Consider the following 72089-nt stretch of genomic DNA (forward strand, 5'->3'; position numbering starts at 1 on the left):
CAATTATGAATTAGTTACATGTTTCAATCCAACTGTGTGGATTTATTTTGTGGTCTCTAAAATCGTACTAATCAGTAATCAATCAAAGGAATCAAACAAATTCGGTTACCAATCAAGATCATCTTTTTATTATTTTATTTTCTTTCTGTACTCGTTTTTGTTTGAGAATAAAATGTCAACATCCTCAATCAACCATCTATGTTCTATCCTATATCTATATTATATGTATATACCAGTTGTACAAAAACTCCACCAACCTATTTCCTTGATATATCTTTCTTCTCTCTTTTATTACCTGTAAACTCCCATCACCCATCTAACTTGCAAACTAATATCTCGTGATTTCTTTCCTGCTCGATCACCATTCCACAAGACCACCACCATTACCACTGTCACCCTCCAAGAATAGTTCTAATCCTACTACTATTTTTTTTATTAACAACCATCACGAACAACTACTGCAACTTTTATGTTCCTATTTTCGAACGAGATCACAACCCATCACTGTTACTGAAATCACGCAAGTTTCTGTTTTCTCTTGGTACTGCAATCACCATGTAAACTACCACAAGACCCATTAATCAACGCTTTTCTTTTATTGATCGATCTTCACCCATCGTCTACTAACTCACGAACAAACAACCCATTTAAATTTATTTCTACTCACTATTATGATTCGAACAAAGTCTCCAAACAGAACCCACTATATTCTAGTCAAGTAACCACCATCATCTTCACAACCACCATGAAACTATCGACACCTTTAGGAACCACAAACTAACACCCGTTTACTATTATGGTTATGCTACTATATATCCACACCATCTTCTCGCTACCTCTCCTTCTATATATCTTTCTCTATCTCTCATGTTTAAACACGGCTCGAACAAAGAAGCTATCACCACCATGAACCCACTTTACAACCTCAATAATCGCCATCATTTAATGTTAAATGCTACCAACCATCACTACCATCGCGTTTCTGTTGCAAACAAAACCACAAGTATTTTTACTACGGATCGTTTCTGCAGCTACTACGCTTGTTTCTCCTTCCTGTGTAACGCAGCGACAAATAACCGCCTATAACATCAAACCATCAAACAAACCCACCTACCCAACTGCTCAAATAATTGTTGTTGCTGCTATCCGCTATATTATAACTCACTTTTCTGTTTCAATTCTTAAACAAACCAAACTACCTGTTACTCGCAACCTTCCTCGCTTGTTTCTTTCTTTAATCAAATATGTTATCATTTTAAAACAACTAAAATGGTGTTTTATTTTATGGTCGACATCTTTCTTTACTTTTTGACAAATTCATGTCGTGGTAGGCCAAAGGAGATGACAACTACTTGCACCCTTTTTCAGTTCTTTTGTGCCTGTCGACTTGCAAGTGGCAAGGAAGAAGCCAATTAAATGACAAATTGAAGGGCCTAGTGAGTATAATATATCGGTTAGTATCATGTGTATTTGTTCCTTTTCAAACTTGCCACTCAATAGAAAACACAAAAAGAAACCCCACTTGTGATTAATTAATACGACGGCTAAGCTTCTATCAAATCCTTTAAATGATCTGTATACTTACATTCTATGGTTGGGCCGAGTTCTAATTGCATCTTGGACCATTTATTAATAGCACTTGGGCTACCATGTTTCTTGTTCTATTTTGGGCCGTATATAATATGGAACTATCGGGCCAAGAACAAACATAAATAAAACCCACTTATTTCATATGGGGTACCATGTAACTGCCGCAACCTTCTCGTATTCGAATTTTTTCTTACTACTTACTTCCTGTTACAGCCATGAACTGTTATTGTTGCTGTAACAACCTTCTTCTCGAATCAATTATTGTTTCTACCATTATGTTTTTTTTTCTTCCGATGAACCAAGAACGCCACCTTTCAACTATTAGCTGCTATCCACTTCGGTATTATTGTCTTCGTTTCTGTTATAACAAAGAGAGTGATTTTATGAAGAATATCGCGAGAATGATGATAAAGATCATAAAGATGGTGATGTTATGAGGATGATAAAACCGCGTGTTATATACTAATTAAATAAAAGTGCGAGATAAATTCAGGAAGTAACAAATGGATCAATGGTTGGGTGTGTTGTGTTTAAGCTAGAGGTCTGGGGTTCAAACCTGGGCTCTGCCAATAATGTTTTTAAGAAAGCTTATTTAATCTCTTTAAGGTAGTATTACTTTTCTTATTGTTATTATTATTACTTTTATTAACATTATTATTATTACTTTTATTAACATTATTATTATTATTATTGTTGTTATTATTATTATTATTATTATTATTATTATTATTATTATTATTATTATTATTATTATTATTATTATTATTATTATTAGGAATATAAGTATTAATATTACCATTATTATTAACTAAAATTTTCATGTTATTAAGATTAACATTATTAGTTAAATTATTATTTAGTATTATTATTACTCATTATTAATATTAGGTATTATTATCAATATTATTGTTTTCATTATAAAAATAATTGCCACCATTGAATTATGTGGACATGATAATTGCCACTAATTGATATGAATGTTATGTATCGAGAGAATGATTTTTATACACAGGTTATGTGTATTAGTTTTTGTGCACGAGATATGTGTACGGTTACTAAGATTTATGAAAATGATATCGTACACGAGAAAGGTGTACTGTATTTAAAAGATATCGCATGTACATTACAGGTGGGTATAGGATTCGGGCCCATTTGTAGCATGCAACATTTAAATCTTGTGGTCTATCAAAATGATGAATTTTATTATTTATGATAAACCTATGAACTCACCAACCTTTTGGTTGACACTTTGAAGCATGTTTATTCTCAGGTATGAAAGAAATCTTTCGCTGTGCATTTACTCATTTTAGAGACATTACTTGAAGTCGATCATCGCAATGGGATCCGATGTTAGTGACTTCGTCCAGATGGATTAGGACGGGGTATGACATGTGGTATCAGAGTGGTGGTCTTAGCGAACTAGGTCTTGCACTAGTATGTCTAACTGATAGTTGTTTGGATGCATTAGTGAGTCTGGACTTCGACCGTGTCTGCATGTCAAAAGTTTTGCTTATCATTTCTAGTCGGAAATCATCTGCTTATCATCCTTAAGAAATTACCTGCTTATCATTCTTAGTCTAGACATGTCTTACTGCCTCTATTGCATAGACAGTGTATAGATAAATTCATATCTTAGCGTATCTGTTATTGTTACCTTTGCCTGACAGCTTCCGTAGATTCCTCCATAACTTATGGGATTTTAGTATTATATATGCATATGTAAATTATGTATTGCAGGGTACTAATCTACATTCTATAATCTATTTCTTATCAAAAATCCTTCATCTGATCGTATGAGATGAATCCCTCAACTAGTTCGAGTCCCTCAGATTCCGATAGCTATTCCGATAGTTATTCCGACAGCTATTCCGACATGGATGTTCACCTAAGCTCCGAAAGCAGTGTCACCAGAATGAATTAACCAATCAGCCATCCCCAATTCATCTGATGGGTTCGTAGTCTACTTAATCATTGGAGACGCGAAGAAGGCGATCCCTTCCACTAACCAAAGTCACCTCTTGGTGAAGAACCAGAAACACTTATCGGCGAACACGTCCGAAACACCATTTTCACACTCAATTCCAGAGTATCTCGTCACGATTATATTTTATCTAAAATTCTAAACCTTATTCATCCGCTCGTTCCGACCGACAATCATCCCGGAATAATAGAAGAAGTCAACGAACTTCGCGCTTGAGTAATCAATCTGGAGAATATGGTGCAAAATTTACAAGCTTCAACAACATCACCGGCACCAACAGTACCATCAGTAACAGCACCAGTATCATCAACAATCCATGCCTCAACATCCCATTCAGTACCTCGAGCATTCTACATATCGTTCTACATCAATTATCTTCGTTCTTCACGGCGATTAAGTAATCTCTAATGTTTTAGAGATTATGTATTCTAGTTCTAACAATAAATCAAATGAGATTAATATCATATTAAATCCATGATTACATCTGAAGAAAATATATATGTATATATGTTTTCATAAAGATTGTAATTAAAAATTCTTTTGTACAAACTGTTAATGGTGAAAATATTTTAACGGGTAGGTAATACCCGAGGAATATTTAGATTTCACATTAATAAGTTATACGGTACATTCTTCCAATCTGATTCAACAGTCATTTACTATCCTACTTACATCCACAGATATACGTATCCGTTCATCGCAGAATAACCTTTTTCATTCAATTTCATATTTGGATTTTGATTTATCAGAATCCAACAAGTGGCATAATGAAGAAAACATTGGACAAAATAAAATTTGTTAGAAACAAACAAATTAACTATGAGAAATTTTGTTAAGAATCCACGCTAACTGTTCCATCTAACTATTCCTAGCTAACTGATTACATTTTATTTATCGCAGTTTATTTATCGCAATTTAATTATCGCAATTTTATTTATCGTCATTTAATTTATGTATTTATTTTACGCACTTTAAATATCGGGACATGTATACAAGGTTTTGACATATCATATCGACACATCTATATATCACCATAGACACTCTATATGCAGTAACGATCGAGTTCTCTATACAGGGTTGAGGTTGATTCTACAATAATATATATACTTTGAGTTGTGATTGAGTCTGAGACATGTGTACGGGTCACGATACGTATTAAATAATTCGAGTATTATATATTAAACTATATATGAATTGTTGAACTACAGATTGTGGACTCCTAACTATGGACTAATGACATTGGATAATTAAAATGAATTAAAATATTGATTATAACATATGAAACTAAACAAATTCTTCAAGTTTGCCACTTGATTTCATCTTAAACCTCATTTGTATCTTGACGATTACAATCTGCGATCAAACCTTTCATAATTTTTGAAAACACCTCAATCGAGAGGATGAACCAACCGGACTTCATCTACGGAAGAAAAGATCGATGCATATAGCTATGCACCTAAAAACCCTCGAAACCTGAGTAAACGATAAACACGAACCTGTGCTAGCTCCTTTGGCGTTGTTATTATCAAAAATAACTTTACCATCCCTCTCTAAAATAGCCAATTTTGTTACAGCTCCAACAAGACTTTTCATTCAAAACAACCTTATTATAACCTTGATATATATGCGTGCTCATTTATTGTTATCGGAGAACCTTTTATATTCCGCCATACTACCATCAGCGTTTAATCATCTAAAAACACAATTCTTCTAAAACCACCTCGGATTGATAACCGATAATTCAGATATTGTAGCATTAAATGCAGAGGAAACAGAAAAATGGTAAATGGTCTAAACGGCCAAGAGTTTGATGATAAAGAATGGAGTGTTGGGAACACTCGATTAAAAATTTGGTACTGAAAAACGGATTGAGTTAACCATGAAGGAGACCAAAAACAAATACAAGGACCAAATCCTATATTCAAAGAATTCAGGTAATTCTGGATCCGCCGAAATCTTTAGAGAATATCTTGTTCCGAAGTCATGTTAAAATCTTGCGGAAAATTTTTCTTCATCAACCTTCGAACTTAGAAATTCCAAAATATCATCATAAATATCTTCGATATTTCTGAGGATATTTTCATAAATATTCTTGTCCGAAATTATCTACCTTTTCGTGTTTTCAGTATTCCATTATATTGGAAACTTCTGTAAAATCTAAATATAAATTTTGAATGAATTGTGGAGAAGTGTTGGGAATTGAAGCATGGGTTAGTATAATATAATGACGCCCGGCCAACGTGATTATATTACACCAAGTCATGCTGAGTTTCTAATGGAACATGATAAAGGATGACAGATCATACCTTTATCATGAACCATGTTACATAACTCTTTTATTCTACTTAACCTCCAAACATATAAAAAAAAATATTCTTGATGGTTCTATCTTCCGTGATGTTGATAAATTTGAAAATCAAATCGTGCTATCACGTTCCTTCATGCTTAGAACATTATAATCATTCGAAACTCTATATCTACGAATTCTGGACCATTATTCGCTTGACTTAAAGTCGGGAAGAGAAAACAAAAATATGAAACTCCAAAATATAAGGGGGAATATAAATCTCGATAACAATACATAAATTACAAACCGTGTATATCAATGTTTATCGCAACATAAAGACACGGGATAATTAAAAACACTATAACCCCAAGAGTGAAGTAGAAGTAAACAGATTCATCTGGTGGGAGTTGGAATAGAAGAATGATTGTTGCGATAGTCAGAATGAGATTAAGAATCAGAGTTGGATTAAGCATTTTCACAATCATTGAAAGTATGGATCGAGAAAGAAAGTATTGGAGTGGTGAAAATAATTGAACGGAAGAAGTTCATTTATAATGAAAAATCAGACTAAGTAATCGAGATAGATGATCGCATTTAATTTAAGAGATCTTAATTTCCATAAATCCCGAAGAATCAGATCTTATAGATTTCCAAGATTTTCTTTTAAATCCCTTGAATTCCGGAATTCAACCAAGACAACGTTAAAAGTTAAGACAAAACTTTATTTATTCATTTCACTCTTTTGTGATAGCTTCATTCGTACTCTTCAATTAATCGAATTATTTTATCAATATTACTCAATGATGATAAAACTCTAATTATCAACTCATATTCGTCATGAAGACATTTTTAATGTTAGCTATGACAACTCCACTCAAATTTCGGGACGAAATTTCTTTAACGGGTAGGTACTGTGACGACCTGGAAATTTTCGACCAAATTTAAACTTAATTTTTACGTGATTTCAACACAATAAGCAAATACTGTAATATTGAGTCTCAAAAGTTTTAGAATTATATTCATGTAATCATTTACCCTTTCGACTACTCTCGACGATTCACGAACAGTTATGTGTATATAAATATGTATATGTATATATATATATATATATATATATATATATATATATATATATATATATATATATATATATATATATATATATATATATATATATATATATATATATATATATAATATAAATATAGATATGAGTTTATATAATAAATTGAAATAATAAGATACAATTTAATTATCAGAGTTAAATATGTAAAAATATATATACAAGATAAAAAGTTGTTATAAAAATAAATCTAGGATTTCTATTAATAATAATTATTATGTTGTAATAATATAAAAAGTATGAATATTAAATATTCAATGAATATTATCATATAATATAGTAAATACTACATAACTAATAAATTGTAATATTAATATATTAAATGTAATTACAAAGTAAAATATAGTTGTTATAGTAAGATTATTAGTACTTTTATTATTACTATCCATATTAGTAATATTCATATTAATATTCATATTATTGTTATTGTTATAAATATAAGTAAAAGGTTATGAGTATCAAAAATAAGGATAATAAATAATATTATAAGAATTATTGATATTATAATTTTAATCATTGTTAATATTATTATTATCATCTTTATCAATATTATTATTATTATATTTATTAATATCATTATAGTTATTATTATTATTAAGAAATAACACAATCTATTATTAATAATATTAGTATCTTATTATTATTATTTGTATTTTGTTATTTATCAGTATTAGTAATATATTATAGGTAATTAGTATTATTATTGTTACTAATACATTTACAATATTTATAATTTATAAAAACAATTATGAATTAGTTACATGTTTCAATCCAACTGTGTGGATTTATTTTATGGTCTCTAAAATCATACTAATCAGTAATCAATCAAAGGAATCAAACAAATTCGGCTACCAATCAAGATCATCTTTTTATTATTTTATTTTCTTTCTGTACTCGTTTTTGTTTGAGAATAAAATGTCAACATCCTCAATCAACCATCTATGTTCTATCCTATATCTATATTATATGTATATACCATTTGTACAAAAACTCCACCAACCTATTTTCTTGATATATCTTTCTTCTCTCTTTTATTACCTGTAAACTCCCATCACCCATCTAACTTGCAAACTAATATCTCGCGTTTTCTTTCCTGCTCGATCACCATTCCACAAGACCACCACCATTACCATTGTCACCCTCCAAGAATAGTTCTAATGCTACTACTATTTTTTTTTATCGACAACCATCACGAACAACTACTGCAACTTGTTCCTATTTTCGAACGAGATCACAACCCATCACTGTTACTGAAATCACGCAAGTTTCTGTTTTCTCTTGGTACTGCAATCACCATGTAAACTACCACAAGACCCATTAATCAACGCTTTTCTTTTATTGATCGATCTTCATCCATCGTCTACTAACTCACGAACAAACAACCCATTTAAATTGTTTTCTACTCGCTGTTATGATTCGAACAAAGTCTCCAAATAGAACCCACTATATTCTAGTCGAGTAACCACCATCATCTTCACAACCACCATGAAACTATCGACACCTTTAGGAACCACAAACCAACACCCGTTTACTATTACGGTTATGCTACTATATATCCACACCATCTTCTCGCTACCTCTCCTTCTATATATCTTTCTCTATCTCTCGTGTTTAAACACGGCTCGAACAAAGAAGCTATCACCACCGTGACCCCACTTTACAACCTCAATAACCGCCATCATTTAATGTTAAATGCTACCAACCATCACTACCATCGCGTTTCTGTTGCAAACAAAACCACAAGTATTTTTACTACGGATCATTTCTGCAGCTACTACGCTTGTTTCTCCTTCCTGTGTAACGCAGTGACAAATAACTGCCTATAACATCTAACCATCAAACAAACCCACCTGCCCAACTGCTTAAATAATTGTTGTTGCTGCTATCCGCTATATTATAACTCACTTTTCTGTTTCAATTCTTAAACAAACCAAACTACCTGTTACTCGCAACCTTCCTCGCTTGTTTCTTTCTTTAATCAAATATGTTATCATTTTAAAACAACTAAAATGGTGTTTTCTTTTATGGTCGACATCTTTCTTTACTTTTTGACAAATTCATGTCGTGGTAGGCCAAAGGAGATGACAACTACTTGCACCCTTTTTCAGTTCTTTTGTGACTGTCGACTTGCAAGTGGCAAGGAAGAAGCCAATTAAATGACAAATTGAAGGGCCTAGTGAGTATAATATATCGGTTAGTATCATGTGTATTTGTTCCTTTTCAAACTTGCCACTCAACAGAAAACGCAAAAAGAAACCCCACTTGTGATTAATTAATACGACGGCTAAGCTTCTATCAAATCCTTTAAACGATCTGTGTACTTACATTCTATGGTTGGGCCGAGTTCTAATTGCATCTTGGACCATGTATTAATAGCACTTGGGCTACCATGTTTCTTCTTCTATTTTGGGCCGTATATAATATGGAACTATCGGGCCAAGAACAAACATAAATAAAACCCACTTATTTCATACGGGGTACCATGTAACTGCCGCAACCTTCTCGTATTCGAATTTTTTCTTGCTACTTACTTCTTGTTACAGCCATGAACTGTTATTGTTGCTGTAACAACCTTCTCCTCGAATCAATTATTGTTTCTACCATTAGGTTTTTTTTTCTTTCGATGAACCAAGAACTCCACCTTTCAACTATTAGCTGCTATCCACTTCGGTATTATTGTCTTCGTTTCTGTTATAACAAAGAGAGTGATTTTATGAAGAATATCGCGAGAATGATGATAAAGATCATAAAGATGGTGATGTTATGAGGATGATAAAACCACGTGTTATATACTAATTAAATAAAAGTGCGAGATAAATTCAGGAAGTAACAAATGGATCAATGGTTGGGTGTGTCGTGTTTAAGCTAGAGGTCTGGGGTTCAAACCTGGGCTCTGCCAATAATGTTTTTAAGAGAGCTTATTTAATCTCTTTAAGGTAGTATTACTTTTCTTATTGTTATTATTATTACTTTTATTTACATTATTATTATTGTTATTATTATTATTATTATTATTATTATTATTATTATTATTATTATTATTATTATTATTATTATTATTATTATTATTATTATTATTATTATTAGGAATATAAGTATTAATATTACCATTATTATTAACTAAAATTTTCATGTTATTAAGATTAACATCGTTAGTTAAATTATTATTTAGTATTATTATTACTCATTATTAATATTAGGTATTATTATCAATATTATTTTTTTTTCATTATAAAAATAAAATAACTTATTATTATTATTATTAAATCATTCTATTATTAGTATTCATTATTAATAAATTTATTATTATTATTATTAGTAAATCCTTATTTTCAAAACTATCATATTAACGAATAACTATATGTAACATATAATTAAAGATATAATATAAGTATACGTTTTTAAATGGAATTTAGTATAAATTCTATATAACCACAAATATATAAATAATGTATATTAATAATGAAATTATGTGATTTCCACTAATTGTTTTAATAAATATACAATTGATATAGGTTCGTGAATCCGAAGCCAACCCTGCATTGTTCAGTTGTTCAATTTAGTCATATATATTTTTACTACAAAATATAGTATGGTGAGTTCATTTGCTCCCTTTTACTCTTTATATTTTTGGGACTGAGAATACATGCGCTGTTTTTATAACTGCTTTATTAAATGCTTTTGAAATATATTTTGAACTGCGAATACATGAAATGCTTTTATAAATGTTTGACGAGATAGACACAAGCAAAACATTCCTCGAATGAATTATTATGCAGACAGAAGTTCTGCGGATTATTATTGAATTATGTGGACATGATAATTGCCACCGTTGATTTATGTGGACATGATAATTGCCACCGTTGAATTATGTGGACATGATATTTGCCACCATTGAATTATGTGGGCATGATAATTGCCACCAATTGATATGAATGTTATGTATCGAGAGAATGATTTTTATACACAGGTTATGTGTATTAGTTTTTGTGCACGAGATATGTGTACGGTTACTAAGATTTATGAAAATGATTTCGTACACGAGAAAGGTGTACTGTATTTAAAAGATATCGCATGTACATTACAGGTAGGTACAGGATTCGGGCCCATTTGTAGCATGCAGCATTTAAATCTTGTGGTCTATCAAAATGATGAATTTTATTATTTATGATAAACATATGAACTCACCAACCTTTTGGTTGACACTTTGAAGTATGTTTATTCTCAGGTATGAAAGAAATCTTCCGCTGTGCATTTACTCATTTTAGAGACATTACTTGTATGGGAAGTTGATACTAGCATGCTTGAGACAACTTTGTCTCCTCATTAACTTAATTAATCCTTTGTTTACCTTAATAAATCACTAGTAATAAAAGTGGGCTTACTAGTCCATTAAGGAAGTAGGGTGGGCTTCCAAGTCCAAATCCATTAATAAAGGCCCAAGTCCAAGTATGTATGCAACAATTAAATAAAAACCCAAGTAATTAACTACTTACATTAGTTAATTAAAAATGATTAATAATAATTAATCATGAATTCAAATAATATTCTAAATATTTTTTGTGAAAAGTACGTGTGTCACAAGGACAACTCGGGACATGGAAAGTCGATTACGGTAACAAGTAAATGTGTAAGAATATATTTATTAAAGCGCAAGTATTAATAACAAATATTTATAAATATACGTTGGAAAATCCAGGGTCGTTACAAATACTACGACCTGGCTTATTTCCAATTGATAGGTGTTATTCACCAAACCATGGCTCCTTATACACCTCAACAAAATGTTGTTTCTGAAAGGAAGAATAGGACACTAAAGGAAATGGTTAACTCCATGATGTCCTATTCCGGTTTGAGTGATGGATTTTGGGGTGAAGCCATGCTTATGGCTTGCTATATATTGAATAGAGTTCCTAACAAGAAGGAAAGGAAAACCCCCCATGAACTTTGGTATAACAAATGATCCAATTTGCATTACTTGCGAGTTTGGGGCTGTCGAGCGATCGTACGACTAACTGAACCCAAAAGGAAAACTTTGGGCGAAAGAGGTGATGATTGCATTTTTAATGGATATGCCGATCATTCCAAGGCATATAGGTTCTATGTTATTGAACCAAATGATTCTATAACAGTTAATACCGTTATAGAATCGAGAGATGCAATATTTGATGAATTAAGGTTCACCTCAATACCAATACCAAAGGACATGACCCCCATTGAAAGCACCTCCCAAGGAACTCAATTGAAAGAGCTTCCTAGTGAGTCCTTTGAACCTCGTAGAGGGAGTATGACAAGAATTCCCAAGTCATATGGTTCCAATTTTCAACTTTATTTGGTTGAAGGATCTAGAGATTATATTCAATCTCAATCCTATTATTGTTACAATATTGAGGAGGAAACTAGAACATATGAGGAGGCGATGAGGTCTTGTGATGTAGCCTTTTGGAAAGAGACGGTACGTGATGAGATGGATTCGATATTTGAAAACAACACATGGGTTTTAGTGGACCTCCCACCGGGGTGTAAACCATTAGAAAATAAATGGATCTTCAAGAGGAAAATGAAGGTCGATGGTTCAATTGATAAGTTTAATGCTCGATTACTTATCCAAGGCTTTAGACAAAAGGAGGGTATTGACTATTTCGATACCTATGCACCGGTTGCAAGGATCACCACCATTAGATTGTTGATAGCTCTTGTTTCAACTCATAATCTAGTAATTCACCAAATGGATGTGAAAACAGCCATCTTGAATGGTGAATTGGATGAGGAGGTGTATATGAAACAACCGGAGGGTTTTGTAATACCGGGACAAGATGCAAAGGTGTATAAGTTGGTAAGGTCATTGTATGGACTTAAACAAGCACCGAAACAATGGCATCAAAAATTTGATGATGTGGTCTTATCACATGGGTTTACATTGAATTAATCGGACAAATGTGTATAGCAAGTTTGATCACAAAGGTAAAGGTGTGATCATTTGTCTATATGTAGATGACCTGTTGATCTTTGGCACCGACCAAGATCAAGTGGATAAAACCAAGGAATTTTTGTCATCTAAATTCTCAATGAAAGATATGGGAGTAGCGGATGTAATCCTTGGAATAAGGATTAAAAGAGAAGGGAAGAAAATCACAATTACACAATCTCATTACATTGAAAAGATTATCAAGAAGTTTAATTGTGAGTTTTGTTCGCCGGTTAATACACATATTGATCCTAATGTTAAGCTTTTGCCAAATTCCGGCAAAACAATGAAGCAACTTGAATACTCACAAGCAATAGGTTATTTGATGTATGTTATGACATCAACAAGATCGGATATTGCTCATGCCTTAGGAAAGTTGAGCAGATTAGGAAAGTTGAGCAGATTTACAAGCAACCCGGGTGCTCCCCATTGGCAAGCTGCTAATCGAGTGTTTAAGTATTTGAAGCAAACAATGAGCTATGGTATTGAATATTCCGGATTTCCTCCATTTATAGAAGGATATTAGGATGCAAGTTGGATTACCAACGTCGAAGATCATTCTTCTACGACGGATTGGGTTTTCTTACTTGGAGGTGGAGCAATTTCATGGCAATCGAAGAAGCAAACTTGTATTACTACTTCGACTATGGAATCAGAGTTCGTGGCCTTGGCAGCGACGGGTAGTGAAGTCGAATGGTTAAGGAATTTGATATATGAAATTCCTTTGTGGCCAAAGCCTATCTCACCTATTAGCATTCATTGTGATAGTGTTTCAACATTGGCTAAGGCTTATAGCCATATGTACAATGGTAAATCAAGACACTTAGGTGTGAGGCATATCATGATTCGCGAGTTGATCACTAATGGAGTCATTTCAGTTGACTATGTGAGATCACAACAAAATTTGGCTGATCACTTGACCAAAGGTTTAGCAAGGGACTTAGTGCACCAGTCTGCTAGTGGTGTGAGATTGAAGTCTAATTAGATCTTCCATAGTGGGATACCCAATTACCTTCTAGTACGATACTAGGAGCTTGAATTTAATGTGGAAAGCCTACTATTTGAAGATTAGAACACATGTAAACATAATCCTAAGGTATGTGTTCGGACCTACAAGATAAAGAAGGTTGAAGTTTTGACACTTCTTAATAATTTTATGATAAATTGCATGGTAGGAGCAAGATTAAAGAAAACTACCTATGTGGACATGAAGTGTAGTCGCTTCAAGAAAGCTCGGACTTAGCTTTTGATATGTTCATGAGAGGATTGGGACACATGGCTTATAATAGTGTCGGGTTAATTGTATAATGTATGAAATCGATGTATATATTATCTTCTAGTTTTCAAATGGATTGATGGGTTCAAATGTTACGAGCACACTAATCAGTAATTTTTGAAATGTGTAATATACTAATGTGATCGTCTGGACATTTCCATTTATGCGTTGGTTTGATTGTTTGTTTATCTTTTAGTAATCAAGGATAACACTAAAATGAGGGGGATTTGTTGGTGATTTTAGTGTGATCTAACATAATCAATGTTTTAGGTTATTGGATTACTTGGTTAAGAGTGGAAGTGATTGTTTGATACTCTACACGAATCCGGAAAGTGTTGAGTACACGTTCGTAAAGAGTTAGAACAACCACTTAGTGTATAGTTGAACTTGGATGGAAAACTTAGAGCAAAACAATACATATCAAAATCCTGTTATAGGTCGCGTCGCAGGTAGACGAGCCGCGTCGCGGCTTAACACCTGTTTTGAGTTTCGAGGTATTTTGTTGATTTTGATATTTGATGAAGCTTTAAGTTGCGGCACGCCTCATCTAGCCGCGACGCGGTCCAAAGGGTTAATTTGATGTCGAGAGAAATATCAAAATTTGGAAATTGGGTTCAGTGTTGAGCCGCGGCGCGACTCGTCTGGCTGCGGCGTGGTTTAAGGCATAAAATCTGAACTGGTGCAATTTTCACCCAAAAGGTGTGTTGTTTCCAAACGTAGCTTGTTGTCTCCTGATCAGTTTGTGACAGTTTTGAACATCAAAAACACATGTTTTAACATCAAATAAAGTGGTGTTGGTTCCCAAGTATTGTACCATTTCATTATGGATACATATGAAAGGTTGTGACTCTTCATTCACATCTTTTGATCAACTATAAATAGAACACTTCTTCATTTGGGAAAGGTACTCTAAACGTATATACTAACAAACATTCTCTACATTATACTTTTGCAAAAATAACTTTTCTTGGTGTAGAAAAGATTGTTAAACTAGTCTTATCCCAATATTGATTTCGTGCAACCCAAGGCCAATAAGGGTGAAATACTTTATTGAGAAAGTGTTTCACGATTCTATTTTCAGTCCGGTGACATTTTTCTATTGAAAAATCCATATTTTCTAACAATAATGTTGTACTCTACAAATTTTTAAAACAATTTTGATAGTGTATGGATAAATTTTGATTATGCATACATTAATGTCCCATTTATTTATATATATCGAGTTAGTATCCCTATTGAAGTAATTAAACAGATAGATTAAACTAATCTAGGAACAGTGGTGAGTTTAGTAAGGGGGTTACGGGGTCCTGTGACACCACTAGTTTTTCAAAATTTATTGCAAATTTTTTTTTTTTTTTTTTGTACAGGACACCACTAAATATAATAATGGGACCCCATAAAATTTTAGAGATTATAATTTGATATCTTGGACTATTAAAGTATTTTAAATTAGCCTACTTATAATTTATAGTATGGGTATTGAATATATTAAATAAATATAAAAATAAACACGCTCTTAACTGGGAACCACACCATATCTATCTCATCATCACTCTACTGATAATAACAATTATGTTTCTTTTAAAATACTGTAGTCAATAGCAATTACGGTACCAATTTTTTGTTTATCTTTTTTTAAAACATGTGAACTTGAAAGAGGTACCGATTGAAACCAAAAAGTTGGAATTAAACGTTCGTGTGATACTCATTGGGGTTCTCACTATGGTTCACTTCTAAATGAGAACCTCGTTGAGGTTCTCATTATGGATGAATTTTATCGTATGAAACCTCAGAGTGAAACACCGCACGAATAGAGAAAGTCTTCCCTCTCAATGTTCTATGGATAGAGAGACTGCTTTCGAATGGACCTCCGGCCAATAAGTGGGTTAAGTGTGAGACGACATGAAATGAATTATCCAATTTTATGATGGTTGTTATAATGGTAATAGTAAAAAAATACGAACAACCTTATATTTTGCGAGTATTATCCAATTTTATGTTTGTGTTTTGAGCGCGACGTGACCCTACCTGATTTGACCCGACAAATTCATTATTTTGTGCAAGAAAGTTATCAAATAAAATTTTGAGACCTTATTAAATTTTAATCCTAGAATCGCCACTATCTATGAAAGGGGTTAACTTTTATTCACATGTACAAGGTTTAAGTGGAATTATATATGTGGTGACTAGTTTAAATTATTTTAGCTAGTATATGTCATTTTCTGACAACGACGTATACTCGTTGAGTCATTGCCGATTATTCAAAGAACTAACCCAATCTAGTTATCTAGTTACTATTATTATAATTATTATTATTATTATTATTATTATTATATTATAATATAATATTCTACTAACAGACAATTATATCATGCATCATGCATGCATGTGTTAAGGATACTACGGAGAATTATTTATTGATTTTGAACAGCAGTACACTGGACTAATAATAGATCGATCAAAGTCTAAGTTTGAGATGCATGTAACCCATGCAAAATACAACAATTTAGTAGCATTACTTCGATCGGCCCTATAATAATAATAATATTAATATCGAATCGATAGCGATATATAATCTTTATTTAAGTGTAAGAATATGCTAACAGTATGATTATTACACGTACTGTTACATTACACTTTTATATATTAGTAAAATTACAATAGACATATAGACATATAGCCTAAATATGAAGTGGATAATAATACTATAATTATCTTTAGATACCAATATTGACTTCTCAAGTATACAATAATTCATTTCAAAATACGCCTAACGCCAAACCTCCAATTATCATACATCTTCACAACGTTTGTGATTTCAAACTAATTAATTAACATCCTTCTAGTAAGTTTCCTTATAAAAAAATCTTTTTTTAAAGAAAGCAATTGTATATATTAAAAAAATAATAACTACTCAAACTTGGCAAAATACAACCCTAAACGACCACATACATCAACCTTTGCACGACATGATACTAAGATCCCTTACAAACACACAACACAAACAACTCGCGAACTACCTACTCAATGAACACCGCCCTAAAAAATATCTAAGATTCAAACTATGATACCACGAAAAGAAAAACATGAAGGTAAGTTTAGATCAAGCAAGTAGCAAGCCTTCTATGATTCAGAATAAAAGATGAAAAATCTTCATCTTTATCCTCTTCTCATTCCTCCATATTCTTCATTGAGGCAAGTGCCAAAGACACTAATTTAATCTGTTGCGATATCTCGTACTTGTCAATTGTTATTTTCTCGAAATGTGATTGAGGAAATAATGCTTACTAAGACACTCTTAATCTTTTTCTTTTGTAACAATGGACTATCAAACTTTTTGTTAAAAGTATCTACAAAATTAATGAGTTTACTAACTCCAGACAATATCTCAATCAGGCACAGATCCCATCTAAGACTCACCGCTGCTTTCTACCCTTACATCTTGTATTTTGACATAATCTCTTTAGTTAAGGCAAGGTCCAGAATCAATTTGACCCAACTAAAACCAGACCAGGCCTAATAGAGGCACCATTAGCCATCACTGATTCCAGCTCACTCTTCTTCTTATTAGACCCATTTGATAAAATCCCCTTAGAAAGGTCTGATCAGTTGTTGAATTGTGATACTTTAAAAGGGTCTGTCCAGCTGGGTTTTGAATATTCGTTGAATCCCTCGAAAAAGCAGCAGGCACGTCACACGTGCTATCTTCAACATCGGGAACGACATAGTCAACATTGGAATTCGTGAAATTAAAGTTTTGTATTAACATCTCTCTATATTTGGGTTCCCTCCGCCTCCAGACTAACGTCGGAATCCACCTCCGGTGGGAATCTTGTAAGGGAGCAACACTACACTTACCTTAGACAGCACTAAGCCTCCGGTGACTTTTCTCCCCCGGAATTACCTTTACACCATCATCAGAATCTATAACCGGATCAAATGAACTCACCTTCTGTTGGTCCCAAATTAACAACGTAAGTTTTGTAGAAAGGAGGGGGTTGAATACAATACTTTTGTTTATTTAAAATGTTTTCAACAGTGAAGGATATACTTAAGCAAGTAATATAAATCAGAGTCGAGATAATTTTTAACTTAGTCTTTTATTAATATAATCTCAATGAATCACGAATAGAAAACCACATGATGCAGATTAACACCTTGATAGCTTAGAAAACTCTTAAGAATATACAAGTTACCGACTTTATCGATTTATAATCCAACACCAATAAAAAATAAATCCTTAGTGGATTAAAGTCTGGTAACCATGTAATGGAGCTAATGTCTGATGGTTAAAGGGATGCTTGTACTTTAGCAGACATCACTGTAAAAAAGCATGTGACTATCTTTTGTTTATAAGCTATATCTGGAACTGCCTAATTTAGGCGGATATACTATTTGAATAAGCAAGTTGAATGTTGAGTTCAAAAGGAGTTGACGTTAGGTATAACCATGAACTCCGCATGAGTTATGAAAGGACCCGTTCATATACATTATAAACGATTCACAATAGTTGATTACATTGCGAGGTATTTGACCTCTATATGATACATTTTACAAACATTGCATTCGTTTTTAAAAGACAATCTTTCTTTACATCGAAAATTGACAGGCATGCATACCATTTTATAATATCCACTATCCAACTATAAATTGATTTAATAATAATCTTTGATGAACTCAATGACTCGAATGCAACGTTCTTCGAAATATACTATGAAAGACTCCAAGTAATATCTTTAAAATGAGCAAATGCACAGCGGAAGATTTCTTTAACACCTGAGAATAAACATGCTTTAAAGTGTCAACCAAAAGGTTCGTGAGTTCATTAGTTTATCATAATCATTTATTTCCATCATTTTAATAGACCACAAGAATTTCATTTCCAGTTCTCATAAATATACGTCCCATGCATAGAGACAAAAATAATCATTTATATGGTGAACACCTGGTAACCGACATTAACAATATGCATATAAGAATATCCCCTATCATTCCGGGATCCTCCTTCGGACATGATATAAATTTCGAAGTACTAAAGCATCCGGTACTTTGGATGGGGTTTGTTAGGCCCGATAGATCTATCTTTAGGATTCGCGTCAATTAGGGTGTCTGTTCCCTAATTCTTAGATTACCAGACTAAAAAGGGGCATATTCGGTTTAATAATCCAACCATAGAATGTAGTTTCGATCACTTGTGTCTATTTCGTAAAGCATTTATAAAAGCAGTGCATGTATTCTCAGTCCCAAAAATATATATTGCAAAAGCATTTAAAAAGGGAGCAAATGAAACTCACCATACTGTATTTCGTAGTAAAAATACATATAACGTCATTGAACAAGTGCAAGGTTGGCCTCGGATTCACGAACCTATATTAATTATATATATTTATATGTTGGTCAATATTTGTATAGCAATTTAGGTCAGGTCATAGTGTAATCCTATCCTATAGCTCGAGTCTAACTCTACAGTATAGTAACATGTTATATTACTCATGCTCAATTAAGATTCTAGTAAAAGGTGACGTGTGAAACAACGTAACACAAATGGTTTCATAATCATAAAATAGTATTTTAGGTTTTTTTTTTTTTTTTTTTTTTTTTTTTTTTTTTTAGAGAAAATCAACACAAAAAGTTAACTGAAAAGTTAACAGGAAAAGTCAAAGTTCAAAGTCAAAAGTCAAAGGTTAAAGTCAAAAGTCAAAGGTCAAAGTAAAAATGAGGTCGCATGCAAATATATAATAACTTATACAAAAATGATTTTCGGTCAAACATGACTAAACGGGCCACTTCAGCTATTTTTAGAAAAATTATCGGAACTCCGATTGATAAACGGCCAAAGATAAAAGTTACACATTACCAAAAAAATTAAGCATAAATATTACAGAAGTAAACTAAACCTAGACAACTCGTAGTTGCCAACGCGTTTTCGGCGTTTCAAAGTTAATTTTTCAGCTTTAATAAATTTACAAAAGTGACCGAGTAGCCTACTTTGGAGATTTTTAGAAAATTCCTCAAAACTCGTATTGACAAACGGTCAAAGCCTGCAAATTCTCGTTACCACAAAGATATAACATGATTTTTGGCAAGAGTAAACACATATCAGGCCGACCATGACAACTGATACAAAACTGACATTTTTAAATAAAAAGTTTCAGCTCTTTTTAGAATTTTAAAATGTGACCAAACTGTCAACTTTGATGATTTTTAGAAAAATCGTCGAGACTCGAATTGACAAACGGCTGGAGTTGTTTATTAGACCTTACAGCAAAGAATTCCGTGGTATTTTTTTTATATATGAAACAACGCAGATCAGCGAGAATTTCAGTTCCCGTTTCGACATTTCATCAAAATTTGCAAAACTTCTTTTGTCCATAACTTGACAAACGTTCAACGAAACGAGACGTGCTTTATATGAAAATTCATCTACTCGACGAGTAGAATCCAAATAATCACTTTTTATAACCCAGAAAATTAGTTCACTAATTATCATCAGCAATTTTAATTACGAAATTAATTATGCAATTTGTTTATTTCATAACTTTCTAACCATTACTTGGATTCAAGTGATTCTTAAACCAAAATTCAACTATTTTTCGCTAGCTTTCCAATGACATGCATATCTTATACCTTATCTCAATCGTATATGTAACTAATTCAGGAATCAACATAACCTATCTAATGGCAATATCAAAAGTACAAGCATGCATAATCCTATATACTCGAGCACTAGTCAGGGATACAATATTAGTATGTAAAAATTAAATTATGAGTACTCACATATCAATATTGAGATTCAATATTGCAGGAAAGGTACGTAAACGCAACGGAGATGATAAACACTATATTGACCTCACGAGCATACCCATGAACCATACTCAATCACCTCCATAGCTATAACCCTTAATTTCCTTAATCTTATCCCACTCGAAAAAACAACTTCGAAATCACTCGGACAGCACTCCGTCGTAATATTTTATGTATACTAATAATATCTTGAGATAGTACGGAGTAAATATATATATGTAAATCGATTGAGAGAGTTTAGAGAAAACTATTTTCAAGTTTCTATGAAATAATGAAATCTATTGAATTCTATTTATAATAGATTTTTGAATTATTAAAGTGAATTATTAAAGTATGAATTATTAAAGTGAATTATTAAAGTATGAATTATTAAAGTGAATTATTAAAGTATGAATTATTAAAGTGAATTATTAAAGTATGAATTATTAAAGTGAATTATTAAAGTATGAATTATTAAAGTTAAAGTAAAGTAAAAATAAAGTAAAGGTAAAGTTTAAGTATAGTAAAAGTATAAAACTATGTACGTATAATATGCGTATAAATATATATAATATTAATTTAAATCGTTATATATATTTAATAAAATAAAATACAAATATCGTTATCTTTATCATACTAGTTAAGTAATGAGTTGTCAAAAGTGGTTCTAGATATTTATAAAAGTTATATACGTTTTAATAATAAAGTTCTTTTTAAACTAAAAACGTTTTTGTACGTTTGAAACTAAATAGATCAATCGAGTCTTTATGAGATTCAATCTTCCACTATCCTTTGTCTAGTTCTCAATGATTGACAATTTGTTCATATTTATAAATCACTTTACCATTTTCTGAATATTGTTAAAATGCAAAGATTTCTCAAATCAACGTGGGCCTTTCAACAGAGACTTGTAATCATAATTCAATATATCTGATAATTCAATCATTTGATCTTATCTTCTAATTCCATTAATAAACATTTTGAAACAGATACAATCATATAAAGTATTTAATCTAATATTTTGTTTACGTTTTAAGTTATAATATATATACACATATACATATATAATCATATTCGTTTAATGGTTCGTGAATCGTTGGATCTTGGTCGAGGTTGAATGAATGTATGAACATAGTTTAAAATTCTTGAAATTTAACTTAACAAATATTGCTTATCGTGTCGGAAACATATAAAGATTAAAGTTTAAATTTGGTTGGAAATTTCCGGGTTGTCACAATACCTACCCGTTAAAGAAATTTCGTCCCGAAATTTGAGTGGAAAGGTCGTGAATGATAATAAGTATGTTATCATGATGCATACGGGCTGAAAATTAGAGTTTTATCATCAGCGAATAATTTGGATAAACAATCTATTTATATGAAGAGTACGAATGAAGCTAACATAGAAGAGTGAAATGCGTTAGTGTAGATTCATCTTATCATTTGACGTAGATATGATTGATTCCCAGATTTTAAGGGATTTGAAGAAAATCTTCTTAATAAGATTTGACTCTCCGGTAATCAAGGGAATTAGGATCCGCTTTAAATGCGATCATCCATTTTAATTGTTCTGTCGGAGATTTTCTTATAAATTCACCTCCTTCGTTTCCTTACAACTCACACCATCTGTTGATGCATTTTATGCAAGTCTCTAGACATCTACCCACATCCATTGCAGGTACAACAGTTTACAGGCCACCATGATTGCTCGTTATTATCCTATCCGTGTTTGTATGTGGTTACAGGAACTGCGGGAACGAGATTTAGATGTTTGACTATGTTAGACTTAGTCAGACGTACGAGTGAAGCCTCACTAGTACGGCTGACAGGCTCATACGCATGGTTGATGCTGAGCTAAGTCACAATTACAACCTAAATAATAAGACACGAGTGAGTGATCACCCGTACGGTTGATGAAGCCAACTCGTACGTGTGATGAATGAATCGTATGGGTGTGTCAACAGCAGGGGTATATAAAGTCTTATGTTCTTCATTTTAGGTTAAGCCTCTCATTTGTTACACACACTCAGATCTAGTGAGCTCCTTCGATTCTCTCTCAGTCCAAATCACCCAGGTGGTGAATAATAGCTCTAGGTGTTGATCTAATCACACTTGATTTAGTTGTGGTTTGACTAAATTAATCAAAAAAAAAAAAAAACTTAACCTATTCACTAGATGGTTTAATTCACTTATTCTGCCATTGTGTGAGTTAAATCTGTTGATTTCTAAGTTCCTAGTCATGTTTCATCACCTTCTATTCTTTCCCCCCCAACTCATATTTTAAAGTATTTATCAATATGCTCCATCCAGTTCTGATTCTCGATATACTTCTAACTTTCATATCGGTCATTCTTCTTTTTTTCATCTACCGCCAGAAGAATCTATTTACTTCTACTATACTCTTGGGTTTATAGTGTTCCTAGTTCTCCCGTGTCTTTATATTGCTATATGCATCGATATATATGGTTTATAATTTCTGGTTTGTCGTTGGGCTTTATATGTTCCCTTATATTTCAAAGTCTCTGCTTCTGTCTTCTATAATCATTATCATTCACAGTTAATGCTCTCTTTTATTTGCTGCAATTTATACCCCAATTTCTATTTCGGAGTTTTGTCCTTTCGTTTCTTCTTCTTGCGATTAAGCAATGCTTGTAATGGTCCAGAATTCACAGATATGAATTTCGAAATGAACATTGTTAATGTTCTAGGAAGGAAATTGTGATGGCACGATCTTGACTTGTCAAATTACTAAAATACCTTGGAAAAGGCCGAATCATCAAGAAATATTTTCTTGATATTTTAGAGGTTAAATACAATACAAGAGTTGTATAATATGGCACATGATGATGTTATGATCTGTGAATCATCACGTTCCATTTAGAAACTCAGCATGACTTACTGTAATATAATCACATTGATCAAGTGTCATTATATTATACTAATTCATGCTTCAGTTCCCAACATTACTTCAAAATATTCCTATTTTAAACTTGAATGTTTCAGAATTTTGAAACTAAAATAGTTTCTTTTATGATGTAATACAAATAGCGCGAAGAGGTAAATGATTTCAAATAAGAAAAATTAAGAAAATATCTTCAGAAATATGGAGGATATTTATAATGAAAGATATGATGATATTTTAGAATTTCTAATATCAGAGGATGATGAAGAATATTGTCCGCAGGGGTTTAGAGTCAGGAGCAAGGTATTCGTTAATGACTTCAGCAGGTACTGAATCATTTGGATCCTTTGAAGTCAGGTTCAGTCTTTGTAATTTGTCCACAGCCTCCTTCCTACTTTGCTCAATCCATTTTCCAGTTCCACAACTTCTCTTTTTCTGCGCTTTGCCAACACACTTCATCATTATCATTCAGCTTTACCGTTTAAAGTCGTTTATAGTTTTTGCTGCTTCATCAGCATTTTTTTTTCCATATTCGGAGAACCAATTCGTAGTTCGGAGGGTTTTTCAGAAACTTCACATTCAAATTAAGTCTAGAAGATAGACGTTATATATACACATATAACTGTTGGCATAGAGATGCTGCGAGATTTCAAAATACTGATTGCTAATTCCCAATGATTCGTATGGAAATTCTCATTACAAGATGCGAATGAGTAAATGATGAGGTTTCAATGAATAATTATAATGACTTTTTGGAGAGGCTAAAGTCAAAGGGTAATGAAGTTGTTAATACATCTGTTAATAATGTGGTGGAATGTAAAAGGTTCCCTGGTAACGATGGTGTATATCTCAAGGTTATAATAAGGTTAGTCTGACTGAAATGTCGAAGTTGACTTGCTGGAGCTGTGACAAAACTGGCTACTTTGAATAGGAGTCGCAAAGTTATTTTTGCTAATAAATGCTAAAGAATCTGACGCGGATACATTGTTTAAACTTTTACTTTGGTTTCAAGAGTTTTTCGGGTACATAACTGTGGGTAACATGTGGTTGGATCATCATCTCGATTGCTCATCATTCGAGGTGTCTTCAGAAATTTTTGAAGGGTTTGAACACAGATTGTAATCGTTAACATACATTTGATGTTCTAACACAGTTTTGAAGTCAAAATATAGCTTGTGAAAGATGTAAGGATCTAAGAGTGATGATTTTGGTCATATCTCAAGTTGAATTTTGAGATTTCAAAATCAGAATATGTAATTAAATTTTGAATGCGTATGGTTGTTTTGATTTCTATAAAAGAATGTATATTGTTGTGAAAGTAGGGAGTATAATGGATGATTTGCTGAATCAGATTCGAAGAATGTAATATATTAATTGTGAATTTATATATCTCTCGGGTATTACCTACCCGTTAAAAAAATTTCACAATTAATATTTTGTACAAAAGAATTTTATTACAGTCTTTATGAAAATATATATATGTATATTTTCTTCAGATGTAACATAGATTTAATGAGTTAATGTTAAATTAAACTCATTTGATTTACGGTTGAAACTAGAATTGAATAATCCCTAAAGGCTTTAAAAAGTACATAACTTTTACGCAGTATTTCTTTAATGACATTGAAATTATGAATCAATACTTCGTTATTTGTTGATGTATGATGTTCGGTTCGTGGAATTCTTGTGAATTTCGCAAAGTACGAATGATGTTATCTGAAAAGTTTCGGGTACATCGATGATGAAAGTGTAAAATCAAATATATACTTGATTTATTATGAATTGGAATTTGTTGAATTGCGACAAAGATTGTAGTTAACGCTGGTTAAGTTGCGGCCGAAGGACGTACATTATTGCATATTTTTAATATGAATTAACCGAGTAGTTAAGATTCACACACAATAGCTTAGCACGGAAAGATTTATTTCAATATATATATATATATATATATATATATATATATATATATATATATATATATAATATATATAATATACATATAATTTCTTCAGAGGGAATGAGTTAATTCTTCATAATTCGTTGATACAATATACACGTTATTGATTCGTAATGATGTCCACAGTGATTCTTGAACTGACGGAGTTTGTGATGTTATAGGTGTTGTTGAATCTGATGTTGACTGTACTGATGATGCTGGTGACGCTGACGGTACTGTTGATGATGTTGGTAAAACAAGTTTAGCTTGTTAATCACACACCATTTTTGTCAGGGTTTCTACTCTTCCTTCTATCATTTTGGTTCGCTTAACTGATTTATGGTTAGGGCTAGATTAGATAATCTCTAAGACTTTAGAGATTACATAATCTGCGCGGAATGTTTCTCCAATGAAGTTATGAATTAATACTTCGTCGGTTATTGTTGTTGGTATTCCTTGGTATCTACAGGGCGTATGACATTGGTGCTCGTGGGACAGAGTGTAAAGTTGAGGTTTACGACGTGGTTGTGGTTGGGGTGGTAATGGTACTATTGGCGTTGATGATGGTGTTACTGGTTATGCTGCTGATGCTGCTGCTGGTGTTTGTAATCTCTGCACCATATTCTCCAAAGCCACTACCCGAGCGCGAAGCTCGTTGACTTCTTCTATTACATCGGGGTGATTGTCGGTTCGGACGAGCGGATAAATAAAATCTAAAATTTGATGTAATATATAATCGTGACGAGATACTCTGGAAATGAGCGAGAAAATGGTGTTTCGAACAGGTTCGCCGGTAAGTGCTTCAGGTTCTTCATCAAGAGGGCAATGTGGTGGATGGAAGGGATCACCTTCTTCTTGTCTCCAATGATTGAGGAGGCTACGAACCCATCCCCAATTCATCCAGAATAGGTGATGACTGATTGGTTGATCTATTCCGGTCACACTGCTTTCGGAGCTGGAGTGGGATTCCATTTCGAAATCCGAGGAACTTGAATTAATGATGAATTCCATTTCGTACGATTGAATAAGGATTTTTTTTTCGATATGAAATGATTTTCGGTTGTCGGATGGTATTCTAATTACATAGAATATCCATATATATAGAACAAAAGATTTCGTAAATTACGGAGGAATTTAAGGGATATATCAGGCAACGTTTACAGTAATAGATACGATAAGATATGATTTAGCAGATACGCTAAGATATGAATTTTTGTCTATACACTATTCATGCAATCAATGCAGCAAGACGTGTCTTAGACTAAAAATGATAAGCAGGTAATTTCCTGAGGATGATAAGTAGTTAATTTTTGACACAAAATGATAAGCAAAACTATTGACATGCAGACACGGTCGAAGTCCAGACTCACTAATGCATCCTATCGACTTATCTGTTAGACACACTAATGCAGACCTGGTTCGCTAAGACCACCGCTCTGATACCAACTAAAAGGACCCGTTCATATACATTATAAACGATTCACAATAGTTGATTACATTGCGAGGTATTTGACCTCTATATGATACATTTTACAAACATTGCATTCGTTTTTAAAAGACAATCTTTCTTTACATCGAAAATTGACAGGCATGCATACCATTTTATAATATCCACTATCCAACTATAAATTGATTTAATAATAATCTTTGATGAACTCAATGACTCGAATGCAACGTTCTTCGAAATATGCTATGAAAGACTCCAAGTAATATCTTTAAAATGAGCAAATGCACAGCGGAAGATTTCTTTAACACCTGAGAATAAACATGCTTTAAAGTGTCAACCAAAAGGTTGGTGAGTTCATTAGTTTATCATAATCATTTATTTCCATCATTTTAATAGACCACAAGAATTTCATTTCCAGTTCTCATAAATATACGTCCCATGCATAGAGACAAAAATAATCATTCATATGGTGAACACCTGGTAACCGACATTAACAATATGCATATAAGAATATCCCCTATCATTCCGGGATCCTCCTTCGGACATGATATAAATTTCGAAGTACTAAAGCATCCGGTACTTTGGATGGGGTTTGTTAGGCCCGATAGATCTATCTTTAGGATTCGCGTCAATTAGGGTGTCTGTTCCCTAATTCTTAGATTACCAGACTAAAAAGGGGCATATTCAGTTTAATAATCCAACCATATAATGTAGTTTCGATCACTTGTGTCTATTTCGTAAAGCATTTATAAAAGCAGTGCATGTATTCTCAGTCCCAAAAATATATATTGTAAAAGCATTTAAAAAGGGAGCAAATGAAACTCACCATACTGTATTTCGTAGTAAAAATACATATAACGTCATTGAACAAGTGCAAGGTTGGCCTCGGATTCACAAACCTATATTAATTATATATATATATATGTTGGTCAATATTTGTATAGCAATTTAGGTCAGGTCATAGTGTAATCCTATCCTATAGCTCGAGTCTAACTCTACAGTATAGTAACATGTTATATTACTCATGCTCAATTAAGATTCTAGTAAAAGGTGACGTGTGAAACAACGTAACACAAATGGTTTCATAATCATAAAATAGTATTTTAGGTTTTTTTTTTTTTTTTTTTTTTTTTTAGAGAAAATCAACACAAAAAGTTAACTGAAAAGTTAACAGGAAAAGTCAAAGTTCAAAGTCAAAAGTCAAAGGTTAAAGTCAAAAGTCAAAGGTCAAAGTAAAAATGAGGTCGCATGCAAATATATAATAACTTATACAAAAATGATTTTCGGTCAAACATGACTAAACGGGCCACTTCAGCTATTTTTAGAAAAATTATCGGAACTTCGATTGATAAACGGCCAAAGATAAAAGTTACACATTACCAAAAAAATTAAGCATAAATATTACAGAAGTAAACTAAACCTAGACAACTCGTAGTTGCCAACGCGTTTTCGGCGTTTCAAAGTTAATTTTTCAGCTTTAATAAATTTACAAAAGTGACCGAGTAGCCTACTTTGGAGATTTTTAGAAAATTCCTCAAAACTCGTATTAACAAACGGTCAAAGCCTGCAAATTCTCGTTACCACAAAGATATAACATGATTTTTGGCAAGAGTAAACACATATCAGGCCGACCATGACAACTGATACAAAACTGACATTTTTAAATAAAAAGTTTCAGCTCTTTTTAGAATTTTAAAATGTGACCAAACTGTTAACTTTGATGATTTTTAGAAAAATCGTCGAGACTCGAATTGACAAACGGCTGGAGTTGTTTATTAGACCTTACAGCAAAGAATTCCGTGGTATTTTTTTTATATATGAAACAACGCAGATCAGCGAGAATTTCAGTTCCCGTTTCGACATTTCATCAAAATTTGCAAAACTTCTTTTGTCCATAACTTGACAAACGTTCAACGAAACGAGACGTGCTTTATATGAAAATTCATCTACTCGACGAGTAGAATCCAAATAATCACTTTTTATAACCCAGAAAATTAGTTCACTAATTATCATCAGCAATTTTAATTACGAAATTAATTATGCAATTTGTTTATTTCATAACTTTCTAACCATTACTTGGATTCAAGTGATTCTTAAACCAAAATTCAACTATTTTTCGCTAGCTTTCCAATGACATGCATATCTTATACCTTATCTCAATCGTATATGTAACTAATTCAGGAATCAACATAACCTATCTAATGGCAATATCAAAAGTACAAGCATGCATAATCCTATATACTCGAGCACTAGTCAGGGATACAATATTAGTATGTAAAAATTAAATTATGAGTACTCACATATCAATATTGAGATTCAATATTGCAGGAAAGGTACGTAAACTCAACGGAGTTGATAAACACTATATTGATCTCACGAGCATACCCATGAACCATACTCAATCACCTCCATAGCTATAACCCATAATTTCCTTAATCTTATCCCACTCGAAAAAACAACTTCGAAATCACTCGGACAGCACTCCGTCGTAATATTTTATGTATACTAATAATATCTTGAGATAATACGGAGTAAATATATATATGTAAATCGATTGAGAGAGTTTAGAGAAAACTATTTTCAAGTTTCTATGAAATAATGAAACCTATTGAATTCTATTTATAATAAATTTTTGAATTATTAAAGTGAATTATTAAAGTATGAATTATTAAAGTGAATTATTAAAGTATGAATTATTAAAATGAATTATTAAAGTATGAATTATTAAAGTGAATTATTAAAGTATGAATTATTAAAGTGAATTATTAAAGTATGAATTATTAAAGTTAAAGTAAAGTAAAAATAAAGTAAAGGTAAAGTTTAAGTATAGTAAAAGTATAAAACTATGTACGTATAATACGCGTATAAATATATATAATATTAATTTAAATCGTTATATATATTTAATAAAATAAAATATAAATATCGTTATCTTTATCATACTAGTTAAGTAATGAGTTGTCAAAAGTGGTTCTAGATATTTATAAAAGTTATATACGTTTTAATAATAAAGTTCTTTTTAAACTAAAAACGTTTTTGTACGTTTGAAACTAAATAGATCAATCGAGTCTTTATGAGATTCAATCTTCCACTATCCTTTGTCTAGTTCTCAATGATTGACAATTTGTTCATATTTATAAATCACTTTACCATTTTCCGAATATTGTTAAAATGCAAAGATTTCTCAAATCAACGTGGGCCTTTCAACAGAGACTTGTAATCATAATTCAATATATCTGATAATTCAATAATTTGATCTTATCTTCTAATTCCATTGATAAACATTTTGAAACAGATACAATCATATAAAGTATTTAATCTAATATTTTGTTTACGTTTTAAGTTATAATATATATACACATATACATATATAATCATATTCGTTTAATGGTTCGTGAATCGTTGGATCTTGGTCGAGGTTGAATGAATGTATGAACATAGTTTAAAATTCTTGAAATTTAACTTAACAAATATTGCTTATCGTGTCGGAAACATATAAAGATTAAAGTTTAAATTTGGTTAGAAATTTCCGGGTTGTCACAAGTTATACCTCTGCATTCCACATTGTCTTGTAAGATCATTTGTCAACCGCTGGCTTGTGTCCTTCTGTCTTCAACTTAGTCTTCAATGTCAGTTGAATATCACGTTTGTGATGTAGACAACACTAGAAACATCCATGCTTCTAAGCAGCATAAATTGACTAAGTGTACGTTTTGTGTTGCTTCTGCATCTTCTGCTGGTTCTTCTTTAGTCTTCTGATGGGTCAGCATTCATCCCTTATGCTGGTTATGAATAACCATTATACTTAACTCTTTCAAGCTGATAGTTAAGGCATCATACTTTAAACACTCAAGACCAACATACATCTTTGTTGGTTATATATAATTAACCTATGCTGGTTGTTAACAACTTAATGCTGCTGGTGATATTGACATAATTAAATCCTTAAACCCTTTTATGATATCAAAATTAACATTAAGTTAAGTCGTAATACCGGAGTATGAATGAGAGGAGATTGCACAGATTTGGACCGAATGTATGAGAATGTTTTGCCCAATCGACAAAGATCGATTTACCAAACAAAAACCATATGCTAATTGTTGTATTGTGGAAGTGCATTTTGAAAGATATCAAAATCTAGTAACTTAGTAGCATCCTTTTTTTAAATAAAATATTTAAAATATGATGGAATAGGTTCTTGAGAACGATTGTGTATACCTTGACGTATACGGATAAATAACAACTTCCTTATCAGAAAACGTCTTCGAAATTGATCACCGTGGAATATTAGATTCTTGGTGAAATAATGATCGACGTGACCCACACTTCGGTTGGGAGTGGTCTAAACAGTAATAAAATAATACGAAGTAATTTCTTTTTTTTTTTTTATGAAAATTCGATTTACGTGAATTAATCTTTTTTAAAAGTGATGATTAGGTGTTTTTTTCATTTTTCAAAATCGATCGTCCTTTTTTACGACGGTTCATCGGATTCGGTCATGGGAGGTAGATATGCCTATCGATGGGACGAAGAGGGGTGGACGTATAAGGTTCGTAACGGCGGATCACGCTCGATTCCGAATCTATATGGCTCCAATTCGAAAAAACCATCGATTACGTTTTATATCACCAATCTTCCGAATGACATGGATCGCAAGGGACTATGGTTGTTATGTCAGCCATACGGGAAAATTGTGGACTCGTATGTGGCCTTCAAATGATTAAAATTAGGAAGAAAGTTCGTGTAACGACCCTGGATTTTTCAAACGTTTATTTATTAATAATAATAATTATTAATACGTGTGATTAAACGAATGTATGTTATTACATTTACATGTTGCCATGATTGCCCGTACTTGACTTTAATTACCCGAAACGTCTTCGTGACACGAGAAACTTACACGAATAATATTTTCAAGTATTATTTACATTCATGATTGATTTTATTAATCATTTTAATTAACTATGGTGATTAGTTAGTTACTTGGGCTTTAATTGGATTTAATTGTTACTTACATGAAACTTGGGCCTTTTAATTTTACATGGGCTTAGAAGCCCACCCTACCCATATTAATGAACTTAGTTAGCCCACTAACACTTGTAAGTATCACTTTTAAAATGAACTAGTTAGTTTAAGAGACTTGGAATCTAGTCACATAATACTTGCACCATAATCCCCATGCATGCACCTCTTATAACCAACTTTTGAAGCTTTACATGTATAAACCCATTGAACTTCTCCCTCCCCTCCTTTTTCTGCTGCTGGCCGATGGTTTAGGCCTCATGGGGAGGTGTATTTGGCTTTCAAATTTTGTTAACTTAGCTACTAGTTCTCTCACACTTCATTCATTCCAAACACACACTTACTTGCATACTTTTTTTTCTCTCCTTTCTCTCTAAACTTTGTAAGTTACAAGGCTTTCTTTCTTTCTTCTTTTCTTGTTAAAACCGAAACCAAGGACATCTAATCATCATCATTCTTTGTTTGTTTTGATCACGTGTTCTTGGTTGTTGTTTAGTTACATGTATTTGTTAGTTATTTACTTACTAATTTCAAGAATCAAACTTACTAGTTTCATTCTTCATTTTATCTTGTAATTTTAAGAACACACAAGAATTAAACTAGTTTATGTTCTACATATGTTGTTTCAAAAGATTGTAAGTTCATGGTTGTAAATCATACTTGAAGTTCATGAAGTAAACTTTAAAGTTTACTTTCTAAAGATCAAACTTTGGTTTGAATCTTTAAAGTATGAACAACCCATGAACTTGTTTCTTGTTTATTTAGTTCACTACTTCATTTACTTGCACTTTAATTTTGTGATTTTGGTTGTTGTTGGTCAAGTACTACAAGTTAGTCTTGATCTCATTTCTCTTGAACTAAAAGTTAACTTTACTAGTTCAAGAACATGTAAATGAAACTTTTTAATTATAACTTTGTACACTTATGTTTGATCTAGACTTTTGGGTCTAAGATCTTCAAGATCTAACTAAGAACTATGTTCTACAACTCAAGATCTTGATTTCATAAGTTTACTTTCAAGTTTGTAACTTATTATTAGTTTTAAAGTTCATGTATGTGTGAGATCTAAGACTTTGATGTAACTTTGGTTCATCAAACTTCATACAACTCTTAAGTGAGTTGTGCTACATGTCTTAGACCTACACTTGTGTCATAATAGTCAAAACTTGGTTAATATTACTTTTACATTTCATGTATGTGTTGAATCTAAGACTTTGATGTAACTTTGGTTCATCAAAACACTTGCAACACTTAAGTGAGTTGTGCTTCATGTCTTAGACTTACACTTGGGTTATGATGGTCAAACCTTGGTGAAAATGATGCAAACACATAAACGAGTTGTACACTTGAAGCTATATGCATCAAGGATGAGAACCATGATAAGCATCGAGCACCAAGAACCACCGGAACCTACTGACCCTACAGTTTTACTGTTTAGGGGTCTGATCCGTAAGACCTGGGCTGTTTTAATTTTTATTTTCAGATAGCTCTGTTCGAGTAGATAACTTTTCATATAGGACTTGTCTTAATCCGAGTTACGGTTTAGGATTTATGGCCCTCCGATCGTCACTATGTCCTTTAATGTTGTGCAGAAATTTCTGACCTACTTGCACTTAGACCGTCGCCACGGTCAAACGAAGACGAGTTTGCTTCTGTAAATTTTACCACAACTAAAGGACTCATATACGGAGCCATGGACACTTGTCTCACCTTATTTCAGTAGGTATAGAGGCCGTGGTGACTGACCGAACTCAGCCTTTGTTTTAAACTCTTTTCACGAACGAAACTTACTTTACACCTTTTGTTTGATGATGAATGATGATGACCTTTAAGACCTTATTTACTTACTTTTAAACCTATTCGGATGATTTTCTGACTTAGTACTATTTGACTTAGGTTGAGGACCCATTTGAACAACCTTCATTACTTGCTTACTTTCCGAGTCATACTTTACCGCTACTTTATCATTGTGAGTTATAGCATTCCCTTTTTACTTTAACTTATTTTGGGAACTGAGAATACATGCGGATTTTATGTTTTACATACTAGGCACGAGTACTTAAACTTATATATGTGTGGGTTATACAACGGCAGAAACATTCCCTTTAGCTCGGTAACGTTTAATCATTGGTTTTTGAACCGTGAACGCGAATCATAGATATGGATCCATAGGTTTGGACATCCCCACTCGGGCTAGTCGCGCTAGCATTTAACGAGTGTTTAATACTTCATAAAATACACACTTGCCAAGTGTACTTTCAGGGGGTATAAACGTTAAGTTAGTTACCAAGTGCCCATGGTTAACATATACTTTATCATACTGTTTTGAAACGCTCTTTGTAGCACTGAAATCTCGTGGCCTACCTTACATACTGTTATACTTAAACTATAGCTCACCAACCTTTGTGTTGACGTTTTAAGCATGTTTTTCTCAGGTGCTTAAGGTTATTTGCTTCCGCTATCGTGCTAGTCTTGCCGTAGACACCCGCTGATCTAGTGTTATCACCGCATGAACTGTTTATCTTGCATTCAAACTTTAATACTTTTGAACTATGTTTTGTAACAACCTAAGGGTCACATACATTTATTCATGCTTGCTATTCGTAGAAGCATACTGTTGGTGTAAAACAATTGACGTCGGTTATGACGTCTTCTTTTTATCGTGAATGCAACTTCTTTTATTACAGCATGTAGTACTTAACCTTGTAATGATCCTGTTGTTAATTATTTGTACACGATGGTTTTGTACGGGGCATCACATTTGGTATCAGAGCATTGGTTATAGGGAATTAGGTTGCATTAGTGAGTCTAAGACCGACCCGAGTAGGATTCACTAATAGGACTAATCTACAACTTGCTAGTTTACTTGTTTCCGCTGAACTTACTGCATGCTGCTGCTTACTTTTACTGCTATATGCCGTATGCTATTACATGATTTCACTACTGCATGATATTACTTGCTTTCGATTGCATGCTACTTCTGTACGATTCGTTATTATGGCCATGCTACTTATTGTTATACATGATTTAAACTGTTGGCCTAATACGTGCTTGCTTGATGACTTACTGACAAGGAAAAATTTATTTTTCCTTATTCAGATGTTGGATACTCCACCTGCTATCGTTTTGTGCAGTCCAGACTTGTCATTCGCCCCACCTGCTGATGATGCCGACACACCGATCCCGATACGCACCAGTGACCCTGGCGCTTCGTCTTCCGGAGCTAGTAGTAGTGCGCCGGCACCAGTGGCTACTATTGACGGACACGTAGACCCTACGGAGATTCCAGCTCCGTCTGCTCCCGGATCCTCGGAGCCACAACCCCGCATCGGTGGCGTTGTGATTCCCGCGGAGTTCGGGGAAGGGCCATTCCGTAACCATATGCGCATGCCGTGCCGACGCGCTCCTAATGGACATTTAGTGCCGATTCCGCCAGGCAGATACAGACAGATGATGGCTGCCCACGGACTGCCAGTTCAGCCACCAGTGCCACCACCACATGATTTGGATGACTCATCATCCGCCGATTCTTCATCAGATGACTCTTCCTCATACGACTCCAGTGATGATGAGGACCCTGCTGATATACCTATTCAGCCACCCTCCACCCCGCCAAAGAAGCGGTATCGCTTCTACGGTACCATCATTCCGGGGATCAACGGAAGACGAGCCTTCACTGACGCGTTTGGTCAACGTCGTAGGGTTACTGCTCATAAGCGGCTTGTGCCGTACCCTGCCGACCCACAGGTGCGTAAGACACCCCGTTACGTACTGACTATTTCTGGAGCCAGAACGTCTGCACCCCGTTTCGTGCGGTCTGCACCACCCGCACCACCGGCACTACCCGCACCACCTGCACCGCCTGCCCCACCATCTCCCTCTAACGAGGAACTGAGGAGGGAGGTGGGAATCCTCCGAGCTCGGGTTACTGAGCTTGAGGAGCAGTTGGCTCAGGTTTTAGACATCCTACTCCCACCTTCACTGTAGGACCTTTTGTATTAGATTTCATGATGTAATCTAGTTGTAGTTTCATATTTCACTTATGTATTGTACGAATCTATCATGATGTATGAAACTTATTATTAATGAATGGAAACTTTGTGATGTTACTTTTTGCACAAGTGTTCTATCTACGTTACTGTATGGTGTTTTGCGGTACTTGTATCAACTTGCGTTACTTAATTAACATGTGTTGTGCTGTTTACATATTGGTTGTTATATACTATATTATTATATATTGAATGCTGGATTTTGACTTGAGTCAAAATGTTTGTATAGAACACCATGGCTAACGGTCGATCCACACCTACTACTGCTCAAATTGAAGAGATGATCCAAGAACGTGTAGATTCAGCCATTGCAGAAATGCAACCCCAAGCTCCACCGCCACCGCCACCACCACCGGTTATTCAACCCGTTCGAAATGGGTGTACTTACAAGGAATTCCAGAGCTGTAAACCACATAGCTTCAGCGACACTGAGGGACCGGTTGGTCTCACCAGATGGTTCAAGAAACTTGAATCAGTATTCCGAGTTAGCAACTGTTCGGAGGACAGCAAAACCAAATTTGCTTCTTGCACGCTATCTGACGGCGCGCTCACATGGTGGAACACAATGGCACAGGAACAAGGCATTGATGAGGCGTATGCTACGCCATGGGAGGAATTTAAGTGTGCCATGATAGAGGAGTATTGTCCGAGAACCGAAATCCAAAAGATGGAAATGGAATTCATGCAGTTAAAAGCCGTTGGGAACGACCTTGATGGTTACAACAGGAGATTTTTGGAACTAGCCCTGATGTGTCTGACAATGGTCACCCCAGAATTCAAAAAAATGGAGAGATACTTCTGGGGACTCCCTAAGAGCATTAAGGGAAATGTCACCTCATCCAAACCACCAAATGTTCCCGAGGCGATGCGCATGGTGCACACTTTAATGAATCAAATAACCATCGATGAACCGGAGAAAACTAAGATTGAAGCGGGTACTAGTGAGAAGCGCAAATGGGATAACCACAACAACAACAACAACAACAACAACAACAACAGGGGAAGAAACTATGAACAGTACCCGGCAAAACGACATGAGGGTTTCAGAGGAAACAACAACAGTGGAAACCCCAACCCCCACAACAACACCAACTCCAACCCGAACTACAAGGGAACCCTACCTCAATGCAAGAGGTGTTACAAACACCACACTGGGTATTGCAATGTTTTCTGCGAGAAGTGCCAACGGTCTGGGCATGTTGGAAAAGACTGCAAGGTCACCACTTTGAATGGGAAGCCGAACCCCACAGGGCCAAGGAAGTGTTACGAATGCGGGCAGACAGGCCATTTCAGAAATGCGTGTCCAAATAAGCGAAAAGATGGCGGACCACCGCGCGCTAGAGCTTTCAATGTTAATGCAAGGGACGCACGCGAAAACCCCGACTTGGTGACAGGTATATTCAAAATCAACAATCTTTTAGCTTCTGTCTTGTTTGATACTGGTGCGGATAGAAGTTATGTATGTAGACATTTTTGCGATAAGATTAATTGGTCATTAGTCCCGTTAAAAGAGAGTATGCTTGTTGAGGTCGCCAATGGAAAACTTGAAAAGGTTGACCATATTAGTCGTGGAGCTATTATCAACATAGCTGGTGCAGATTTTGAAATTGATTTGATACCTATAAAACTGGGAAGTTTTGACGTGATCGTTGGTATGGATTGGTTGAGTAAGATAAGGGCCGATATTATCTGTGGAGATAAAGCCCTTCGTATACCGCAAGGAGATGGTGAGCCACTGATCATCTACGGAGAGAGATGTACCTCGAAGCTGAACCTCATTAGTTACGTGAAAGCGTAAAAGATTATGAAGAAGGGACGTTTTGCTGTCTTAGCACATGTGAAAGCGGTAGAAACTGAGGTGAAGAGCGTGAACGACGTTCGAATTGTGAACGAATTTTCCGATGTGTTCCCAGAGGAATTGCCTGGATTACCGCCGCCGAGAGCAGTAGAGTTTCAGATCGACTTAGTGCCAGGAGCTGCACCTGTAGCTCGCACACCCTATAGACTCGCACCTTCCGAGATGCAAGAATTACAGAGTCAATTACAAGAGCTGTTAGACCGAGGGTTTATCCAACCAAGCTTCTCGCCTTGGGGCGCACCTGTGTTGTTTGTGAAGAAGAAGGATGGATCCTTCTGTATGTGTATCGACTACCGTGAGCTCAACAAATTAACTATCAAGAATCGGTATCCTCTTCCCAGAATTGACGATCTTTTTGAAAAACTACAAGGATCGAGCGTTTACTCAAAGATCGATTTACGATCCGGTTATCACCAGTTGAGGGTGAAGGAAAGTGACGTGATGAAGACTGCATTTAGAACCCGTTATGGTCATTATGAGTTTCTTGTGATGCCATTCGGTTTGCCAAATGCCCCTGCCATGTTCATGGACCTCATGAATCGTGTCTGCAAGCCGTACTTGGATAAGTTTGTTATCGTCTTCATAGATGATATCCTCATCTACTCTAAGAGCGAAGAATAGCATGAGCAACACCTCCGACTAGTACTTGAACTCCTGAGACAAGAGCAACTTTACGCCAAATTCTCCAAGTGTGAATTTTGGTTGAAGGAAGTACAATTTCTGGGTCATGTTGTGAGCGACCAGGGTATCAAAGTTGATCCCACCAAGATTGAAGCTATCAGCAAGTGGGAGACCCCCACTACTCTGACCGATATTCGCCAATTCCTAGGTCTCGCCGGTTATTACCGAAGGTTTATCGAAGGTTTCTCTCTGATTGCGTGTCCTTTGACCGCGCTGACTCACAAGGGCAAGAAGTTCATTTGGGAACCAGCATACGAATCAGCATTTCAAACTTTGAAGAAGAAGTTAACCACCGCACCTATCCTATCGCTTCCTGAGGGCAGTGACGACTTTGTTGTTTATTGCGATGCGTCAAAAAGTGGTTTTGGTTGTGTACTGATGCAAAGATCAAAAGTTATTGCCTATGCCTCCCGCCAATTGAAGATTCACGAGCAGAACTACACTACTCATGATCTTGAACTTGGAGCCGTTGTCTTTGCACTCAAATTGTGGAGACACTATTTGTATGGAACTAAGAGTGCTATCTTCACCGATCACAAGAGTCTCCAGCACATCTTCGATCAGAAGAAACTGAATATGAGACAGCGTCGATGGATCGAGACGCTCAATGACTACGATTGTGAACTCCGTTATCATCCCGGCAAGGCCAATGTTGTAGCTGATGCTTTAAGCCGAAAGGAGAGGACAGCACCTCTTCGTGTTAGGGCTCTGAACATCACCATCCATTCGAACCTCAACAGCCAGATCAGAGTAGCCCAAGATGAGGCTCTCAAGGAGGAGAATATATCTCACAAACATTTGAACATACTTGTCTCTCGATTCGAGGTTAGGGAGTCTGGACTCCGATGTTATGCCGGAAGAATTTGGGTACCTTATTATGGAGATCTACGGAACCTTATACTTGATGAAGCCCATAAATCGAGATATTCGATTCATCCCGGAGCAGGCAAGATGTACCACGATCTTAAAGAACCGTATTGGTGGCCGAATCATAAGAAAGACGTTGCAACTTATGTTGGGAAGTGTTTGACTTGCTCGAAGATCAAAGCCGAGCATCAAAGACCCTCTGGATTACTTCAACAGCCAGAGATCCCACAATGGAAGTGGGAAAGGATCATAATGGATTTCATTACTAAGCTACCAAAGACGGTGGGCGGATACGATACTATTTGGGTTATTGTTGACCGCCTTACCAAATCTGCACACTTTCTAGCGATGAAGGAGACGGATACAATGGAGAGACTTGCTCAATTATACATCAAGGAGGTTGTATCTCGTCATGGTGTACCTTTATCGATCATCTCAGATCGCGATCCCCGTTTTGCTTCTAGATTTTGGCGTTCTTTGCAAGAAGCCATGGGAACCCGTCTCGACATGAGTACTGCATATCACCCACAGACAGACGGGCAAAGTGAACGAACGATTCAGACCTTGGAGGACATGTTACGTGCATGTGTCATTGACTTTGGAAAAGCCTAGGAAAGGCATTTGCCACTAGCCGAATTCTCGTACAACAACAGTTATCACTCGAGCATTAATGCCGCACCTTTTGAAGCATTGTATGACCGCAAGTGCTGATCTCCTATTTGTTGGGCCGAAGTAGGCAAAAAGCAAATCACCGGACCCGAGGTAGTCCACGAAACAACGGAGAAGATTGCTCAGATTCAAGCTAGACTTAAGACTGCCCGTGATCACCAAAAGAGTTATGCCGATCTTAAACGTAAAGACTTTGAATTCAATGTTGGAGACCGGGTAATGTTGAAGGTTGCACCTTGGAAAGGTGTGATTCGCTTTGGAAAACGTGGAAAGTTAAACCCACGATACATTGGTCCTTTTGAAATCTTGGAACGTGTTGGAGCCGTTGCTTACCGTTTGGATTTACTAGCACAATTGAGCTCAGTTCATCCTACCTTCCACGTGTTAAACTTGAAGAAGTGTCTTGCTGCACCCGAACTTATCATACCACTTGAGGAACTTACGATTGACGACAAACTCCAATTTGTGGAAGAACCAGTTGAAATTATTGACCGTGAGGTCAAAACTTTGAAACGCAACAAGATTCTGATCGTCCGAGTGCGATGGAATGCCAAACGAGGACCTGAGTTTACCTGGGAGCGAGAGGATCAAATGATGCGGAAGTATCCTCACCTTTTCTCGACTCCTCCATCTACCTCAGCTTAAATTTCGGGACAAAATTTTCTTTAACAGGTGGGTAATGTAACGACCCTGGATTTTTCCAACGTTTATTTATTAATAATTATTATTATTAATACGTGTGATTAAACGAATGTATGTTATTACATTTACATGTTGCCATGATTGCCCGTACTTGACTTTCATTGCCCGAAACGTCTTCGTGACACGCGAAACTTACACGAATAGTATTTTCAAGTATTATTTACATTCATGATTGATTTTATTAATCATTTTAATTAACTATGGTGATTAGTTAGTTACTTGGGCTTTAATTGGATTTAATTGTTACTTACATGAAACTTGGGCCTTTTAATTTTACATGGGCTTAGAAGCCCACCCTACCCATATTAATGGACTTAGTTAGCCCACTAACACTTGTAAGTATCACTTTTAAAATGAACTAGTTAGTTTAAGAGACTTGGAATCTAGTCACATAATACTTACACCATAATCCCCATGCATGCACCTCTTATAACCAACTTTTGAAGCTTTACATGTATAAACCCATTGAACTTCTCCCTCCCCTCCTTTTTCTGCTGCTGGCCGACGGTTTAGGCCTCATGGGGAGGTGTATTTGGCTTTCAAATTTTGTTAACTTAGCTACTAGTTCTCTCACACTTCATTCATTCCAAACACACACTTACTTGCATACTTTTTTTTCTCTCCTTTCTCTCTAAACTTTGTAAGTTACAAGGCTTTCTTTCTTTCGTCTTTTCTTGTTAAAACTGAAACCATTGATATCTAATCATCATCATTCTTTGTTTGTTTTAATCACTTGTTCTTGGTTGTTGTTTAGTTACATGTATTTGTTAGTTATTTACTTACTAATTTCAAGAATCAAACTTACTAGTTTCATTCTTCATTTTATCTTTTAATTTCAAGAACACACAAGAATTAAACTTACTAGTTTATGTTCTACATATGTTGTTTCAAAAGATTGTAAGTTCATGGTTGTAAATCATACTTGAAGTTCATGAAGTAAACTTTAAAGTTTACTTTCTAAAGATCAAACTTTGGTTTGAATCTTTAAAGTATGAACAACCCATGAACTTGTTTCTTGTTTATTTAGTTCATTACTTCATTTACTTGCACTTTAATTTTGTGATTTTGGTTGTTGTTGGTCAAGTACTACAAGTTAGTCTTGATCTCATTTCTCTTGAACTAAAAGTTAACTTTACTAGTTCAAGAACATGTAAATGAAACTTTTTAATTATAAATTTGTACACTTATGTTTGATCTAGACTTTTAGGTCTAAGATCTTCAAGATCTAACTAAGAACTATGTTCTACAACTCAAGATCTTGATTTCATAAGTTTACTTTCAAGTTTGTAACTTATTATTAGTTTTAAAGTTCATGTATGTGTGAGATCTAAGACTTTGATGTAACTTTGGTTCATCAAACTTCATACAACTCTTAAGTGAGTTGTGCTACATGTCTTAGACCTACACTTGTGTCATAATAGTCAAAACTTGGTTAATATTACTTTTACATTTCATGTATGTGTTGAATCTAAGACTTTGATGTAACTTTGGTTCATCAAAACACTTGCAACACTTAAGTGAGTTGTGCTTCATGTCTTAGACTTACACTTGGGTTATAATGGTCAAACCTTTGTGAAAATGATACAAACACATCAACGAGTTGTACACTTGAAGCTATATGCATTAAGGATGAGAACCATGATAAGCATCGAGCACCAAGAACCACCGGAACCTACTGACCCTACAGTTTTACTGTTTTTGGGTCTGATCAGTAAGACCTGGGCAGTTTTAATTTTGATTTTCAGATAGCTCTGTTCGAGTAGATAACTTTTCATATAGGACTTGTCTTAATCCGAGTTACGGTTTAGGATTTATGGCCCTCCGATCGTCACTATGTCCTTTAACGTTGTGTAGAAATTTCTGACCTACTCGCACTTAGACCATCGTCACGGTCAAACGAAGACGAGTTTGCTTCTGTAAATTTTACCACAACTAAAGGACTCATATACGGAGCCATGGCCACTGGTCTCACCTTATTTTAGTAGGTATAGTGGCCGTGGTGACTGACCGAACTCAGCCTTTGTTTTAAACTCTTTTCACAAACGAAACTTACTTTACACCTTTTGTTTGATGATGAATGATGATGACCTTTAAGACCTTATTTACTTACTTTTAAAACTATTCGGACGATTTACTGACTTAGTACTATTTGACTTAGGTTGAGGACCCGTTTGGACAACCTTCATTACTTGCTTACTTTCCGAGTCATACTTTACCGCTACTTTATCATTGTGAGTTATAGCATTCCCTTTTTACTTTAACTTATTTTAGGAACTGAGAATACATGCGGATTTTATGTTTTACATACTAGGCACGAGTACTTAAACATATATATGTGTGGGTTATACAACGGCAGAAACATTCCCTTTAGCTCGGTAACGTTTAATCATTGGTTTTTGAACCGTGAACGCGAATCATAGATATGGATCCATAGGGTTTGACATCCCCACTCGGGCTAGTCGCGCTAGCATTTAACGAGTGTTTAATACTTCGTAAACATACGCACTTGCCAAGTGTACTTTCAGGGGGTATAAACGTTAAGTTAGTTACCAAGTGCCCACGGTTAACATATACTTTATCATACTATTTTGAAACGCTCTTTGTAGCACTAAAATCTCGTGGCCTACCTTACATACTGTTATACTTAAACTATAGCTCACCAACCTTTATGTTGACGTTTTTAAGCATATTTTTCTCAGGTGCTTAAGGTTATTTGCTTCCGCTGTCGTGCTAGTCTTGCGTAGACACCCGCTGCTCTAGTGTTATCACCGCATGAACTGTTTATCTTGCATTCAAACTTTAATACTTTTGAACTATGTTTTGTAATGACCTAAGGGTCACATACATTTATTCATGCTTGCTATTCGTAGAAGCATACTGTTGGTGTAAAACAATTGACGTCGGTTATGACGTCATCTTTTTATCGTGAATGCAACTTCTTTTATTACAGCATGTAGTACTTAACCTTGTAATGATCCTGTTGTTAATGATTCGTACACGATGGTTTTGTACGGGGCATCACAGTTCGGTTTTGTTCGATTCAAAGAAATTAAAGACGAAGTAACTTTTGCTAAACTGTTATCGACTATAACTGTGAAAGATGTGAAACTCTTTGCAACTGTGGCTCATTTTCAAAGAGGTGATCAACAGGTTAAGTACCTACTGGGCCTGCTAGACAGGAACCTTTGAAGGAAACTGTCCAAACAAAAAAGGCTCAGGAACCTGTTGTCTCAAATATTAACACAGGTAATTCCTACGCCAATATTGTTTCGAACGAAGCATCTAATGGGAATAGTTCGATATATAAGCAGAAAATAACTCTCCAGGAACAAGACCTAGTACACTTGTCCAATCCTATGGAATCTTTAATGGTTAGATTGAAGGATATTCATACCATGACGGGAATCCGTACGGTCTGTATGGAGGAAGGGTTCGAAGATGTGTCGATTCAACATATGGGGGGCTTATGGCTCTTGTTTCAATTTCCTTCCATGGATGCTTGTTCTGCATTTAAAGTTAACTCTACGCTAAACTCACTGTTTGCTATGACGAGACCAATAACGAAAAAATTTGTTATGGAGGAAAGGATCACGTGGGTTGAGGTAACTGGATTGTCGTTTTGTGCTTGGAAAGCTAGTGTGTTTCGTAAGGTGTTTGTGCGGTTGGTAGGTTTATGTTTTTTGATAAAGAAAGCAACACTACCATGAGCATTGGGCGAGTTTGCGTGGCCACGAGGAAAATTTTTGTTGATGATAGAGTTACTGTGGTTATGAACGGGGTGGATTTTGAGGTATACATTCGCAAATATGGGAGTTGGAAAATTGATTTAGAGGAAGAAAACGAGGACGAATCGGATGAGGATAGTTCCACGGTTCCTTCTGGGTTCAACGATGGCATTGATTCTGTTTTTGAGGTTGAAAAGGAATTAGAGGAAAACAATATTTTTCATAATAAGCCACCTGTGGAGAAGGACGATCATGTTATTTTGGAGGAAACCGCACCATATCAGAAGTGGAGCTTCCCTCAATCCAATTTATTAAATGCAGAATCCTATTCGGATGGTAAAACAGGTAGTCAAAATTTTGGCCGAGACACTACCTGGGGGGTGTTTCGATTTTAAAAGCTGGGCAAAAGGTAGGTTTGGACGAAGAGAGTTGCAAATCTGCCTTTATTAAGCTACAGGAAAATATTGGGGTGTTAATGGTGGATTAATGAAGCTACTTTCGGTGAATATTAGAGGTAGCAAAAAGAGGTGTAAAAGGGTTTGGGTGAAGGAGATGTGTTTCGCTTATAATGTGCATTTCTTGGGTGTACAAGAAACGAAGATGGTATCCCTAGATTTATTTCGGTTGAAGTCTATGTGGGGTTACTACACGTTTGATTATGCTATTACCTCTTCACGTGGCATGTCGGGTTGTATTGCTTCAGTATGGGATCCCAATGTTTTTGTTAAGGAGAGGATTTGGTCCGATGATAATTTTGTGTGTGTTCAAGGCAAATGGGTGTATTCGGATGTCACATTTTTCATGGTTAACATTTATGTTCGACAAATAACGAGGGCGAAGGCAGATATGTGGAGTAGATTGTCACAGTTTATTAATGATCATAGGGGCGAATTTGTTCTTTTCGGTGATATGAATGAGGTGCGACTAGAGGATGATCGATTTGGTTCTACTTTTAATAGGGAGGAAGCGAGTACATTTAATTTGTTTATTGGCAACAACGGTTTGATGGAAGTCTCGTTAAGTGGGAGAAGATTCACTTGGATGAATAAACCGGCATAAAAAATGAGCAAGATTGATCGCGTGTTGGTGTCTCCGAATGTTTTAGATATTTTCAAGGATCTAAACCTGATGGCTTTACCTAGATCATTCTCTGATCACGTTCCACTTCTACTTTGTGATGCCAAAAGAGATTTTGGACCTTTCCCTTTAAAATTTTATCATTCTTGGATAAATTTAGAGGGTTTTGATGATCTAATAAAGGAGGTAACGAAAGAGCAGGAGTTTATTGGGAAAGTAAACTTTCATGATAAAATGAAGTGTTTGAAAACTAGAATTAAACTGTGGGTAAAGAACAAAAAGGCAGCATTAAAATCTCGAGCTACGGTATTAGCGGATGACTTGGATATAACCAAAAAAAGAATCGATGCATGTAATTTTAATGATACCGACCTGGAGCAGCGTGCCGGTTTTAATAACCCGTCCTAATTCATCTGGATGAATACATTATATTTGGTTACATCGCGAGGTACTTGACCTCTATATGATACATTTTACAAACATTGCATTCGTTTTTAAAAGACAAACTTTCATTTCATCGAAAGTTGATGACATGCATACCATTTCATAATATATCCAACTATAATTGACTTAATAATAATCTTGATGAACTCAACGACTCGAATGCAACCTCTTTTGAAATATGTCATGAATGACTCCAAATAATATCTCTAAAATGAGCAAATGCACAGCGGAAGATTTCTTTAATACCTGAGAATAAACATGCTTTCAAGTGTCAACCAGTTGACACTTGAAAGCATGTTTATTCTCAAGTATTAAAGAAATCTTCTGCTGTGCAATTGCTCATTTTAGAGATATTATTTGGAGTCATTTATGACATATTTCAAAAAGACGTTGCATTGGAGTCGTTGAGTTCATCAAGATTATTATTAAGTCAATTATAGTTGGATATATTATGAAATGGTATGCATGTCGTCAACTTTCGATGAAATGAAAGTTTGTCTTTTAAAAACGAATGCAATGTTTGTAAAATGTATCATATAGAGGTCAAGTACCTCGCGATGTAACCAAATGTAATGTATTCGTCCAGATGGATTAGGATGGGTTATTAAAGTTGGTATCAGAGCGGTGGTCTTAGCGAACCAGGTCTTGCATTAGTATATCTAACTGATAGTTGTTTAAATGCATTAGTGGGTCTGGACTTCGACCGTGTCTGCATGTCAAAAGTTTTGCTTATCATTTCTTGTCGGGAATTACCTGCTTATCATTCTTAGTCTAAACAAGTCTTACTGCATTGATTGCATAAATAGTGTATAGACAAAATTCATATCTTAGCGTATCTGCTAATTCATATATTAGCGTATCTGTTACTGTAAACTTTACCTGACGTATTCCGTAAAGTCCTCCTTAATCTACGAAATCTTTTGTTCTATATATATATAGATATTCTATGTAATTAGAATACCATCCGATAGCCGGAAATCATTTCCTATCGAAAAATCCTTTACTCAATCATACGAAATGGAACTCGTCACTAGTTCAAGTTCTTCGGAACCCGATAGCTATTCCGACATGGATGTTCACCTAAGCTCCGAAAGTAGCGTCACCAGAATGAATCAACCAATCAACCATCCCCAATTTATCTGGTGAGTTCGTAGTCGACTAAATCAATGGAGACAAGAAGAAGGCGATCCTTTTCACCAACCAAATTTCCCTCTTGGCAATGAACCTGAAGCACTCACCGGTGAACCAATCTGAAACACCATTTTCACCCTCATTTCCCGAATACCTCGCCATGATCATACACTATCTCAAATTCAAAACATTATTCATCGCTTGTTCCAACCGCCAATCATCCCGGAGTAATCGAAGAAGTCAACGAGCTTCGCGCCTAAGTAATGATTTTAGAGAATATGGTGCAAAACTTATCAGCTTCAGCAACATCACCGACACCAACAGAACCACCAACAACAACACCCATACCATCAACACCACACGCCACAATATCACAATCTATACCCCAAGCATGATCTTCGTTCTACGTATCGTTCTACATCATTTATCTTCGTTCTTCATGGCAATTTTATAATCTCTAATGTTTTAGAGATTATGTATTCTAGTTCTAACAGTAAAATCAAATGAGTTTAATATTATATTAACTCATTAAATCCATGATTACATCTGAAGAAAATATATATGTAAGTATATTTTCATAAAGATTTTAATTAAAATTTCTCCTGTACAAACTATTAATGATGAGAATATTTTAACGGGTAGGTAATACCCTAGGAATATTTAAATTTCACATTAACATGTTATATTGTACATTCTTCAAATCCGATTCAACAGTCATTTGCTATCCTACTTACAACCACATATATACGTATCCGTTCATCCATGAATAACCATTTTCATTCCAATTCAGTTTCATATTCGGGTTTTGACCTATCAGAATCCAAGTCAAGATTTGACAAGTGGCGTAAAGAAAAAAATAATGGACAAAATAAAATTGATTAGTAATCCATTTAATTAACTACATAAATTTTTTTTATCATCTTCTGATCTTAAATATTTAAAATTCTAAGATTATATATTGGACTATTGAACTACTAATATTGGACTACCAACCTTGAACATTTAAAAAAAAATATTAAAAGAATAGGAAATATTAATTACAACACATTTTGACTTAAAATATCGTTAAAACATTTACTACAGTTAAATAATTCCTCAAGTTGCCACTTGATTTCATCTTAAACCTCATTGTATTTTAACGATTACAATCTGCGTTCAAACCGTTCATGATTCTTGAAAACACCTCAATCGAAAGGATGAACCAACCGCACTTTACCTACGGAAGAAAAGATTGATGCATATAGTTATGCACCTGAAAAACTCTCGGAAACTGAGTAAACATTTAACACGTAGCTATGCTAGCTTCTTTGGCATTATTATTAACCAAAATAACTTTACAATCCCTTCTCAAGGTAACAAATTTTGTCACAGCTCCAACAAGTCAACTTCGACTTTTCGTTCGAAACAACCTTATTATAACCTTGATATGTATGCGTGCTCTTTTATTGTTACCGGGGAATCTTTTATATTCCATCATATTACCACCAACGTTTAATCATCTAAAAACATAATTTACTTGAAACCACCTCGGATTGATAACTGATGATTCAGATTTGGCTGCATTAAATGCAGAGGAAACAGCAAAATTGTAGATGGTCTAAATGGCCAAGAGTTTGATGATAAAGAATGGAGTGTTAGGGAACGCTCGATAAAAAAAAATTTGGTACTGAAAAACGGATTGAGCTAACCATGAAGGAGACCAAGGGCAAATACAAGGACCAAACCTTATATTCAAAGAATCCAGATAATTCTGTATCCGATGAAATCTTTAGAGAATATCTTGCTCCGAAGCCATGATTAAAATCTTGAGGAAAATTTTTCTTCATCAACCTTCGAACTTAGAAATTCTAAAATATCATCATAAATATCTTCGATATTTCTGAGGATATTTTCATAAATATTCTTGTCCGAAATTATCTACCTCTTCGTGTTTTCTGTGTTCCATTATATTGGAAACTTCTGTAAAATCTGAGTATAAATTATGAATGAATTGTGGAGAAGTGTTGGGAATTGAAGCATGGGTTAATATAATATAATGAAGCCCGGCCAACGTGATTATATTACAGTAAGTCATGCTAAGTTTTAATGAAACGTGATGATAGTTCACAGTAGATCATACCATCATCATGTGTCATGTTACACAACTCTTTCATTCTGCTTAATCTCTGAACGTATCAAGAAATTATATACTTGATAGTTCCGTTCTCAGTGATTCTGGTAATTTACCAAATCAAATCATGCTATTACGATCCATCCCGCTTAGAACATTATGATCAATCGAAACTTCATACCTACAAATTCTGAACCATTATTCGTTTGACTTGAAGTCGGGAGAAAGAAACAAAAACATGGAACTCCGATATATAAGGAAAATATAAATCCGATCACAAACACATAAATTACAAACCATGTATATCAATACGTATAGCCATATAAAGATACGGGAGAATTAAAAATACTATAACCCCAAGGTAATAGTAGAAGTGAAAAGATTGCTCCGGTGGTAGATGGAAAAGAAGAATGACAGTTACGATAGTCAGGATAAGTACAAGAATTAGAACTGGATTAAGCATTTTCAAACTCTTTGGAAATGTGAATTAAGAAAGAAATTATTGAAGTGGTGAAAATTGATGGGACGGAAAAGGTTAATTTATAGTGAAAATATCAGACAAAGCAATCGAGGCAGATGATCGCATTTAATTAAAGAGATCCTAATTTTCTTATTCACCGAAGAATCAAATCTTATAGATTTCAAAGATCTTCTTTTAAATCCCTTGAATTCCGGAAATCAGCCTTGACTACGTCAGAGATTCAGACAAATCTCTATTATCTCATTCCAGTCTTATGTGATAGTTTCACTCGGACTCTTCGAGTAATCGAATTATATTATCCATATTACTCAACAGTAATAAAACTCTATTTATCAGCTCGTATTCGTCATGAAAACATTTTTATTGTTAGCCATGACGACCTCACTCAAATTTCGGGATGAAATTTCTTTAACGGGTAGGTACTGTGATGACCCGGGAATTTCCGACCAAATTTAAACTTAATCTTAATATGATTTCGACACGATAAGCAAAGTCTGTAATGTTGAATCTCAAAAATTTTGAACGGTTTGATATATTCATTTAACTTCGACCATTTTCGACGATTCACGAACAACTATTTATAAATTGATATATATATATATATATATATATATATATATATATATATATATATATATATATGAATATTATTTGTAAATATATAATAATATTAAATTTATTTGGTTAGAATATATAATTAGTTTAATCATTTATGTAATAAAAATTGTTAATTAAAATGTATATATATAGTATATTGAAAGTGAATGATTTCGAATCTGTTTAGTAAACAACAGTTACACTCATTTATCATTCGTTCAATATTAAACAAGTTAAATTCGAACGTATGTAATTTTAAAAAAAACGGTGATTCGAAAATGAGTTTTATAAATTTCAAACTTATCAATAATATATTTAGAAGTTGTTTGTCAAATTTTAAAACTTTTTATATTTTACGTGGGGTTGGGAGTGAATAATTAATGTAATTTTTATCTAATAGTTAATGATCGAATTTTATATCATAATGACCAAAATAAATAAATATTCTTAATATAAAAATTTGGGATTTTTCCATGAATTTTTATCCGCCACTTAGTAAGTTAATGATCGAATTTTATATCATAATGAACAAAATAAATAAATATTCTTAAAATAAAAATTTGGGATTTTTCCATGAACTTTTGTCCGCCACTTAGTAACAACGGAGTACGATATAATACTCCATAAATCTTTCGGCAGTATAGTAATTGAAATTTTGCACGTTCTTTTAACAAGTAATGTAAATTATTATTAATGTATTAATTATTGATCATAATCGTGACTCTAGTAGACAAGTTGATTGAAAAGTTTTACTATGATTGTCTAGCTAAATTATATTTATATATTATTATTAATATATCTATTATAATTATAAATATTCATATACTGAAGAGATATAGAAAACATACATACAAAACCATAATTATATTACTCTTTCTCCCTACTTCTAACTTATTTTCTGACGACACCATAATGACCACCAAGCCACCCTCTTCCATACTTGAACCACCATCAACCACTATCGAGAGCTTCTGCCACCATTTCCAAACATCGATTACCACCCATCCTCAATAAGAACGATCGTAAACCATTTATTGGGCTGCGTTTTCTTTGATTCCGTTTAAACCAAGAATCACACAACAACCCATGATCATCATCATGTATCTTACCACAACAACCGCCACCATTCATCTTTAAACCACCATCGAGAATCACAACCTTCCACCATATTTTTTTTACGTGACCACACCCACATGAACACTTAAACCACCACTCATTTCATTTTCCACCACGACACCACCATGACCACCGACTTCCCCATAGCAACACCACCACCCAACACCTACAACCATCGTCACCTTGCCTTCCTTCTTCATCATCGAGCCATCATTACAACAATAATAAACCGCCACCATCATGTCATTAACACTGTTGCTATTGTTGGCCATTTAGGTTCCTGTTAATGACCGAAGTAAACCACTGCTACAGCTCGATTCCATGATTTTTTTTAGAACGAGGATACAATATTAATGGCCAGGAAGTACGCGATTCGCGTGAACTATTACACATTCCTCTTAAATTCGTCAACAGATTACACGTTCCTCGTACTATAGTACGCGTATCACGTATTATAACCACAAGATTACGAGATCCGTATGATGTATAAACGGTTCGCGTAGGTTGAAGATGAAACGATAATGATTACTGTGTTGCTGCTATTCGTACATTTCTGTTTCCATCTCTGTTAGGAACAACGATGATTATAATTATATTATGATGATGGCAAGATGAATAATGAAAGTGATGGAATAATAAAGAATGATAAAGTTAAAGTGATTCTGATTGTTGCTCAATCCTAATCAGTTAAAACAGGAAATAAGATATAAACGAATTCCTTTAAAAACAACCGGGCCATGTACACTAGATTGGGCTGAGGATTTACTGATCAAGTTGGGCCACAATGTTTAAACAGATGGGCCGAAGTAATGTGGGCTGTGATGATGAATAAGAAAAACCGATTGTGATTAGACAATAAATCATGAAGATTCGATGATGATTTGTTAAACGAATGATTTATGAATATGATTATAGTTTGAATATGATATGATGATACATGATATTGATGATGTTCAGTGAAGATCATAATCATGATGATTAGGATGTTATGATTAAGTGATGATGAAGATTTAAGTTAATAATGAAATATGATGAAGATGATAAATCGTTTCGTACGGGTTAAATAATTAACAATGCGAGTTAAAATCAGAAGAGCTATAGTAGAGTAGTGGTGGGTTAGCGGGACGTCACGGGTTCAAATCCGGACTTGGGCATTTTTTTTAAAAGGGCTACTTCGTTGAGGTAGTTATTTACTTAATTATTTATGATTATCATTATCTTATCGTTGTTGTTATTTTTATTATTATTATTATTATTATTATTATTATTATTATTATTATTATTATTATTATTATTATTATTATTATTATTATTATTATTATTATTATTATTACCATTACCATTATCATTATTATTATTATTATTATCATTATTATTAATTAAAATTGTCATCTTATTAAGATTAACATTATTAGTAAAATTATTATTTTTATTATTATTATTATTATTAATATTATTATCATTATCAAGATTTTATATATTATTATCATCATTCTTACTAACACTACTATTATTTATTATTATTATTAGTATCCTTATTTTTATAAAAATATTACAGCTTTCTATTATAAATATTATTTTACCAAATAAAATAATAGTTATATAAAAACATATCTTAATATATATATATATATATATATATATATATATATATATATATATATATATATATATGTATATATATATATATATATATAAAGATATTAATCATAATACATTATATAATATAAATAAACTTAGTCGATTAAATGTGATATGTGTTAGTATATATGAATAATATAGGTTCGTGAATCCGAGATCAACTCTACACTTGTTAACTGACGTTATATGTATTTTTACTACAAAATACAGTATGGTGAGTTTCATTTGCCTTTTTACCCTTTATATTTTTGGGCTAAGAATACATGCACAATTTTTATAAATGTTTTACGAAATAGACACAAGTAATCGAAACTACATTATATGGTTGAATGATCGAAGCCGAATATGTCCCTTTTACTTGGTAACCTAAGAATTGGTAAACCAGTCTACTAATTGACGCGAATCATAAAGATAGATCTATTGGGCCTAACGAACCCCATCCGTTGTAGCGGATGCTTTAGTACTTCGATGTTGTTTTATATCATGTCCGAAGGATTTCCCGGAATGATAGGGGATATTCTTATATGCATCTTGTTAATGTCGGTTACCAGGTGTTCACCATATGAATGATTTTTTGTCTCTATGCATGGGACGTATATTTATGAGAACTGGAAATAAAATTCTCGTGGTCTATTAAAATGATGAAAATGAATGTTTATGATAAACTAATGAACTCACCAACCTTTTGGTTGACACTTTTAAGCATGTTTATTCTCAGGTATGAAAGAAATATTCCGCTGTGCATTTGCTCATATTAGAGATATTACTTGGAGTCATTCATGACATATTTCAAAAGACGTTGCATTCGAGTCGTTGAGTTCATCAAGATTATTATTAAGTCAAGTATAGTTGGATATATTATGAAATGGTATGCATGCCGTCAACTTTTGATGTAATGAAAGATTGTCTTTTCAAAAACGAATGCAATATTTGTAAAATGTATCATATAGAGGTCAAGTACCTCGCGATGTAATCAACTATTGTGAATCGTTTGTAATCGATATGGACTTAGTCTAGATGGATTAGGACGGGTCACTACACAGGTATGTTAAAAGAACTGTCCGAAATTTGCGAGAATGAGGAGTGGGATACGGCTTAAAAAGCTAAGGTGAAATGGGTGGTCGAAGGTGACGAGAATTCAAAAAATTTTCATTCTATGCTCAAACATCGTCAAATGAAACAGGTGATCCATGGTTTATCATTGAATGGGGTTTGGGTTGAGTATCTGAATATTATCAAAAATGCTTTCAAGGAATATTATGGGGTTAAGTTTTCTTGCGATCCAAACAACATTTCTGCTCCTGAATTTCATCCATTTCAGAAAGTTTCAGTGGGTGATAACGAAATGTTACAACGAGAGGTCTTGGAAGTTGAAATAAAGAATGCGATTTGAGATTGCGGTAGTGACAAATCACCGGGTCCCGATAGCTTTACATTTTTAATTGTTAAGAAATATTGGGATATTCTAAAAAGTGATTTGGTGGTCTCAATTCAGAATGCTTTTCGTGACAAGCTGCTACCTCTCGGTGCATCATCGGCTTTTATTTTTTTAATTCCAAAGGTTGCTAACCCTTCTTGCATTAACAATTAGCGACCCATTTCATTGATTAGTGTGCAATATAAAATCATTACGAAAGTTCTAGCAAATAGATTAGCGAAGGTGATTGATAAAATTGTTAGTAACGTTCAATCGGCTTTCATCAAAGGTAGGCAAATTCTTGATGGTCCTTTAATTATGAGCGAGCTGATTGATTGGTTTAAAAAAAGGAAACGAAAACTTATGATCCTGAAATTGGAGTTTGAAAAGGCTTACGATACAGTAAGTTGGGATTTTCTGTATCACATGCTTCGTGTACTCGGGTTTGGTGACCAATGGCAACAGTGGATAAGGATGTGTTTGAGAAATGCCCGCGCCTCGGTGTTGGTTAATGGTAGTCCGACCGCAGAGTTTCGTATAAAACGAGGGCTCCGCCAAGGAGACCCATTGAGTCCATTCCTTTTCTTACTTATCATGGAAGGTTTACACATTTGTATTCAACAAAAGGTGGATGAAGGAGGTATAAAATGTGACGACCCGGCAATTTCTGACCAAATTTAAACTTGATCTTAAGATGAAACCAACATGATAAGCAAAGTCTGTAATATTGAAGTCTCAAAAACTTTAAACTGTGTTCATATATACATTTTAATTTTAGACTGTGCCCGATGATTCACGAACAATCGTATGTATATAAATGTGTACATATAAAATAATATAACGAAAGTATATATAATAATTGGAAATAATAAAATATAACTGAAACATTAGAATTAAATATGTAAATTAGGATACTAATAATTGTTATAATAAATCGGTATATAAATATATATGATTTTTATATATGAAGGTGATTATATGTTTATTGTAATGTATAAGAATTCAATTATACATAATATATAAATATTAAACATTACATAATAAACAAATTGTAATATTAAAATTATTAAAAGTAATCCTAAGTTAAAATATTGTTATTATTACTATCATAAAAATAAATATGAGTACTAATAATAAAATCAATATTATTAGTATTATTAATTAAAATATATCAATATGAACATGAATACATGTAACTTGTTATATTATTAATATTATTAATATTATTATTATTATCATTATTAGTATCATTGATCTTAGTTATTAATATGATTACTAAATGTTTTATTAACTTAATTACAAAAATTTCCATTCTATTTTAATGTTATTATTATCAAATCATTAATATTATTATTATTTATATTATTGTTAATACTAGAGTCATTATTACGATTAGTATTAATGTTAAGTAATAAAAATTTGTATTATTAATATAACTATATTTATTAAAAGATTGGTTATAATCTATAAATAAAAATATATATAAATATTAGGGAAAGTTAAAAAATATATATATATAAAAAGAAAACAGATATCTTATGAAGATTTGTACTATATATATATATATATATATATATATATATATATATATATATATATATATATATATATATATATATATATATATATATATATATATATATATATATATATATATATATATATATATATATATATATATATATATATATATATATAAATACGTATACAGATAATTAATAAATCCGTATAAATAGGCAACATATATACGTATTCTGTTCTCCCTAACAATCCAACTTTATCAATTTGTTTTTCTTTTTCTGTTTGATTGATAAATTTATCACATACCGCAATTATATGAATAAGTTTGATGTCTCCATCTAGTTACTATTAATTTTCTGTTTGTATTCTATTGGAACGAATGTTTTCTGTCTGAATGCAGTACACTTTGATTCCCATTAAACACAAGATTTCAATTTCTGTAAAATATCCCTTTCTGCTTTTTATTGTTTATATTTCTTGGTGTACTGGATAAACTAACATGTCGACCCACATGCCTAATTCTTAGTTAGGAAACAACTTTAATCAAATCTTATTGTTGCAGTCGTCAATCAACTTCACATTTTATAACAACTACTGCAAATCCATAAATTAAACACAGAGGGAATTTAAAGAAACTGAACCGTCCCCTGTTCTTGTACTATTTTTTTTTAAAGTTCGAATTTTAAACTAATTTCAAAATCTATAAATGCTAAAGTGTTAGGAATTTGTAAAACAATCTTTCTACAAAATACCAGGTCTCAATTCTTCAAATCGAGAACGAATTATGGAGTCAAAGTTCTGTTTTAAAAAAGTTAAAGAAATGGTTCATCGAGCAAATTGAAGTTCTTGAGATCGTTTATGTGGAAATTGATGATTTATAGAGTTTCTATGAATCATTTACAACATAATTTATGTTATAATCTTTCTTTAAAACAGCCTTAAAATTTAAATTGATTATCGAGTTCATTTTTGTTTGTTTGTTACGAACAGCTTTATTTTTTTCTTCTGATTTTAAATCCGTTAATGTAATCCACGAATACGAGGCACATCTGGTTCGTCTTCACTAAATAATTTAAGTCTTAAATTAACCATTTTGATTATTACTTGAGCTCTGGCCGTTTGAATTTAGGAAGAAGAAGAGTGAAATAGTTAACGAGTTATATGAATATGGGTTTAGTAATATTTAAGAAAAACAGGAATGGTCGAGTGGTAGGGTGTTGATTCGGGTTATCAAGTGGTTATGGGTTCGAGTCCCTGGGGTGGAAGTATTCTTTTTAGGCCAAATTACATGGAAGGTAGCTTCTTTTCTTTTATTATTATTATTATTATTATTATTATTATTATTATTATTATTATTATTATTATTATTATTATTATTATTATTATTATTATTATTATTATTAATCATTATTATGATTATTATTATTGTTGTGGTTATTGTTATTGTTACTATAAGAATTATAACAAGTATCATTATTATCATAATTATAATTATTAAAACAATTATTATTATTATTATAAGTATATAAGTATTATTAGTGTTATCATTATTAGTTAATCATTTTAGTATCATTATTAAGACTATGATTACTATTATTATTATTATCATAATTATAAGTAATATATCTATTATTATTATAAGTATCAATTATGATATTACTATTAAATTTAAAACTTTAATATTATTATCATGAATATGTTTATTATTATTATTATGAAAGTAATATAAATTATTATCATTTTCGTAAATATTAGTATTAATATGTTTTTATAAATTACATAAATGTTAATATTGACATAAGTAAAAATATTATCACGATTATTATCATTATTATTGTTATAAATAAATATCTTATATAAAAATACGTTACAATTATATTTGTATTACATATTACTATATTTTCTCAGTAAAACGTATTAATTAAACTATATTAAAATTTAATATGATAAATATTAATATATAAATTAAATATAATAAATTTATCTAAATAATATATAATATAACAAGTATATTATTGATAATAATACATATAAGCCTATTCGATTACGATTACATATTTTAATATATATATACAAATGATATAGGTTCGTGAATCCGAGGCCAACCCTGCTTTGTTCAGTTTCGTCGTATGAATATTTTTAATACAAAATATTGGATTGTGAGTTTCATTTGCTCCCTTTTTAATTTCTTTTGCAATATATATTTTTGGGACTGAGAATACATGCGCTGTTTTTATAAATGATTACAAAATAGACACATGTACGTGAAACTACATTCTATGGTTGAATTATCGAAATCGAATATGCCCCTTTTTAATAAGTCTGGTAATCTAAGAATTAGGGAACAGACACCCTAATTGACGCGAATCCTAAAGATAGATCTATTGGGCCTAACAAACCCCATCCAAAGTATCGGATGCTTTAGTACTTCGAAATTTATATCATATCCGAAGGGTTTCCCGGAATGATAGGGGATATTCTTATATGCATCTTGTTAATGTCGGTTACCAGGTGTTCAATCCATATGAATGATATTTTTGTCTCTATGTATGGGACGAATATTTATGTGAAATGAAAATCTTGTGGTCTATTAAAATGATAGAAATGATTATTTATGTTAAACTAATGAACTCACCAACCTTTTGGTTGACACTTGAAAGCATGTTTATTCTCAGGTATGAAATAAATCTTTCGCTGTGCATTTGCTCATATTAGAGATATTACTTGGAGTCATTCATGACATATTTCAAAAGACGTTGCATTCGAGTCGTCGAGTTCATCAAGATTATTATTAAGTCAATTATAGTTGGAGGTATTATGAAATAGTATGTTTGCTGTCAACTTTTGATGTAAAGAAAGTTTGTCTTTTAAAAACGAATGCAAGGATTGTAAAATGTATCATATAGAGGTCAATTACCTCGCGATGAAATCAACTGTTGTGAATCGTTTATAATTGATGTGGACTTCGTCCGGATGGATTAGGACGGGTCTCTACAGTTGGTATCAGAGCGGTGGTCTTAGTTAACCAGGTCTGCGTTAGTGTGTATAACTGATAAGTCGTTAGGATGCATTAGTGAGTCTGGACTTCGACTGTGTCTGCATGTCAAAAATTTTGCTTATCATTTTTGTCGGAAATCATTAGTTTATCATCCTTAGGAAATTACCTGCTTATCATTCTTAGTCTAGACACATCTTACTGCAATGATTGCATGAATAGTGTATAGACAAAATTCATATCTTAGAATATCTATTAATCCACATCTTAGCGTATTTGTCAGTGTAGACTTTATCTGACACGTTTCCTTAATTTTCTCCGTAATTCACGGGATCTTTGGAAGTATGTATAGATATTCTATATATAATTAGAATATCATTCGATATTCGAAAATCATTTCATATCAAAACCCTTTAACTGATCGTGAGAGATGGATCCTACACCTAGCTTGGATTCCATTAGTTTCGGAAGCGATTTCGAGATGTATATTGAAGCAGACTCCGAAGTCAATGAACCAGAAGTGCATCAACCATTTAGTTATTTTTATTTCTGGAGGAGATGGGGGTGGGTCCGAAACTTACTCACTCGATGGAGAAATGAAGAAGGCGAGATCGGAGAAAACGATGTACTCACCGGTGAACCTATGCGCAACACTGTATTCACCCTTCTTGCTAAAGTTTTCCACCTCGAAGGTCGCGTTACTGTAATCTCAGAAAATATTCAACCTCTACTTCCAAATACCAATCGAAGGGGAATATTAGAAGAAGTTAGGGAACTTCGAATTGATAATCAAGATCTATCGAATCAGATGAGTGGATGGATAGAAATGATAGAGGGTAGGATAGAAATCCTGACAAGAATGGTGCGTGATTTACAAGCTATACTTACTACACCAACATCATCATCAACCTCAGCACCAACAACACTTGTAGCACCGACAGCAACAGTACCACCATCAGCAGCACCAGCAGCATAACTAGTACCAACAACAACAACATCATCATACGTCTCAACCTCGCAATCTATACCTCAAGCATAATCATCGTTCTACGAATCCTTCTACATAAACTATCTTCATCCTTCATGGCGATTATATAATCTCTAATGTTTTAGAGATTATGTACTCTAGTTCTAGCCGTAAATCTGATGAGTTTAATATCACATTGACTCATTAAATCCATGATTTCGTCTAAAGAAAATATATATTTATATATGTTTTCATAGATATTGTAATTAAATTTTTATTGTACAAACTGTTAATGGGGAAAATATTTTAACGGGTAGGTAATACCCGAGGAATATATAGATTTCGCATTAATAAGTTACACTGTACATTCTTCAAATCTGATTCAACAGACATTTACTATTCTACTTACATCCACAGATATACGAAACCGTTCACCACAGAATAATCATTTTCATTCAATTTCATACTTGGATTTTGATTTATCAGAATTCAACAAGTGGCATAATGAAGAAAACATTGGACAAAATAAAATTTGTTAGAAATAAACAAATTAACTATGAGAAACTTTGTTAAGAATCCACGCTAACTGTTCCTAGCTAACTGTTCCTAGCTAACTGATTACATTTTTATTTATCGCAATTTAATTTATCGTCATTTAAATTCTATATTTATTTTACGCACTTTAAATATCGGGACACGTATACAAGGTTTTGACATATCATATCGACGCATATATATATATATATATATATATATATATATATATATATATATATATATTATTTGGAATAACCATAGACACTCTATATGCAATAATGATCGAGTTCTCTATACAGGGTTGAGGTTGATTCTATAATAATATATATACTTTGAGTTGTGATCGAGTCTGAGACATGTACACGGGTCACGATACGTATTAATTAATTCAAATATTATATATTAAATTATACATGAATTATTGTACTGTTAACTGTGGATTATCGACTGTGGACTAATGGTATTGGACAATTAAAATGAATTAAAATATTGATTATAATATATGAAACTAAATAATTCTTCAAGTTTTCCACTTGATTTCATCTTAAACCTCATTTGTATCTTGATGATTACAATCGGCGATTCAAACCTTTCATGATTCTTGAAACACCTCAATTGGGAGGATGAATCAACCGCACTTCATTCACGGAAGGAAAGATTTATGCATACAGTTATGCACCTGAAAACACTCGGAACCTGAGTAAACGTTTAACACGTGTCTGTGTTAGCTCCTTTGGCATTGTTATTACTGAAAATAACATTGTAACTTTTTTCAAATTAGCCAAATTTGTCACAGCTCCATCAAGTCAACTTCGACTTTTTAGTCGGACTAGCCTTACTATAACCTTGATATATATGCGTGCTCTTTTATTGTTACCGGGGAAGCTTTTATATTCCATCATATTACCAGCAGCCGTACCTGCAACCTCGTTGCTCCTTGGTTTAAATTCCTCTGACAAATCACTATATTTATCTATTGAAGTCTCATCATGTACTCATCCGCATCTTATAACGAGAATTGCCATACCAATTACAGAGAATCGGAAATCATTATTTTGAAACTCACAGCGTTTCTACATCAACGGTTATATGTATACATATAACATTTATCTCTTAGAATCATGATCTTCCATTCTGAAATTCTGAAAAGTATGCAGTCTACAAATCAATACTATCAACTTTGAAAAAGCTTAATGAAGCAACAAAAACTGTAGACAACCATAAACGATCTTAATTGTCGGAAGTTTGATGATAAAGAATAGTATGTTGGAAAAGCTCAGAAAAGTTGGAATTGGAAAACGGATTGAGCTAACCATGAAGGAGACCAAAGACAAATACAAGGACCATATTCTATATTCAAAGAATCCAGGTAATTCTGGATCCATTGAAATCTTTAAAGAATATCTTGCTCCAAAGTCATGTTAAAATCTTGCGAAAAAATTTTCTTCATCAACCTTCGAACTTGGAAATTCCAAAATATCATCATAAATATCTTCGATATTTCTGAGGATATTTTCATAAATATTCCGTCCGAAATTATACACCTCTTCGTGCTTCCTGTGTTTCATTATATTGGAAACTTCTGAAAAATCTAAGTTTAATTTATGAATGAATTCTGGAGAAATGTATAGAAATTGATGCATGAATTAGTATAATATAATGACACTTGATCAACGTGATTATATTACAGTAGGTCATGCTGAGTTTCTAATGGAACGTGATGATTCACAGATCATAACGTCATCATGTGCCATGTTACACGACTCGTTCATTCTACTTCACCTCCGAACATATCAAGAAAATATATTCTTGATAGTTCTATTCTCAGTGATTCTGGTAATTTGACAAATCAAATCGTGCCATTACGATCTCCTTCTTAGGACATTAACAATGTTCATTTCGAAGTTTATATTGGTGAATTCTGAACCATTACAAGCGGTGTTTAATCGTAAGAAGAAGAAACGAAGGGACAAAGCTCCAAAATATAAGAGAAAATATAAAGCCCAATAACAACATGGAGGTTACAAACCGTGGATATTAATACGAATAACAATATAAAGACATGGTATAATTAAGAATAGTATTACCCCAAGGTAATAGTAGGAGTAAACAGATTCTTCTGGTGGAAGATTGAAAAGAAGGATGACAGAAATGATAATTAAGAAAACATCAAGGATTAGAACGGGATTAAGCATTTCACAATCTTTTGAATGTATGGACTAAGAAAGAAAGTATAGGAATGGTGAGAATAATGGAACGGAAGAGTTTGATTTATAAGGGAAATATCAGACAGAGTAACCGAGACAGATCACCGTATTTAATTATAGAGATCTTAATTTCCTTATTCGCCGAAAAATCAAATCTTATAGATTTTGAAGATTTTCTTTAATTCCTTGAATTCCGGAATTCAACCAAGGCAACGTCAAAAGCTAAGACGCACCTTATTTTCTAAATTCAAGCATGACTAGTCAAAAGTTATGATGAAACATGCCCTTCTTATTTCACCCTTCCGTGATAGCTTCACTCGTACGCTTCGAATAATCGAATTATTTATTCCATATTACTCAATTATGATAAAACTCTATTTATCAACTCATATTCGTCATGAAAACATTTTTATTGTTAACCATGACCACCTCACTCAAGTTTCGGGATGAAATTTCTTTAACGGGTAGGTACTGTGACGACCCGGCAATTTCCGACCAAATTTAAACTTGATCTTAAGATGAAACCAACATGATAAGCAAAGTCTGTAATATTGAAGTCTCAAAAACTTTAAACTGTGTTCATATATACATTTTAATTTTAGACTGTGCCCGATGATTCACGAACAATCGTATGTATATAAATGTGTACATATAAAATAATATAACGAAAGTATATATAATAATTGGAAATAATAAAATATAACTGAAACATTAGAATTAAATATGTAAATTAGGATACTAATAATTGTTATAATAAATTGGCATATAAATATATATGATTTTTATATATGAATGTGATTATATGTTTATTATAATGTATAAGAATTCAATTATACATAATATATAAATATTAAACATTACATAATAAACAAGTTGTAATATTAATATTATTAAAAGTAATCCTAAGTTAAAATATTGTTATTATTACTATCATAAAAATAAATATGAGTACTAATAATAAAATCAGTATTATTAGTATTATTAATTAAAATATATCAATATGAACATGAATACATGTAACTTGTTACATTATTAATATTATTAATATTATTATTATTATCATTATTAGTATCATTGATCTTAGTTATTAATATGATTACTAAATGTTTTATTAACTTAATTACAAAAATTTCCATTCTATTTTAATGTTATTATTATCAAATCAATAATATTATTATTATTAATATTATTGTTAATACTTGACTCATTATTACGATTAGTATTAATGTTAAGTAATAAAAATTTGTATTATTAATATAACTATATTTATTAAAAGATTGGTTATAATCTATAAATAAAAATATATATAAATATTAGGGAAAGTTAAAAAAAATATATATAAAAAGAAAATAGATATCTTATGAAGATTTGTACTATATATATATATATACTGTTATATCAATATATGTACTGTTATATATATATATATATATATATATATATATATATATATATATATATATATATATATATATATATATATATATATATATATATATATATATATATATATATATATATGTATATATATATATATATATGTATATATATATATATATATATGTATATATATATATATATATGTATATATATATATATATATACGTATACAGATAATTAATAAATCCGTATAAATAGGCAACATATATATGTATTCTGTTCTCCCTAACAATCCAACTTTATCAATTTCTTTTTCTTTTTCTGTTTGATTGATAAATTTATCACATACCGCAATTATATGAATAAGTTTGATGTCTCCATCTAGTTACTATAATTTTCTGTTTGTATTCGATTGGAACGAATGTTTTCTGTCTGAATGCAGTACACTTTGATTCCCATTAAACACAAGATTTCAATTTCTGTAAAATATCCCTTTCTCCTTTTTATTGTTTATATTTCTTAGTGTACTGGATAAACAAACCTGTCGACCCACATGCTTAATTCTTAGCTAGGAAACAACTTTAATCAAATCTCGTTGCTGCAGTCGTCAATCAACTTCACATTTTATAACAACTATTGCAAATCCATAAATTAAACACAGAGGGAATTTAAAGAAACTGAACCGTCCCCAGTTCTTGTTCTATTTTTTTTAAAAGTTCGAATTTTAAACTAATTTCAAAATCTATAAATGCTAAAGTATTAGGAATTTGTAAAACAATCTTTCTACAAAATACCAGGTCTCAATTCTTCAAATCGAGAACGAATTATGGAGTCAAAGTTCTGTTTTAAAAAAGTCAAAGAAATGGTTCATCGAGCAAATTGAAGTTCTTGAGATCGTTTCTGTGGAAATTGATGATTCATAGAGTTTCTATGAATCATTTACAACATAATTTATGTTATAATCTTTCTTTAAAACAGCCTTAAATTTTAAATTGATTATCGAGTTCATTATTTTTTTTTTTACGAACATCTTTATTTTTTTTCTTCATATTTTAAATCCGTTAATGTAATCCATGAATACGAGTCACATCTGGTTCGTCTTCACTAAATAATTGAAGTCTTAAATTAACCATTTTGATTATTACTTAAGCTCTGGCCGTTTGAATTTAGGAAGAAGAATGGTGAAATAGTTAACGAGTTATATGAATATGGGTTTAGTAATATTTAAGAAAAACAGGAATGGTCGAGTGGTATGGTGTTGATTCGGGTTATCAAGTGGTTATGGGTTCGAGTCCCTGGGGTGGAAGTATTCTTTTTAGGCCAAATTACATGGAAGGTAGCTTCTTTTCTTTTATTATTATTATTATTATTATTATTATTATTATTATTATTATTATTATTATTATTATTATTATTATTATTATTATTATTATTATTATTATTATTATTATTAATATTATTATTATTATTAATATTATTATTATTATTATTATTATTATTATTATTATTATTATTATTGTTACTATAAGAATTATAACAAGTATCATTATTATCATAATTATAATTATTAAAACAATTATTATTATTATTATTATTATTATAAGTATATAAGTATTATTAGTGTTATCATTATTAATTAATCATTTTCGTATCATTATTAAGACTATGATTACTATTATTATTATTATCATAATTATAAGTAATATATCTATTATTATTATAAGTATCAATTATGATATTACTATTAAATTTAAAACTTTAATATTATTATCATGAATATGTTTATTATTATTATTATTATGAAAGTAATATAAATTATTATCATTTTCGTAAATATTAGTATTAATATGTTTTTATAAATAACAGAAATGATAATATTGACATAAGTAAAAATATTATCACGATTATTATCATTATTATTGTTACAAATAAATATCTTATATAAAAATACGTTACAATTATATTTGTATTACATATTACTATATTTTCTCAGTAAAACGTATTAATTAAACTATATTAAAATTTAATATGATAAATATTAATATATAAATTAAATATAATAAATTTATCTAAATAATATATAATATAACAAGTATATTATTGATAATAATACATATAAGCCTGTTCGATTACGATTATATATTTTAATATATATATACAAATGATATAGGTTCGTGAATCCGAGGCTAACCCTGCTTTGTTCAGTTTCGTCGTATGAATATTTTTACTACAAAATATTGGATTGTGAGTTTCATTTGCTCCCTTTTTTATTGCTTTTGCAATATATATTTTTGGGACTGAGAATACATGCGCTGTTTTTATAAATGATTACAAAATAGACACAAGTACGTGAAACTACATTCTATGGTTGAATTATCGAAATCGAATATGCCCCTTTTTATTAAGTCTGGTAATCTAAGAATTAGGGAACAGACACCCTAATTTACGCGAATCCTAAAGATAGATCTATTGGGTCTAACAAACCCCATCCAAAGTACCGGATGCTTTAGTACTTTGAAATTTATATCATATCCGAAGGGTTTCCCGAAATGATAGGGGATATTCTTATATGCATCTTGTTAATGTCGGTTACCAGGTGTTCAATCCATATGAATGATATTTTTGTCTCTATGTATGGGACGAATATTTATGTGAAATGAAAATCTTGTGGTCTATTAAAATGATGGAAATGATTATTTATGTTAAACTAATGAACTCACCAACCTTTTGGTTGACACTTGAAAGCATGGTTATTCTCAGGTATGAAAGAAACCTTCCGTTGTGTATTTGCTCATATTAGAGATATTACTTGGAGTCATTCATGACATATTTCAAAAGACGTTGCATTCGAGTCATCGAGTTCATCAAGATTATTATTAAGTCAATTATAGTTGGAGGTATTATGAAATAGTATGTTTGCTGTCAACTTTCGATGTAAAGAAAGTTTGTCTTTTAAAAACGAATGCAAGGATTGTAAAATGTATCATATAGAGGTCAATTACCTCGCGATGTAATCAACTGTTGTGAATCGTTAATAATCGATGTGGACTTCGTCCGGATGGATTAGGACGGGTCTCTACATAAAAGGCATTCGGGTTGATGATAATGGCACAATTTTGTCCCATCTTTTTTATTCCGACGATGCGGTAATTATTTCGGAATGGAATAAGTCTAGTCTCGATAACACATTACTTACATTGAATGATTTTTTATCGTTACTCAGGTTTGAGAATTAATGTTACGAAATCACATTTATATGGTCTTGGGGTTCATGAGACGGTTATCGACGACTTTGTTCAGGATTTCGGGTGCTCAAAAGGTACTTTTCCTTTTACATATTTAGGTCTTCCTATTGGTGTCAGTATGAATGTGAGTCGTAATTGGAAACCATTATGCGATCGATTTCGTAAAAAGTTATCCGGGTGGAAAGCGAATATGCTTTCGATAGGTGGCAGATACACGCTTTTGAAGGCCGTTTTGGGTAGCATGGGTATCTATTACCTTTCATTATTCAAGTGTCCAGATTCTGTTCTAAAAGAATTGGAAGGTTTAAGAGCCAAGTTTTTTTGGGGAGGTAGTGAAACGAATAAGAAAATGCATTGGGAAAAATGGGATTTTGTACTAAACTCGCTCGATAATGGGGGTATTGAGATTGGAAGTTTACGTGCCTTTAATCTCGGGTTGATGTTTAAGTGGATTTGGCACTGTGTATCGCTCCCGAATTTGTTGTGGGTCAAGGTTCTCAAAGGTTTTATGGTGATTTTTCGGTGTTTGATCACGAGACAGTAAGATGCAATGGAATATGGCGCAACATTTTGGTGAGTTTTCATAATTGCAGACTAAAGGGATGGCTTCCAAATAATACATTGTCTCTCAAGATTGGTAATGGGGTTGGAATCAGATTTTGGTACGATGTTTAGATCGGGGATATTGCACTAAAGGATCGTTTTCGTCGACTGTTTATGTTAGAAACGAATAAATATTGTTTCATTTCGGATCGTTTGTCGAATGGGGCGTGGAGTTGGTCATGGGTACGAGCTGACATTGGTATCTCAAACCGTGACAGTTTGGTTCAGTTGGTGGACTTCAGCGGTCCTTTATCTCTTTCTCACGAACAATATACATGGCAGTGGATCATTGAAGATAACGTGGGGTTCTCGGTTAGTGATATTAGGTCATATATTGACAAGGTTTACTTACCGAACTATGATACGCGTACAACTTGGTTAAAGGAACTACCTCGCAAGATAGACATTTTTATTTGGCGGGTAGCTCGGGATAGATTACCGACCCGTTTTAACCTTTCGCGAAGAGGATTAGAGATTGAACATATTACTTGCGTTTCATGTGTTAACAGAATCGAAACCACCGGTCATATCTTGTTCGAGTGTGATTTAGCTAGGGATCTTTGGCGTAAGATTTACAGGTGGATGGATCTAGATGTTGGTATCTTTGATGATTGGGCAGCCTTTTTAAATTGGTATGAAGATTGGCACACTTCATCTACAACAAAAACAAGATTGTTTGTTATTTTTGCTGCTACAATTTGGCACTTATGGAGGTACAGGAATGACGTTTTATTTAACCCGAGGGCTTTGAAGAAAAACGCTTTGTTTGATTCCATTGTTTTATTTTCTTTTACTTGGCTTAATTCTAGAGGAAAATCGATTGTAAATTAGAATAATTGGCAAGTAAAGCCGTTGTAACTTTTTTGGCTTTCTTAGCTACTCGCTAGGGAGTCTTTATTAATAATATTTGTGGCCGTTCCAAAAAAAAAAAAAAAAATCTTTTTTAAAAGTGATAAAATGCCAGCAAAAGATGGCCGGCCGGCGTTGACTGTAGCTGTTGAAGATGTACATATGTCCGTTTCCATAAAGACATGCACTCAAACAATAAACGAAGTTGCTCATTCCTTTCATTTGACTTTTAACATTCACGTTTAATGTTTTGGATTCTAGCTATCTTTTCCATTTATTTTGCTTCTTATAAATACGTAGATAAGCTAATATTACTCATCAGCACGACCCCATCATATTTCAATTCTCACACAATCAATATCAACATAATACATAATTATAAATTATTTTAAATTTTAATTAATTTTATGTTAAATGTTAATAATATTAATAATAAATATAAAAAAAATATGCAAATAAAACCAAGGACTTATCTACGTGCAAGCCCACAACTTTGATACGTTTCTTTATCATTATCATACGAGTATATATTACGGAGTGCTTGGCACTCTTATCATATACTATAATTTTCTTATAATAAATTGTAATAGTTTAGCTATATATATAGTTGAATGACCTTAATTATTGAATATTTTGACGCCGATTATATATGTAGCGAGAATTTTTAAGAATATATATACGATAATTTAAAATTATACTCCATCCGTTTCAAAAAACAATCCGGTTTTAATTTTTGTTAAATTTAAGATATATTAAAAAATGTTTAATTTGTCTTTCATTTAATATTGTTATAAAAAGTAACCAATAAATTAATTGTAATATTTAATGTTAATTAAAAATTTTAATAATAAAAGAGACATAATTGAAACTTTAATATTTTTTAATTGTTATGTAGAGTAAGAGGCAACAAATTTTAGACAAACAAAAATATTAATGTAGACAGTTTTTATGGGACCAGATGGTCTAACATAATAAAACTGTCATAAATAAACATTAAAATTAATTAAAATTTAGCAAGGATATTTTTATTTAAAAAAAAAATTTACGCTTTATGATTAACTCAACTGAATTTTAAAGGATACGTTTAATGTGTTTATATTCAAATTATACTCGTACTCATAATAATTTTTTGAACAACAGTTCGGGATCACTCATTATACTCATAATAATAATGAAATATATTGATTACATATAGTTATTGATAAAGTATCTTGACATATCGACTCTTGTAAATTTCTCATGTACTTAACTCATAAATTAAAATTAATTTTTTTATTTACGGAGTTGTAATTTTATTTTTTATTATTTTTAGTAAAATTTTAAAGAAGCAAGACCCCTAACGAGCAATTAGAATGAGCTAATTGCACAATTAGCATTATAAGTAAAATAAAGAGAAATTATTTAACTACTCAATAATTATTACATAAAAAATTCATTCAAAGGGCACTGACTAGCTGAGAGGGCTAAGTTCTCGGAGGAGGTTTGTCGGTAGTTTCTCGACCAAGCGTATGTGGGTTTCGTTTGGCTAATGCTTCTAGGTGTCCGTTTGTTGGTGGGTGCTTTTAGGTGTGTTGCATATCAGGAGTTCTTTTTCGTTTATTGTTTACGATCTCGAGCAGGGTGTTCTTAGGTTTTCCGTCAGAGCGTTTCGGTACTTTAGTGGACTGACTTGTGAGTGTTCTCGGTAGTTTGAGAGTGTTTTGGGGGTTTCGCGTTGCGAGTCTTGATTTGGATTTGAAAGTGCTTGCTATCATGTTCAAGGTTTCATGTTGTTTAGTTATTTCTATTTGATTGGTTGTTTATTAGTGGCATGTATTGTTTATTTTCTCGTTTTCGAGGGAAGCACTTTTTTTGGGAAGGGATAAGCAAATTATTTTTTTTTTATTTTTTCATTTTTTGAAAAAACTTTATTTACGAACATTATAGATTAGATGAAAATATGAACATTTAAAAAAGACACTTTGTGATGAATGTCATTATTTTGGCGGGAAAACTCTCGAAGAAAAAAATAAAAACATTCAATGCAATGAATGTTTTGCTGCTGAGATTATTTGAATCGTTTTGTTTCCATCTTGTGTGAAGTGTTTTTTTTCGAATTTAGCCCGATTTAGAGTTTAGGGTTTAGGGTTTAGGGTTTTCGGGTTTACTCCGTAAAACAAAACCCTAAACCCTAAACCCCAAACTCTAAACCGTTTGTGTTAAAATATTCAATCTAAACCTTAATTTCTAAACCCTAAACCTTAATTTCTAAACCTAAAACCCTAATTTCTAAACCCTAATAGCTAAACCCTAATTTATAACCCCCTAATTTCTAAACCCTAATTTCTAACCCCTTAAGAAAAACTCAGCAGAAAAACATTCAATGCATTGAATGTTTTTATTTTTTTTCTTCGAGCGTTTTCCCGCCAAAATAGTAACATTCGTCACAAAGTGTCTTTTTTAAATGTTCATATCTTCATCTAATCTATAATGTTCGTGAACAAAGTTTTTTCGAAAAATGAAAAAAAATACTTCCCCCTACTTCCCCCCAAAAAAGTGCTTCCCTCTTGATTAAATCTCTGTGTGTGTGTGTGTGTGTGTGTGTGTGTGTGTATATATATATATATATATATATATATATATATATATATATATATATATATATATATATATATATATATATATATATATATATATATATATATAAAGTCATGTTATGTGTTAATATACAAGAACAATATGGAATTTTTCGATCGTATAGTTGTACGAAACGATTAACGAAAATAAATACTCCGAATAAGTTATAACGATATGTTTTTTAACAGTGTTAAATTGATATTAATGTCTAGCTATGCACTTAACATGATGTATTAGTGGGAATTCGACGGGCTTGTGGCTTTTTCGGCGAACATGCTCACCCTCTATCA

The sequence above is a fragment of the Rutidosis leptorrhynchoides genome, chromosome 8 (assembly GCF_046630445.1).
Source record: "Rutidosis leptorrhynchoides isolate AG116_Rl617_1_P2 chromosome 8, CSIRO_AGI_Rlap_v1, whole genome shotgun sequence".
Classification (NCBI taxonomy): Eukaryota; Viridiplantae; Streptophyta; class Magnoliopsida; order Asterales; family Asteraceae; genus Rutidosis; species Rutidosis leptorrhynchoides.